Source organism: Ambystoma mexicanum, chromosome 8 (genome assembly GCF_040938575.1).
Source record: "Ambystoma mexicanum isolate Mex_15411 chromosome 8, UKY_AmexF1_1, whole genome shotgun sequence".
Lineage (NCBI taxonomy): Eukaryota > Metazoa > Chordata > Amphibia > Caudata > Ambystomatidae > Ambystoma > Ambystoma mexicanum.
Genome location: NC_090929.1, coordinates 1171869267 through 1171941355, shown reverse-complemented (window position 1 = coordinate 1171941355; position 72089 = coordinate 1171869267).

Here is a 72089-nt window from a genome sequence, read left to right as displayed (position 1 = left end):
CACATGATTGTTGGACGGTCAAGCCGGTATAATGTGTGGATCTGCCCTGAGGTCAGGTTCCAGGGTGAGGCCCTGATGCAGGGTATGGCAGGCTGCCTGCGGGGTCATGCCAGCTGCACATTTGGGTTTGGTATGGGTGCCGGGTTTGCAATCTGCCGCCTGCACCTCCTGCGCCTCCTGCGCCTCCTCCTCCGATGTACTGCTGCCACAATGTGCGCTGCTGCCTGTAGGCTTAATAGCTCCAATGCTGCTACAGCGGCTGGCTGCATGGTTGTTTTTGGAGTTGGCCTGGGTGTGGGTGTGGCCCTTTTGGAGGCTCCCAGTTGTCTGCAGGGTGCAGCTGGTCTCATTTTGTGTACCTGTGGCTTGACTCAGCTCACCTGCCACTGGTTACCGCCATCTCAGCGGTGGCGGTGGTACTGCCACAATGTTCATGGTGTTTCCGCCATTGTTTTGGTGGTGTTTCCATTTCCGTGCTACTCGTAATGCGCACAGTGTTATGTATTGCCGGTAACTGGGGGTGCGTCGGTGTGTCAATGCGCTGTTTCTGCCGACGTAGTTTCCGGGTGCGTTGTCTATGTGGGGGTGGCTCCAAGGTGATGGCATTTCTGGGATCACAGGGCAGAATTCACTAATATGGTAAACGGTGCCGATACAGTTTTACCAGCACCATTAAGTCCAGACCAGCGTACTTGTAATGAGGCCCATTGACTTGTTCGCAACTCTAGAGAACACCCAATACCAGATAACACCTCGAGGCCCTCAATTGATCCAAAGGGAACGGTCTCTGGATAACATGGTCCAGAATATTTGCATAATTTTCCCTCCATCCCCCCACTCCCGATTACCCACAGAATAGTGCACAAGATGCACCAGGAGCAAGTGATGCTTATTCTGGTTGCACCAATGTATGCTCAACAGCCATGGTTCTCACATCTAGTGAGATCTGACCTGCCCCTCCAACATATTGTTGCAGAACTTGGGGAAGACCTAAACTGGTGTGCACCTTACACAAGAAATGGTTACTCTGTTAAAGTTGAACCATTTTGTTTTCTGTCTCTTTCCTTTTATTCCTTGTCTTTCCCATTCTCTCCACCTTTTATTCGTTTGCTCTCTATCTTCTCTTCCTTTCTTTCATTCATTCGCTTTTTTCATCTCTCATTTTCTCATCAGATTTCATGCTGTCTTTCTTTCACTCTTTTTACTTCCCGCTATTTCCTCTCTCCCTTTCTCTTTCTTTCCCTCTAGCACTCTTTCTCTGCTTTTCTCTTGTATTGCATACTATCTTTCCTTCACTTTCTTTTTTACTTCACTCGTTCCCTCTTTCTCTTGCTTTCTCTCTCTTTCTTTCTCTTTCTTTCCCTCTTTCCCTCTAGCTCTTTCTCTCCTTCTCTCTTGCATTGCATACAATCTTTCCTTCACTCTCTTGTTTACTATTTCCCTCTTTCCCTTTCCCTCTAGCACTTGTGATCTCCTTCTCTGTCTTGTATTGCACAGAATTTGCCTTTCTCTTTCTTTTTTACTTCACTCTTTTCCTCTCTCCCTTTCGCTCCCTCTTTCCTTCCCTCTAGCTCTCTTTCTCTCCTTCTCTATCTTGCATTGCTTACTACCTTTCCTTCACTCTTTCTTTTTTTTTACTTCATTCTTTCCCTCTCTCTCTGTTTCTCTTGCTTTCTCTCTTTCCTTCCCTTTCACTTGGAAGCTGGCATGTCCTGAAAAAGCCAATGGGTGAGATGGTGGTTCTCGTAGCAGGTATCCCAAATATCCTTAATCTACGTGTTTCTACATTTACTGTTGTGCTTCCATTTTAGAAAGTTCTCCCTCTATCCATATATCCCAAATCAAGTTGTTTCTACATTTACTGCTGTGCCCCCATTTTAGACATTTCTCCCTCTTTCCAGGTATCCCAAATCAAATTGTTTCTACATTTACAGTTTTGTTTCTACATTTACAGTTGTGCCCCCATTTTAGACATGTCTCCCTCATTCCAGGTATCCCAATTCTAGGTCTTTCTACATTTACTGATGTGCCACCATTTTAGACATGTCTCTATGTATCCAGGTATCCCAAATCTAGGTGTTTCTACATGTACTGTTGTACCCCCATTTTAAACATTTCTCCCTCTGCCCAGGTATCGTAAATCTAGGAGTTTCAGCATTTACTGTTGTGCCGCCATTTCAATCATTTCTCCCTCTATCCAGGTGTCCCAGATCTAGTTATTTTGACATGTACTGATGTGCTCCCAATTGGACATGTCTTTCTCATCCAGGTTTCTCAAACCTAGGTGTTTCTCCATTTAATGTTGTGCCCTCATTTTGTATTTTATCTTAAATCTAGGTGATTCTACCTCCATGGATGCCAGCAGTGTTCGCAGCAGAAAACCATGATAAATATGCCCCCTCACCTCCATATGACTGTACATCCCTCCCTGTTCCTCTGGGCCCCTCTCCCACTGTTCAGACTCAATCTAGGGAAAGCACAACTGTCAACCAGCCAATCGCGTAGGACCTAGGAACCGATATTGAAAATGAACTCTATCCGAGTTTGAGGTATGTATACCTTGCACCACATTCTGTGGACACTGGCCGCAGGCACGGCCACCCATCCAATTACTATTGAATGCAGCTATGGCTATGCAATTATGGTCTAGCAGCTCACATAGCCATCCTCACTGAAACTCCTGATGTACCACAACACCTCTGCCATTAGTATATAGCAACAACCTACCAATACATTTCTGTCTAGCTGGACACACATTGAGAATCCGGGATAAGCACTCTATACTAAACCACCAACAGCCTCTGCCCATGTGCCTGATTTCCGGACTGCTTACTGGAACCCAGCCAACCCACCTAATTCCTAACATGGCTAAATGCAGACACGCATATTAAAAATTAACTCTTATAATCTCCTCACATGGACTTCGGTCCCTGAGGGCGTTCCAACCACAAAGCACATTGAGGCCATAGAATACAATCAATATGATGTTATTAGGGTGGTCACCAGTGGTGTCATCAGTGATGCCATCATGGATGGCATAGATGATGTCATCTTTGATGTCATCATTGTGGTCATGGGATGAACAACAGGGGATGAGTAGTTAAGGTTGCTTTAGCAAAATTTCAGGGGTTTTGTTGCATGAAGTTCTTACCTTAATGTCCCTGCAAATAATGTTTTTCCTTGAATTTCAAAGGTTTTGTTATAATGTATTGCTCACCTTAACATCTATGCAAATAAAGTTTTGTCCTTGAATTTAAGGGGTTTTGTTATTCCATAGATTACATCAATAGCCAGGGCCTTTGGACATGCCCACTGTCCATTTTAAAACACTACCAGACCACTAGCCATGGCCAATCTATATTTTAAAGCACTTACAACCCATTGTTCAAAGACGTTCATCATTCACAAACTCATTTTGACCTGTTTTGTCTGGTATTGTTACATATACAAGATTGCTGGATTTGAGAACTCACAATGTTTTTAGTCAATGTGCAGTGAGATTAAATGATTTGCCATGGATCACACACTTTGGTTGAGCAGCGTGCTGCAAGCCCCTTGTTTTATGTTCGGTCTCTTGGTGACTGTTGTGATACATTGCACAACCCCCAACTAACCAGATTTAAGCAGCACAGAAAAGGAAAAAAATGACCGGCTGCAAGATTCACATATGCCCAGGTACTTTTGCCCCATAGTTAAAATCAAAAGCCGGCACCCATCAATGTACACACAGTAAGTGAACATATATCATAAATTGAAATAAACAAATGTAGTCATTTGACCTTCCCCTTAGAAGAACGTGTGCAAGTCAAAATAGTATTGGACTTAAAAAAAAAAAGTAAAGCACACCAGAAAAATAACTTGAGAGAGGAAATGTTCCAATAAATATGCTGGCAAAGTATAAACAGTGCTCACCTTTTAAACCCAGCAAATAGATGTGAAATATTCCCTGGTAAACAAAATCCCAACACGAAACAAGGGCTTGTGGTCTTGTGGGTAAGCGTCTGCACTGGGGACATGACAACCTGAGTAAAATTCTGGTAGCCAAATACTAGAACATGCTGGCCAATCACCAAAAACCCTAAGGGTTGCATCCGTCCTCTGAAAAAAAGGTACGCTTTTCACCCACCTGTCTCCATTACTTGTTCCAAGAAAAGTAGCCACAAACAGGGAAGAATAACTGCACCAGTGTCCAGGATTACAAACTCTCGCTACATCGTGGGCAAATACTCATGACTTACTTGCCCTGAAATAATTTTCCCTCCTCACCCCCATGTCTGACTTTCAACACTACTCTACTTTATAAAGATAACTTGAAAAGTACACAATCCTTAGCATCATGCAAATATTTACTATGGTAGGCAAAACGTGTAAAATTGTGACATTACTACAAATACCAGAATGCAATTCAGCAAAAGGCAAAACAATGGTCTTTGAATGCAATACTTTCAAGGACTGACAGTAGAACAGTTTTGAAAAAATGATGTGGATGCCATGTGTTTTCTTAGTGTGTTATGAGATATTTAAAATGAAGAAAACACACAGCAAATGGGACTGTAGACTGTCTTCCATCCATGCAGTAACCAGGACTATCCCTACTTAGCTTCAAAGCGCAGAAGGGACCGACACCCTCAGGCCATGTTGCTCTAAGTGGTCTTGTAAATTGGGCACACTTATTAGGCAACTTGGCAGGAGGAGGCTGGCCCTTTCCTAACTTTGAGGCTAAGCAGGGTCTGTCTTAGTTACTAAATGGTTGGGAGACCAGGGTCACCAGTGAGTATTCACTACTGATGTCACTGTAACTGAACAAATATCTATTTTGTTTTATTATGTATAAAAGATGGCAGGCTTTGAGAAATCACACTGTTTTCAGTTAATGTGCTGTTCGATTACATTATTTGCCAAGTATCACATATTTTGGTTAAGCAGCAAACTGCAAGCCTCTTGTTTTATGGTCGGTCTCATGGTGAATGTTGTGATACATTGCACAACCCCAACTAACTGCATTAAAGCAGCATGGAAAAAGGACAAAAATGACATGCTGCTTGAATAAAAGTGAAATGTAAAAATGTAGTTCAATTGACCTTCCCCTAAGAAGAGATTGCACAAAACAAAATAGCATTGGACTTCAAAGTATTAAAGGTGCTCACCTTTTAAACCCAACAATCTGTCGTGAAATGTTCCCTGGAAAACAAAATCCCAACATGAAAAAGTGCTTGTGGTCTTGTGGGTATGCGTCTGCACTGGGAACATGGCAACCTGAGTAAAATCCTGGTAGCCAAATACTTGAGCAAGGATGCCTTTAAAACTAAGAAAACAAATGCCATGTGGCACTGTGGGCTGTCTCCAATCCATACAGTAGCCACGTCCAACCCTACTTAGCTTCAAAGCAAGGAAGGGGTCTTGTAACTTGTTCACATTTATTAGGCAACATGGCTGCAGGGTTCGAGCCACTACTTTGCTTTGAATCTAAGCATGGATGGGAGTCTCAGATGCCATTGCCAGTGATTTTTCACCCCCAGCGTCACTGTAGCTGTAAAAATATATATTTTTTTATTTGTTTAACTTTTATTCGATAGCCGTGGGTACAGAACTACAGATAACTCTGGCTATCTGTAGTCATTTTAAGTATGAACTATAGATAGCCATGGTTGTCCATCGGTCGGCTATCCGTCAGCTTTATAGCCACAAATATGAGAATAAGGGCAAGGAAAAATAGCTTTTCGTAACTCAGGCCCTCACCAAGTGCCCCATCATCTGTGCCAGCTCCCCGCAGCCCCCAGATGGCCTCCTCACACCCCTGCTCTCTCCCTACCCCCAACACACGCTGTTTCTGTGACACAGTTTGGTTTGCGAAGTCGGCTATTCCAGCATAAAGCCAAGGTTACAGAAAAGCATTGTGTTTTATACTCAGTCCCTAGACACCCTCAAACTCCCAAATTTCACTTGGTGACCACTAGCAATCCCCCACATCACCTCTTGACTGACTGTTAGTATTTGCATTTTTTTTTACCTACAAATTGATTTTTTCCTGCCTTCATTTTCTGATAACCTCAGCTATGTCCTCGGCTATCTCTCGCATCACGCAAAAACAAATATGACCACAGTTTATTTTCTAAAAAACCCTGGCTTTGGCAATTTACCTGAAATATCTATTTTGGAGATGGGGGCTCCCTCTTCTCCATCAAATATTTTAAAAACCTATTGCACGGAATAAGGCCAAACTACAAATATGCCTCTTTTAAACACTTTGTGCACAAGTTGTGTGGGATATTTTGACCCACTCAGCTATGCTTACTACATCATGTTTCTGCATTGGGGCAAGAAACAGCACCAAATGGCCGTGCTGACTCTGGTGCGCTCCAAAATCTGTTTTGTAATAACCAGAAAATGGCTGCACTGCCCTACCAAACCCATTTCAGTTGGGGTAAAACAGAGTACTCACTGCAGGAATGTGCCAGTGTGCTCTGCAACATTTTACATGCAACAAAGGAAAGTAGAAGCATTACTTTGCTGTAAACCCCAAATGCCTCTTTAAAATCTCATCTGTTGAACCTTCAAAGAGCTGTTTGGAGCTAAATTCAATTCCTCCTGAACCATTATGATCAAAAAGGCCCTGCGATGCCCAGGGTCATTCTTGAGTCTCAGAGGAACCGGGACTCATTTGAATGACAGCCCCTATCAAAAGTTTCTTTTGAAAAGCAAACCAGGGACTGTGATTTCATTTTCCATGGGAAACACAGCTATTTCTTTGCAACAAGTATCAAGAATCAGCTGTCCAGAGAAAGACTAAACAGATGCATGATACATGTATCCATGCTGCAAACAACTCCAGCACTCAAGGAAAGAAATAGGGCTGTCTAAAGTGTGTATTTGCAGCAGACGAAAACCAAATTTAAAGAAATAAGTTAAATGTGCTTTTGCCTGACTGAAGAGCCAAATTGCCTATTTTTAAAGTCTATTATTGTATTGTGTAAAAGCTTGATTATTTAGAAATGTAAAAGGATGTGCTACTGTTAAAAATACACCTATAAACTGTTTCAATTCTATAGGTTTAAAGTAAAGATTTCAAATGTGAATATCAAAGCTAAAACCCAAGCTGAGTTGGCAAACTGTATAAAAAAAAACCTGGTCTGCAAGTGTCTAGCCCTGAGAAAGGGTGACACCTCAAACTGCTGGCACAAGAAAGGCTAATTCCTATCTTGGAGGCTTTGAATACCCAGGACTCTCACCTTTCAAGTGGGAGGGGCAGGAAACTTCAGTGAAGGGGAGGCCCCTCATTCTGCTTCAAAGGAATTGACATTTGCTTACACTTGGCAAAAAGAAAAAAAAAACTGACAAGTGACATTTGGTGTTTTAAAAGCCTATTTGTAACTGAGATTTAAAGACATTTAACTTTGTCACAAGAATGAGGAAAAATCTGAAAGTTGGTAGTTTCAAATCTAATTTTATGCTATTCATTTGAAGACTTGGTAGGTCTCAGTAAGGCATAATGAACAGACGTTATAAAGAATGACGATTGCGAGGAAAGTATTAACGTTGCATACATAACATTGTGTACACATATCCCACGGATGATTGCACATATATGTACATAGTGGGTACATTTTAGGCCAAATATTTCATGGCTAAAATTGCCAAAACGTAACAGAAAGGCATAACCGGGTCTGGCAGACTTGGGATTTGGATTGTAATCTGACCCACAAAATATGTAACCTGTGTATCTGATTTTCTCCAAGGTTCCAAATGCATAAATATGTATTTGTGGGAAAGTAGATTTTGGAGCTAGGGGACGTCTCTAATAATTGTAAAAATCATCCCATGAACATGACATGTTTTTCTGTCATCTAATCCGCAAAGAGCAAGTTGGAAACTATGCTTGTGCCCAATCCTAGCATTATGGGTGAGAGTAGAAGGCCTGCCCTGCCATATACTTTAGTGATGTCATTGGGCATGATAAATAAGGGAACCTTACACACACAAAGAAAAGACTGATTTCTGACTTCTTCCTGGTTTTCTGCATGGCGTTCTGTTCCTGATTTCTTACAGCTTGTTCCCAATTCCTGATTTCATTGCAAAGCCAATTCCTATGCATTGCTGAACTCTTTTTCAGCTAGCTCAAATTCTAAAAAAATCCCAAAATCCCAAGGGAAGCATCTGATCCAGCTGGTTTGCTACTACTAAATGCATGCCTGCTGCAAACTCGCCATCCAACTGATCTCCCGTCTCCAGTAACCAGAATGGCCAGTCCAGTCCAGTGCCGTCCAGGTGACCAGAACCACCCAGCTGACCCTATCCCGCCAGATGTGCCCTTCTGTCCTTGGTTACACCCGATCCGTGTGATGACCAGAATCCTTGACGGTCCAAAATCCTAAATTAAAGTGGACTGTAAAGTATTAATAGGAAGCATAGGTCAATCATAGCATACCTTGCCTTGCTTTGTTCCATCCCAATCTCTAAACCATCCTATCCTTACCTTAAGAACTTGTAATATTGTCACAACCATTATTGCCACCTTGCCTTTTATTCTTGTGCTAGAGCTAACTTCTTTAAATAATTTTTTCTTGTGAAATCCTAAACTCTTAATCCTCTCTTGGGTAATTGGACTGGGTCCGCCAGGGAGGTGCGCGAAGGTGCGGGGTTGGTTCCGCGAATCAACCCTAGAGTTTACTGTGTTTCAATCTGGTAACCTAGCCTGAATGCCCTAATGTAGAATAAAACTATCCTTGTAAAAATGGATTTCTGTTTTCTTTTTCGCACCTCTCATTCAACATTGCATAACTCATTCACTTTAATAGCTAGAGGCTTCATTGCAACTCTGGATTATACCTAAAACATGTAGCTGCATCCCAACCTAGAAACTGCACTCAAAATCAATATATTTCACCTGTTTTTCTTAAAAACCATTTGGTTAAATGTAGGCAGGAATCCACATTTCTGCAAAGTTTTACACGTGTGATTTCTGCTTTAAATTATTTTCAACCTTCCATTAAGATTCAAAGTGTTTACTTTTGCTCAAACTGTAGCTCATCATTGTTCGTATCTTGTCAATGTTGCTCCCATAGAAATTTGTATTGATTTAAGAACTTTTGCACACATTCATTATTTTACGCAGCCATTTTTGAATGTCATTTTAAAAAACTGAAAGATTTCAAACCCGTCATTCTCTCTTGTTTGGGGAGGGAAGGTTGTATTCAAATTCTGTTTACTGTTCTTTATTCCTGATTACCTGCTGCTTCCTTATATCTGTTTAGAATTGCTTATTGGTGGGTTGAGGAATATTGCAGCGGGAAATCCTAACTTAAGTGCTATCCTTTCAAACAAGCCAAAAGTGTTATTTTCTCTGATGTTTTATATTTTGTGTTGCTAAAGAGTGAATTTAACTGCCGTACATACCTTCTTATCTTTTAGTGTCACCACATTGGTGATTGCTGCTCCCTATTAAAAGTATATGTTTGATTTGAATTTTAAATAAATAAATAAATATTACATTTACCAAACAGCCTGATTCTTGGTTCATTGTGACCTGGGGTATTTTGAGAAGGGGTGTGATATGAGTGGTATAAACATTTCAGCTGTACGCTGCATACTAGGCTGGGACCAGGGTGTATCACCTGATTGAAATACTTAACAGATTTTTCGGACCTGGTCCAAATCCGTCAAGTGGTTTGGGCTGTGCTGTTCAGCAAAAATTGACCTTGTTTGTCCATTGGAAAATGAATGGGAAGTAGGCCGCAACTTTGATTGTTTTGTATTCTTTAAACCTTTTTTATTTTGTAACACATCTTCTGAAACTTTGCAATCAGGAAGGTCTACACATTCTTAATCAACTTCAAAGTTTTAGCCAAATACTTCACACAAATCAAAAGTTATTAACAGTGGAATTGTTTGTGGTTCCTATGGGAGTCTGACTCACTTTAACTATAAGCGCGGTGACCAACACCCTATAATATATATACAGCCCACAGCCCTCATATGTGCATAAACTTTAGTAGGGCTCATAATTGAAGAAATGTCTCAAGCCTTCCAAAGAACAGGCCTAAAAGCATCAGAATTTTTTTGACAGAGCAAAGGTAGCCAGTTATGACAGTGCAAAGGAATCCAGTAGCATGGTCAGCAGCCTTGAGTACTGTGTAACGACATGTAGAGATTGGTTGAGGATATGAGGTGAAGTCATTTCCCAACCAAAAGTACAAGGAATCATGATAGAATCAAATGTTGCCAAGAGAAGTAGGGTCCACAAGGGTGAGGACGTAGAATGCTGCATAGTGATTGGTTGTGATGGAGAAAGTTCAATCCGTTCTCACACATTCATCAAACGAAACATATGACAAATAAAATTCTGCTCATGTCCCCAGAACCTAACCAAAACAAGGTGTAAGGATATATGGCATTGATTCCTGCCATTGATTCCTGCAAATGCAGATGACCGTGTTTTCAATGGAAGCAACAAAATGGGTGTTTTAAAATAGCAATGTTTTAAAAGCAGCTACTACAAAATGTGTGCAGATGACAATGTTTTTAAATGGCAGTGTTTTAAAAGGAGCCCGAACAAAAGGTGTGCAGATGCAGCCAGTAAAATGGGTGCAACACCTTTAGCAAATTAGGGATACAGGCCAGCAGGTTGGTGGGATTGGTCTAAATGCAGAAAAGACATGGGGAATTATATGAAGCAGGCAAAATGACACATTGGATCATTAGGACAGTGGGACAGTGAATTAGGCCTTCCATGACATAACAGAATGCAGAAAAATACAGAGATTCAATGTGCAGGACACATATACAAATTAGGAGCATTTCTATCTGTGAAGAACTGCATTGGGAAAATAACATACATAACAAACTAACTTTCCTATTAACAAAAACCCCAGTAACAAATTAATTATCCTGGTTAACATTACAATGCAGTTCAGTAAACACGGACAGAAATTCTGTCTTAGTATTTCTCCATGGAAGAGAAATGTAAAAAAAAGAAAATAAATAATGAATACCTGTCTTCTTGTGCATTCTGAAATCTCTTTTGTTCACACAGGAAAGAAGTAGATACATGAAGGCTCTTGTGAAGTGATTGGACAGTGGAGTCAGAAGCCTATGAGGTGTCAGGTATGTCAAGAGAAAGGCAGGGCTACTCTTGATTGACAGCGAGATAAAATATAGGGAGTTGAACTGAAAGGCTGGGTCATTCTGTTCCTGCCTGTGCCACTGCTGTGTGCAGGGTTTTGCCTGGACTGGCACTGCTGTCGGCAGAAGGGAGTGCGGAGAGAGGCGACACCCTGCCATTGAAGTTTACCGGGATCCAAAGGCTGATCCCCGGGTAGTGCAGGGGTTGTAATACTCCAGCACAGATAAACCTTAGCAGAAAGAGATTGTCCAGACAAAGCACAAAATCCTCATTAATAATTGTAAGTGAAGTTCAAAATGAGGAGAGCGTGGTCTGAATGAGATTCATTATCAGTCACCACAGGAATTTATTTTTAAAACAGAATGTTCTGTTTTCTTTTTGCATGTGCTAAATGATGGAGGGACAAAGTGCCACGTTAATAAATGTTCTTCTTCTTGTATTGCAATGCCTGTTTTATTTATTTTTTCCTCTCTTAGGAACTGCAGCAGAACTAATGTGGGTACAATTTGGGGAATGTATTATTGTTGATTGGATTATGTTTTTATTGTAAATCACATGGTGCTTAACAGAATTATAAAAAAGTATTTAGACTGGTTTGGTGTAAGGATTTTTAGTTATGACTCCAAAGCTTCATATTTCAACTTGGGAAAGTAATTAGAAGGCACTGTGGCGTTCAATTTACAGTGGTAAAAATAAAATACAGCTGGAGGTAAAATCAGAGAAAAGCGGAAATTTATACAAAGGCAAGCTAGAGAGTTTGGGTGTTGGTATGAATGTGCTCCACTTTGCATGCTAAAGGGGGAGCAGACGCCTCCCAGCGCGTAGGTCTTTGGTGTAGATAAACCATTGACAACATCTATATGTGATAACTGACCTTATTTATGATCTTACTGGGTTCCCTATAATTGTGCTAAGCCTGGGTGGGTGTTTACAGTCAGCCCGCAGTATGTCATATTTATAAAGGTGGAAGGTTTGTCTTATCATAGGGCAGTGTTATAAAAGGTAGGCTCACCACTAAATTACCACCAAAAAGAGGTAATGCCAATTTACCGCCAAAATATTGTGATACTAAAATACTGCCGAGTTAGGTAATAGCCCGAGAGACAAAACCTCTTACAAAGGTCACATCTGTGCTAGGAATCAGACCACAAGCATAGGCAAGCACAAAGCACAGTCATTCACATAGGAGAGACAACATTGTCCCCTGTAAGGAAATGACCGCCCAAGTAGGGAGACATAATACAATGAGAAGCCACATCCCTGCTTAAATAGCACATAGATACACACAGATCCAAAATGATTAAAGTGACACCTTGGATGCCATGTACAGGATATTTATTAAAGCCTGTTAAGCAGTTGTTGAGATAAGTAAGCTGCCACGTTATTTGCTCAAGTAGAAGTAGAACAGACATAGTCAAAACAAGTGTTCAGCCCAACATGACAGGCCTAAGAGTGCAGAGCATGAGGCACGAACAGAAGCCATGAGAAAGGACGAAGCAGAATTACATGTTTCCAATCAGCGGTTGCAATACAGTGCTGCCGGTTGACGCAGCTAGAAGTGGAAGGAATGGTAAGATGGTGCCAGCATTCAATTCCCAAGAGAGCCTAAAATGTACAATTTACAAATGTTGCCATGCTGTCAACACATCACATTGTCATTAGTCAGCAATGATCGAAGTGGCCCACCCCAGGATGGCCACAGGAAAACCACCAATTAAATACCAAAGACTGCAGCGACAAAGCTGTGATCTCTATTATCCAATAGAAGCTCTGGGAAAGTAGACAATGAAGTAAGAAGTCATATTTATGCATATATCGGTAGTACGGTCATGAGAGTTAGGATGAGGGTTAGGATGAGCCATAGGGCTAGGAAGTGTATAAGTTCACATATAGAGTAACTGTAAATGACCAATCAGAAGCTTGGTACTGCCACGTACTTTGAAACATTGTCATATGCCAAAATTCACACTTCACTATAAAACTCTGCCATTTTGCAATGTTCATTTGACAATTTCTAATAAATGACTCCCTGCCGCTGTTGAGTGTAATACATTTGTTTTTCTTGCTCTTGTGCACTTCTATTGACTCATGTGGATTACTTTTTACTGGTGATTTTGTGGGTCTTACCCTACACACCCTCAAAATGTTATGTTTTAGATAAGAGATTTTGGGCTCTTTCAGAAGTTGGGCAGTATCCTGGCAGCAAATCCTCGTGAATACTGCACAGTGCAATTACCATTACCACAGCTTAGCACAGGATCCCAAGTTGCAGTGGCAGTGTAAGTCCTAATTTTTTTAGTCCATTAGAATATATAGGGATTTTTTTCGGTGCAATTACTGCTGCAGTAATTGCACTGTAGTAATTGCACCGAAAATGGGTGGAAAGTCAGTGCATTCACCTCCATCTCAGAGCTCGAGGTGAATCAGCTGAGTTTCCCCCAAACTCAGGATTGGCCAGAGCAGTAATGCAGTGGTAATAGCATTACTGCTCCATTATTACCACACTGCCCAACCCCTGATGAGGCCCTTTGTTTGACTTCCTTCACTATGAAACCCATTTCCATACTTGTGCAAAACATTACAAATGATAGATCATTTATAACCTGTTCCATTGCAACTCTGCAGTCCTTGTTTTATGGAAAGTAGTGGAGTATAACACACAATCAAAGCAATGTATCATCATATTGCCCCATGTCAATCTTGCAACCTAAACATGGAGAACATTATGAAAATGTAACAGGCATAGAAGCAGGGCCAGATAACATGGAACATGTTCAACAACTTCTGTATCTTGCTTACATTTGGACTCAACTACATAGTCATAAATCAACAGGTACTTTCTTTACAACAAACCTAGCCAATGCACAAGACCATCACATAGTTTCATCCCTTAGGATGATTATTACTGCCTTATGCCAGTCTGTAACACCAGCTTCTAAAGGAAAACTCCCCTTGATGGGCTAATAAATCATCACAAAGTACCAGTTATATATTGGATAAAGTACCACATCCTTATGTTATAAGGATATTCCAAGTCAAAGCAGATTTCTGTGACCAAATAGAGCAACAAGTCTCAAGGATGCTTTCCTTTAGAGGTTATGAAACTTGAAGGTGACTTGTATTATAAAAAAATAGTCACAGGCGCCTCTCTGTGAGAACATACACGACTAACTTACCTGTTATTTGGGAACATACCCACTCGAGAGTCCCCAGCAACAATTTAGCTCACTGTACCTTTCCCAGAAGGGAAAAATCAACTTGCATATCAGTCTTTGTCCCACCCATATAGGCAGTGCAGCACCAAAATGCTTTGACAAATCTCTTCTGAACAAGAGTTCCAACAGCAACCCCAGACACGTGTTTCAGCCTTGTTGGCCCTCATCAGTGAGGGGATGCTGTGCCTCTCTGAGCATAGTGAGCAAAGGTTCCACCTCTGGATGACCCTAGGAATCTTATGGTGAATAAACCTAAGTCCCTTAATTAGCCCCTCTTTGAGATTGAACACAGCTAAATTACCTGTTTTTTTGGGAAGGTACCCACTCGAGAGTCCACAGCCACACTTTCGCTCACTGTACCTTTCACAGAGAGGAACTATCCATTTGCATATCAGTCTTTGTCCCACCCACATGGGCAGTTCCAGCACCGAGATTCTATGGCAATTCTCTTTTGAACAAGAGTAGCAACAGCAACCCCAAACACTCCTATTCAGAAAAGCAGCAGCTGGGATGAAAAGATGTGGCAGGACAAGGCCCCGAGGATGCATGACCTCCCCATATTTTTCAGTCAAAGTTTGATAGTAACTGTATTAAATACTTTGATGATGTTTCATTGTAGGCTGATCTTCCCTAATACCATTGTTACATATAGGGGTTTACATTTTTTGATTTTCTATATACTTTGCCAGCCATCAAACGGAGTTACTGAATGATAACACCCAGTTTTAGCCCTGTGTCCCTTTGTGACGACTGAGACAATAAGCCCTTTATTGCAAGAGCTTGGGGCTACATCGAGACTACTGACTGTTAGGACAGTTTTCTGAAGACCAACTAAGGGCTTAGTAAAACCATTCAACTGAGGCACTACAGGATTCCACTCTTAGTATAAGGCTGTACCACCTGAGTATATGGTACCGTAGAGAGAGTGGCCAGGCTAATCTTAGGAGGGAGAGAGGGCTGTAGAATCAGTAAAAGTGAAACTGTAATAGAAATGATCCGAAGAAACACTGAGACACTAGGTATTGTACAAATAAAGGATTTATTTTAAAAACAGGTAGGCCCAGATAAATATAGGGGTAAGTAAGTACTAACACATTATATGAAATCACAGTACAAAAAGACAGCACTATACTTGAAAGTACACAGACCCAATTATAGACCTTATTTGAAGTACCTAACAGTAATTCTAGGGAAGTCAAAACCTTTTTCATACACATTCAGTCTAGGTCAAGCCTATTCTTGGGGAGTAAAAAAACAATGGTTACTTTTTACAATTACATTCAGTAATGGAAGGGCAGTAGACCCTTCAGTTGTATAATGATTCTTAGCAGAAATCACTTAATCAGTCAACTTGGCAATATACATTAGGTGAATAGTGAAACACTTATTCTAGGTGCCGTAAAAACCTATAAATACTTTTGTGATAACACAGTTATACTAGGTGAGTAAAACCTAAAGATGTAATATTCAATTACAGGTGCTTTTGAAATCAGGGAACTCCAGATTGAGGTAAGCAGTAACTCTTGTAACTTATTTTGAATGGCACACAGCTAAGGTAAGTAAAACCCACATACTTTGTTTAACCTCACAATGGAGGGGGAAAGAAAAACCCAATGTTACACTTTACTGAATAGTTATTCTAGGTAGGCAACAGCCTAATGTAGACTGATTCTGGACAGGCTAGCAGCAAGTCAGGGTAAGCAAGACTCAGTTGGGGGACACACATACAATTATCCTCAAGGGACTAATCTGGTGATACCAACACTTTACTTTTGGTAAGAGGCACAACCTAATCACAGGAAACTATAATACCTTCACATCTACTTTCTATTAGACTGGCAAAACAGTTGCTAACGAAGAAAATATGTTAACCATGCTTTTCAGAATAGTGCTTCACACATTTAAGATCAGTAAGAAATTGTGTAACTGTTCACTCTTAGAATTACAGTTACCAACCAACTCTTTACATGTAAGTAACTTTTAAACACTTATTTTCTTTTCTAGGCAGAAGTCCCAATCCCTTCAAAGTGTTTCCCTTAGAGCATGAGTATTCTCAGTGGCAGAAGGGGGAATCACTAGGACTAGTGACCAACAGGCAGTGTCATAATAAGTTCTTTAGTAGCAAAAGCCAGAGTTCCTTAGGAAAACTGGGCAAACAGTTAAGTACTTTACTTTAGAGTTAGAAGAGAGTCCAAGGACTTTGCAGAAGACACACTAGCAGGATTCTAGCAGTGGGACTGGGTGTACTGGACGAGGGACCTACCAATCACAGAAAACACCACATAGCTACACAGAAATCCTAACAGGCTTAAGGTAAGTACATATCCAAACCAACACAGTACCTCAGCATTGAAGAAGATTTTACAGCAAGAGAACTTCAGGGTCTGCAGCCATATACCCGGTCAGTGGATTCCTTGTCGTGGAGACTGAAAACAAGACCTCAGAAGGAACATTGCAGCAGGGATCGATGAAGAAAGCTCTACGAAAGGTTTCCCTCATGACTGAATGCGGTTCTGCGGATTTGGCGCTTTTCAAGGAGCACAGAAGAAGACAGAAAATTGAGGTTTAATTCTTGTCATTACAAAGGTCCAGCACTCTGGTGAGGGGAATTTTAGGATTTGATTCGTGTCTATGGAGATCCACCAGGAAGCCCACAAAGTTTCAGCGAGATTTGGAATTGGGAAGACTGTACACCGCACGATGGCTTGAAGTCTCAGGGTATTGGGGTATTGCAGCAACGCACGGTCACAGCAATGTGTGAGATGGCTCAAAATGCAGGTCCTCTTGAGTCTAGTGGGACTCACCAGGTTCTGGGTTGGGGTCCTCGTTTTTCGAGACCCCAAGGTTTATGGGAAGGAAGGGCTACAGCAGGCTCCGGTTACACAGCAGGCTCTCCGGTCGCTGGAAATCATCTCAACCACTTTTCGTTCATCTTCCTCTTTGGTTTAAGTTCCAGTGGTCGACATATCTTCAGCTTCCAGGTTTGCAGTAGTTATCAGGAACTACAGCACAACCTCTGCGTTCTCTCCCCTTATTTTACAAGAAGGGGTGGTCTGGTTGTCCAATCAGGACAGCCAGCCCCCCCACTGGGATTTGTCCCCATTCAAGCAAGGCGTAAAACAAAGGGCTGGGGAGTTTTGGATTCCTCCCTCACTTTCTGCTCTCACAGACAGACTGGAGCCTGGGCGTGGAGTCCAGGGGACTCTTGTCGAAGATACAAATTATACAAAGGAATTTCCAGCCCTAGATGTCAGGGAAAGGAAGAGGAAATGACAAGAAACTAAAACAGTGACCAAAGAAGTCTGGGGACCATTTTAGCAAAGATGGCTCAATGCCATTTTGAATAAGATGGTTCCTGCGGTTAGCGTTACCGGAGCTGCGAACATCCACGGTAAATGCAAACCATGGTAGTTCATAATGAAACACTGCCACCAGCCATTGAAGGTAAGCTTGTCACTGTAACATAATTGTTACAGTCTTAATATGAAAGGGATACAGTGTATCTCCCCAACACTCCACATAAGGTGGGGTGTGCTGGTTTCACAAAATAAAATGTAAAAGGGATCCAAAGATCCTTTCTACCCTTGGGAACTGAAGTTCACTCAAGGTTAGCACAAGAAAGCTTTAAGGGGAGCCCTTAGGGCAACCCAGCAAGAACAGGCACTTATTGCCAATAAGTTGTTAAATATGATAACTTTAAAAAGACACTCAGGAGAGTCTTAAAATGACACCCATAAAAGGAGTTAAAGGTTATGTGAGTGTGGAAAAAGGTTACCACTCACTGAGGTATTAATGAAAAATATCCCACTAATAAAGCAAAATGTTCTGGGGTGAACCAGGAAAGGAAGATGTTACTAGTTCTGTGCAAATCTCACCTAACACTAACTTCAATCCCTAGTAATTCGAAAATATTCCAGAATGTATCTACACACCAATCATGTACAACACACAAGATATATGAAGGGGGTTTCTGGCCACTCACTCTATCCTTTTGTTAGGTCCTATATGCAAGTTAAAACTTATCTTAATTTAGAAACACTATATTAGAGTTTGAGGGATACTGTATGACCACATGGCAGAACCATTAGGTAATTGTTTATTATGACTAATTGATTGGTTTGCTGAAGTATGTGGGCGCTTTATTCTGACCATAGACATTGACCATCTGACAAATAAGATTAAAATGATATCATAATTTGAGTCAATGTCATATTTTTATGCTTTAAATCTCCTTATTAAAAAGGATTAATAAAGGGATCTGTGTAGCCCAGTTGACCGATTCATTCATTTTTTCAAAACCTGTGCAAAACCATCCTGTGTTTACTTTCCTGGCGCTTATGGCCCTAGTATTATGTATATCGTCCTTACCTATCTTAGCTTTATTAATATCATCAAAACACTTTTCCATTATCTGGCTTACTGTGTAGGGACTGGGCACATCGGCTGCAATATGGTCTCTAATTTCCACTGTAATTGCCAACTTTATAATGCTTGTCACATAGGACGGTCATTCTCTCCTTGGAGATTGTCCTTCTACTCTGTATGAGATGTGTATGGGATGTATAAAGCAAAAGCCTGGCTAAGAGGCAATGGGGGCCGTATAAAGGGGATATACAGAGAGGATTGCAAGTAAGAGTACGATTAAGGATTGGCTGGCTATGAGAGCCACAATGTGATATTTAGTCGTTTCCCCCATATTACTTTCTTTTCTCAGCAGAATTTTAAATTCTACATAATCCTCCAAATTCTAAATATGTCCTCCAAAGTATAATAAATGATAAACTCATAATGTTTGAATCAAAATATGACAGTGCAGGGATGTGTCCTGTCAATCTGACATTACATTGTGTCATATCTTGCAGTGACATGAAATGCATTAGTCGATTTCCTCTTTCAACAGTGGATAACACAATGTTGTTTTAGCGATCTAGTGAGTCATGCCGGTCACCGTAGACATGTCTGGCTCTACCAACGGTGTTTTAACTTTGGGTCATTCTGCATTCTTTCTAAAATGGAGTTTGCTATGATTATATTAATGCAGTCTCATTTTGAGTTGATGTACACATGTGAAACGATGAGGCATTCCACATGTGCACTTACATCCCAATAGCAGAATAAAGTGCATCTCTTTTAAGGAAACAGCAATTTTAGGTTCACATCACATACATTTTTAGTAATATTCCTAAACTCCCATGTCCTTGGACTTATTCTAGAAATCTTTAGCGCATGCCCTTTCTCTGCCCATGTTTTCATAGGGAAAAATCAAAATGCCTGAATAGTAAAATCGGTTTTTATGCTATTTATTGAGTGTGGACCTAGAATCGAGAAGCAACAGAGTGCTTTACAGAGGTATACAAAAATACAGAGAGCTTTACAGAGGTGTACAACAGTACGGATGTTTAACAGAGTACTTTTGAGAGGTAACAACAGAACAGATATACAACACTGGTAGGATACAGAGGGGGACAGAGGAGGGGTACAGCTGTACAGGGTGGTGGGGAGGAGGGGGTGGATGGCGTCTAGCTCGTCAGGTGGTGCAGGGGCCAATATGATGCCCTAGCTGCTGAGGAGGAGAGACTCCTTGAAGAGGTGGGCCCTGAGTGTTTTTCTGAATTGTAGGAGCATGAGGGAAAGTCTGATGCTGACATGGAGGAGGTTCCATAGTCTTGGGGGGTAGGCAGATAAGGCTTGTTTTGTTGTCCTTTCTATTTTGCAGTGGTGGATTGCAAGTCTGCAGGTGTCCTGGCTTCTGGTGGTGCATTGTCCTCTGGAGATGCTGAGTTTCTCTGCGAGTTAGCTGAGTGCCTTGAGGGCGACTGCCTTATAGATGATGCAGCAAGTCTTGAAATTGATTCTTGCGTGCAGTGGGAGCCAGTGAAGGTCGAAGAGGGCCGGGGAGATGTGGTCGTATCTGTGTAGACCCTTGATAAGGCCTGTGGCCATGTGTAGGACACTTTTCAGGGACACAAGAGAGGATGACGGGAGGCCTTTGTGAGGGCATTGCCGCAATCCAACTGGGATGAGACAGGTACTTGAACAGTGGATGTAAAGCTTTCAGGAGGCAGGAAGGGCTTGAATTTCAGCAGGAGGGAGAGCTGCAGTCATGCTGCCTGAGTTTTCTTATCTATGTGTTCCTTGAAGGAGAGGTGTTTGTCGATGTGGAACCCAAGGGACTTGGCGCAGGAGGTGAGCTCAGCTGTGAAGCCCTCATGGTTCATGGTTGATAGCCAGGTCTATATGTCTGGGTGTTCAGTGTTTTTGGTGAGTAGTAGGATTTTGGTCTTGGAGGGGTTGAGCTTCAAGTATGCACTGGATATCCAAGACCGGATCAGTGAAAATCAGGCTTTGAGCCTGTGGATGTCCTTGATGGAGTCGATCTTGAGGTATAGCTGTGTGTCATCAGTGTATTGGTGGATGTGGATGTTGTGTGTGGCTAAGAGGGCTCCCAGTGGCTCCATGTATAGATTGAAGATCACTGGGGAGAGGCTGGAACCCTGTGGCACTCCAAAGTGACAGGTAGCATTGGCAATCTAGAGGAGTCCATCTGAACAAAATGCTGGTGGTTGGCGCGCTAGGACATGAACCAGTGTACTACAAAGTTGCTGATCACCATGCGCTGATGTAGGGTGTCTGTTCGAAATTGGTGGTCTACTGTTGAGAGGTCGAGTAGAACCAATAGGCAGTGGTGGCCATTGTCAAGGATGTAGAGGGCGCTGTTGACTACCTGTATAGTTGCCAACTCAATGCTGCATATGCGCCTGAACCTGGAATGGTAGGTTTGGAGGAGATTGTTGGTGTTAATATGTTGCTGCAGTTATGAGGCTACCGCTTTGTCAATGTTCTTACCTATGGGTGAACCGGCGATAGTTACCTAGGTTATGAAGACACCCAGTGGGTTTCTTTAGTAGAGTGAGGATTTGGCATGTCTTTAAGGTTCATTGGAAGGTGGCTTGAGCTACGGAGCTGTTGATGATCTCCAGGTAGGGAAGGAGAGTCTCTGCAGTGATTGTCTTGAGGATGGATGCTGAGATGATGTCGTTTGTATACAATATGGCTTTGAGGGTGGCCAGGGTTTCTATCAGGTCCTCTGTATAGAGTGTCTTGAACGTTGTCCAGGGTGTGGAGATTTTGCGATGAGGGATGTGAGATGAGTCTGTGGATGCAGAGCTGGTGTCTATGTGCTGGCAAATCTTACTGATTTTGTATTTATTAAGAAGGTGTTGATGGCAGTGGATGTTTCACTGGAGTATGGTATGGCAGAGTTGGGTAGTGGGTTGATTCAGTGCTTGAACACTTTACAAGGGCCCCTTCCCTTCAATCTATGTATTACATTTTTTTTGCTATCCCTGCAATATTTCAAGTCAGAATTATTTCCATCCTCTGTGATGAAGTGCCCTGCCTAACTCAGAAACCTTTAGTAGGGTGGCTAAAGGGGTCTGTGCATCACCAATCCAGTGAATGATGGGTCCAGGGAAGGTGTACAGGGTTTTGTCTCATCACACCCTCCTATCCCCTTTTACTTTGCCATAGTTAATTCATGGACAACTCAGACAACCCTCTGGACACGGCCCCTTTTGTGGATAAAATCTTAGAAGACAAAAAGATGAAATGCAAAGAACTTCCCCATGTTGAAGAGCCTGAAGCTTCCAATAGCCACACCCCAAAACCAGTTAAAAAAATACTTTAATTCGGCCTCAATTTAGTAAACAAGATACATTTAAAACACACTGTTAATATTGCTTAAGCACCTGATGCTTTCCTAAAGACATAAATACCTGCACAGGAAAAATGTTACTATCCCATTGAATGCTGATAACCCCTCAAAAAACGAGTAGGACAAAGTTACAATTTCTATGCAGGAATTTATTTTTCACTGGATGTGAGTGAGTCTATACTTTTTGTGCATTGGCCTCTGACATTATTTTCACTTGTGAGTGGAATAAATGTACAATTTCAAGACACATATGCCAGAGTTGGTCTCACAGGCAACCAATACCATTCCCACACCAATTCCAGGACACTGGGAAATCCCTGCACAAAGAACCAGGATGGAGTGATCAGAGCTATTAAAGCTCATTGGCACAGGCTGGGAGCACAAGTGTTTGACGGTGTTGTGACCAGAGTTTGGAGAGAGTTGGCAAATTTTGGGGAAGGATGGTGATCATCAGAAGGAGTAGATCAGGGAGAGACAATAGAAGGAGGCTAATGCATATCTGAAGGAGGTGTTAGACAATGCTGAGGAGAAAGGCAGAGAGCATCAGATGGAAGAGGAAGGCGATCAGGAGAGAAAGGTTTGAGGTGGCACATATGGCCCAAGGGAGAGAGTAGGGTAAATACCCAAATATGAAGGGGCTGTATCCGCAGTTAGAAAAGGAACAGACATGTCGCAGGCTATTGAGAGGTGACAAGGTGAGAAAGAAAATAAGATATATGTGTTAGAGGAGAGAGTTCGGCAAAAACATGATGAAACTGCAAAGTCTCTCTTTCTAAAGTAACACCTGGGCCTGTCTGAGAAGTTTCTACTCCACCAATCAATAGCTTGCAGGAGAAACCTAGAGACAGCTACATGTTTCATAGGTGCAAGCTAGAGTGGAGCAGAATAAGGGTATTGGAAAGCATTAAGTCTGATCAATGTGAAGAGAAGACAGGCAGAGAAAATACTGATGCCCAATCAACTTAAAGGACAGATGAGTAGTGTTAGAAATAAACTGACTGAATTCTAGCACACCAGTTTGAGTGGTGGCCATGTTAGTAAACCTCTACTCAGAGGTTTGTGTGGGAAGAAAAAACATTTTGTAAGCCACTCTTATGTTGTGTTCCTTTGTGCTGCCCACTTGGCTATATCTTACACCCAATTGTCCTTCCTAATGCCCTTTAATATGTTGAAGAGTCTGACCTGACATAATTCTGTGCACCTCATTCTTTCCTGAAGTTAGTACTAACATGCATTTCATTCACAGCCTGACCAGCAAGTGATTTCTTCCATATTGGCGTAATCTTTACAGCAAAGAGAAAACATTGAACCTTGTGGCATATGGCCCGCCTTCACAGTTATGCTATATCCATCTACATTCCCATTTTGCAGAGTCTCGCAACTGACTCCACTCTTTACAGTTACTGTATTCGTGGAACACTAGAGGTTATTCACATTTGTTTGAGGAGAGGGGTAACTTCAGTATCTTCCACTGTGGTTGGACAGATACCAACAATCCCCGTTTCGGATGGCCCAGAGACCCTTAGTGGCTACCTGATGTACAGTATTTCTATCATCCAGTTGTATCTCAGAGCTCAACCATTCTTCTTGGAGTGCTACGATTTGGAATATTGACAAATATGTAAACTGATTTTAGTTTTTGTATGATTATATGTAATTGTTGTATGTTTCATGTGTTATACAAAGCCTTTTGGCTAGATGTATATCTAATAAATGAATAAATATCTAGGGATGCCGTATGTGAAAGTCAAGAATGCTCCAATGCACAGATAATCCATGCATTGATGCATTGTGCAGGTGGTAATCCTCAAATGAGACATGGATGAGCACCTCAATTCCCGGCTTTGGTTACATGTTCTGTTCCGTGCAGGATGCATGGATGTAAACCCAGATACAAGCTGCTCCACAATATGTGCAGTGTACACACATTTGTATTGTTATCAGTTCCCTGTTACTCAACTCACCTGGGCTCCTTGAGTTTGTCAAAATAGAAATCGTTTGATAGTATGTGGTTGCCATGACAATTACGGTGTAAATGTGACTGTTAGTTGTCTGCATCCCCACAGATCCAGGATGTGTTCTCTTTGGATTTCATCTCTTCTTTTCCTGACCCAAACACGATTGCTTTGCTAAAGGCAGTGTGCCCTTCCTTGCTGCCATGTGGGTGTCTTTTTCTGCAATGTTCCTGAAGTGGGAGAATGGAACAACAGGCTCCCGCCAATCCCCTCTCGCGCTTGGCCTAGAGGATCACGGCCTCGGCACCCGCCACGAGATGAGTTTGCCCATCTACCAGACGACCAAATACCTTGGTACAGGAACCTACGGATGTGCCCACCTACCTGCCCTACCTGCCCAGCAGCTCGCCCTACCCAGGCCGACACCTGCGACATGGATCAACTCGATTAAACCAACACATCGTTAGAGATGCCATGACAACCTAGCCAACGGTCACACCTGTACGACCATGCACACTGGACACTCCTACACCAACCTACACGAAGAATATACTCAGCGCTATGACGTAGGTGACGAACACATCCACGGACGTGCATCTTTATTATTTTTCACATAGGCTTTTAAGATGCAGAAACGCAAGACGCACGATGAACTTATCTGAATGGCTTGCTTACGCTTCACATAAACCCTATAACCTAAAGCGCCTGTGCACTCAACGGCTCCATCTATGCACCTGATTCAAGTAGGCCGCAAGCAAGAGCTTCCATGAAACATTAAATGAGTCCGGATTGCTGACCCTGCAGAATGAGCTCGGCGAAAAGCAGACAGCCAAGCCACAATGTTGCAATCTCGCACGCCGCACACCAACGTCAAGGTCGCACCTGCAAATTAAACAAGGCACACGGTGGGAAAAACAATATTAATTGTCCAGAATTCGGCCTCAAACACGGTGCCGCCTCACGTGACCAAGCCAAACCTGAAAGGATGCCAAGGCTAGAAGAACGGAGGCGCCTGGATCCCTCGTTACAAGACACAGGCAGATACAAATAAAAGACTCAATGGACATCTGCGACAGTGGGAGTGGTCGGCCTTCCAGCATATGAATAAATCCTCGCATTGTCTGCACGTACCCATAGTGAAACATTGTTGCAAATGACAGGTACACCGCGAGCTGGGAACGGCGATGGTCCCAGGCTGGGAGGCTTGCGAGCGCACCAATCAGAACATCGGGCTCTTATCACTGACGCCATTAACATTGACCAATCCTCAGGGGTCTTCATGTAACAATTCTCATGTATCTAATTGCAGGGACAACCCAGGTATACCACCTGACTGACCCTCAGCCACTAATACCTTTCTCTATATGTATGCTATACTAACCCTACCACTCAAGTAACCAATCCAGAGTGGAGATAGGTTTTTTGCTAACTTTTCGAGGTGACGCAAGTAGCGCGTCATACCAAGGTAAAAAGGGCCTGCGAGCCCCACGATTGTGTGTGTGTCAGGACGGACGCGTACGATCCTTGACCCATCCCTGCCGTTTGTATAATAAACAGCAGAACCACCTTGCTTCTTGTGTGTGCCTCATACTCATTTTTGTGATACGCGGGAGGAGTTGGGGCCTCCCTGCCCGGAGGTCCGCGGACGGCCCAGCCGACCCCGGCAGAATTTCCCCCCGACAAGTTGGAGGCACTGCTGAGATCTGTTTAAGGTCTGCTTTTATTTTATTTTTCCGAGTGCTCCCGCTGCGAGGAGACCCGGCGGCGCGGCCCCCTCTGCCGCTGCCCCCTTCTGAGTACTACAGGACCATTGCGGAACTGCGAGAAGACCGGACAGCGCAATCCGGATATTGGCCTTCGGGAGCCGGTTGAGTATCCCGTGCGCGGTTGGCGAGTGTCCAGACGTGGTCCAGACGAGGGGAGGTGGCGAGCCGCTTGGAGGGGTGCACGCAGTCGAGCGGCCCCGCATCAAGAGAACTTGGTGAGTATGCCACACCCAACAAGCAATGTGAAATTGTGAGGGAGGGGGGAGGAATTAAAAAAGGGAGGTGTTGCACAGGTGCGTGGCAAAGGTTTGACAATTTAGTGTTGGCTATGAAATGAATGGTAGCCGAACGAGTGCGAGAGCAGTCGGCTACGCTACGCGAAAGAGGGGGGGGCGGAGCACGAAAACATCACGTGCGGCCGCTCGTAGACACTGATTGGCCTAGGTCGCGACTACGTGTACGGGTGTGTGTGTGCGGTTTCCTACGATTTGGTGATTATTGATCAATGAGTAGATGAGGATCCCTATCGATCGAGCAAGAAACTCGATAGGTAGATGACGTTTCCCTGTAGGCGGTAGCTAGTTGGTTGCCCAATACGGAAGATAATTGGCTGGTTAAGCCCTCCTGTCGAGGGGCGTATCACACGCGAGGCGACGCAGCGTGCGCAGTCCGATTATATATTGTTGATTACCTTGTTCCAGGCGTGACAGGAAGACAGCTGTGGGGCTAACGGGGGTAGAGCGCAAGTGTATTAAGAACTTACTAGTAGTTTGAAGAGATCGGTGACGTCACCAGTAGGGCTTTCATAGGATATCCCGAGCACAAGGCATCTCTCTTTCGGAGGGTGGTGGGGAAGAGAGTTGTGGTAAGGGAGTGGAAACGGAGATAAACGGTAACGAGTTGATCGCGGAAAAGGCGAAACGGGGGACGTGGCTGCGCACGGAGAACGCCGGCCACGGCAAGTATAGAAGAGGGAGGAGGAGCAAATGAAAATAGGACGACTGTATAAGAACGTCACAAGGGGTACGCAGCCGTAGGGGGCTACGTGCGCCTCGGCCGCAGGGGGCCGTAAGGGTGTTCTGTAAGGGAAGACAAGACAGAAAAGAATATACAAATGTAAATACTATATTTTAATAATTTTCCTTAGCGGACTATCGCAAGTCCCCAAACTCATGGGGCCAGGTAAAGGTAAAAGGTTGTGTATTGTAGGTGTTAGTAAAATAACAGCTACCAAACAGGGGAAGGATAGCAAGTGGAGCGCTGCTATGTCACACGGAGCAGGATCGGGAGGGTGGGGGAACACCCTCACTACCCCACTATAGCACATATGCAAAACACTGTCACCCCATCGGGAGAAATTGATCAAGTATAGCATTGAATGGACACAGGGGACGGACAACAAAATGACAACACCATGGCCGCCTAATGGTAGCTTCGATTCATATACCCAACATTCACTATTAAACCATCTGCATAATACATACAAGGGGAAGAAATTGACAAACCATGTGAAGGTGTTTAACTTATGGCGGATGTTCCAGGGGTCCCGACCAGGACCAAATGGAATGTTCACTGTGGGGGAAACACCGGAAGAAAAAGAGATTAAGGAGGAAGGAGAGAATGGGGAGAAGGAGAGTGAAGGCCCAAAGAACACGGGGAACGGACAAGAGGGAGGAGAAAAGAATAACAACCCAAAAGAAAATGAACTAAAAAAGGAACAGAGCGACGATATAACCCTAGCAAAGGTAGTGAAAACAGAGGGAGGGGGGTTGTACCCTTTAAGAGAACTAGGAGAAATAGGAAGAGAACAACTGAGGGCGGCAGAGGGGTACTCGAACCAGACATACAGCCCGCCACCATATGCAGTGACAGGTGTCCACAAGGGACGGGAGCGGACTAGTACGACAGGATCAGCCTATAGGAAGATGCCAGAGGAGGAGGGGAGGACTAGAGAAGAGCAAACTGAGGAAATAGGACATGACGAGTGGGTAGCTGCACAGATACTATTAAAATTACGAGGTACATTAACAGGAGAAGAGAGGGAGGTAGTGAGGAAGATGGACGAGGATAATACTAGGGAGAGTGAAATAAGGGGAGAAGAGCTGATAAGACAAAAGGAAGAGATTTTGGAGGAACGGCTAGCAGAGCTAAGGGACGAGCAGAATGAAATAATAAAACAGCTCGAGAGGGAGGAAAGAGAGAGAGCAAGGGAAAGGAAAGAAGGTAGGAACGAGTTGGAAAAAATAAGGGAACGACATGAGGAGCAAAGGAGAGAAGCCGAAAGGGTAAAAGCAGCAGCAGAAAGGGTATCAAGAGCAGTACTACGAGAGAGGAAAAAGGAAGAAGAAGAGAAAGAAAAAGAAATGGCAATGTGGAATAAGAGATTACTATCAGAAACGACCAGGAAATACGAAGAAGGGAGGGTGATAGAGAGTATATTAGAACGGGAGAGGGTGAGACGGGAAAGGAAGGAAGAGGATGAAAGGGTATTGGGAAAGATGAGTAGTGAAGTAATGGAGGAATTAAAAAGGAAAAGGGAGGAAATTGGTAGAGAGATGGAGGAGAGAAATGAAGGGGAAAGAGAAGATAGGAGAGGGGAGATTGAAGAAAGGAGGTATGTATATAGAGATACAGAAGTAGCCACAACATCAGCACAAAGGGGAGCGGGTGGTAAAGGAGAAAGGGGAGACAGGGACCTAATAGACTTAAAAACAGTAACGATCAAGGGGAGAAAGACAGAGTGGGGGCAGCCACATACAGATGACTTTTGTAGTGAGGAAGAAGAAGGAATGGAGAAGGAAGGAAGAAATAGTGACAGGGAAAGCCTAGATAAACTATACACCACTCGGACCAATACAGACTCACCATGGATATGTATGAGAAAGGATGAACTGGAGAAAAGTGAGGAGGAAGAGCGAGGAATAGCGAAAAGACAGATACATGAAGCCACACCCTCACCATCCTACCCTACATGGTCAACCACCTCACGCTCACTATGTACAACCAAACTCGCGCCCTTCACAAACGAAATGACACCTTATGTAGGTAGGCTTAGAGACCTCCCTAGACGTAGGCAGGAAGGACGAATACACATGCCCACATTAAATACAGGAAATGATGAAAGAAGGGGAAAAGATGGAGAAGAAAGAGTTACGAGCAGGGGAACTACGGACGACATTGACGATGTAAGAGAGACGGAAAAAGAGGAGGGGTGTGGGGATTCAATTTTATGGAGCCCAAGGGATATAACGAGACACAACTTAATGCCACTTCTGGAGAAGGGAGGGGTCAGACCACAATACGTCCCCTGGAAGCATGTAGACAAATAAAATATAAAATGCAGGCTCCCATCATTAAGTGGAGGTGCAGGTAAATGGATCTATGAAATGGAAAAACACACCGCAGGACAGAAACTGGCAGTGGGGGATGTAAAGGGCCTTCTAATATCCATATTAGGGGATGCAGTGGATGACATTTGGAAAAGAGCGGGATTCACTGGGGTAACAATAACCAACACATCACACGATGGGGCACCATTCGCAAACTGCAGACATGCATTATGGCAGGCACTAAGGGTACAGTACCCAGACATATCAGACATAGGAGCAATTACCTCACGCAAGATGCGTGAGAACGAAGATCCTGTTGATTATATCCAGGAAATTCAAGAGAAGTGGCGCATGGAAACTAGAGAACAATGGGACAAAACACCAGCAATATTCTATCATATACTGGTACAAGGGCTCCCAGAAGGAGTTCAGAAACAACTGAAGAAAGTGGTGGGAATGGAAGCAAAAGCATGGCCAGAAATACAACTGACAATAGTACATCATTGTAGGACATGGCAAGGTAAAATGAAACAAAAGGAAGAGGACAGGAAAACGGAAGAGGCTAAACTTGTACAGAAAAAACTTACTAAATACACAATGGAAGGGGCACTAATAACTACACCTGCAGCAATGACCCAAAGCCCCACACAAGTAGTGGCTGCACAAGACCCCTCCCAAATACAACCCTCCCAGACAATAGCACAACAGATGCCGCCACTCCAACCATACACGACCAACTTGGGAGGAGGATACTCAATGCCAGGAGCTGGGTATTATAATTACAACAGGGGAAGAGGAGGAATAATGAGAGGGAGAGGATACGGATATAACACACAACAACAGGTGGGAGGACTTAGAAATTCCTACCCCACCGGTCAACCAGTATACCAGGACAACACAGGTAGCTTTCCATGGCAGAGTAGGGAACCACCAGTATGTTGGATTTGTGGATTAGTAGGGCACATGTCACGCACGTGTAGAGTAAGACCAGGAACACCATCATGGAGCGAGCAGGGACAACTATGGCCCACACAGGAACAGCAGGGGATACAGCAACAGCAGACGTTGCAACAGGGAAATGACCAGCAACAACTAGTAACACAACAACAGCCACAGGCATTCTCACTGCCACAACAACAGGTAGCGACAATACAACAACCCCAAGCACAACAAACACAACTGGGTAGGGTGACAGTACTAGGACACAACCCTTACACAGGAAACGGTCAATCGTTGTACCCTCAATAGGACAGCCCACAGACGGCCTTGGTGTGTCCCATCCTGTCAGTAACCCCTAATAGTGCGGAGGAACCACACATAGAGGTAACGATAGGTGACAAAAAATTATCATTCCTTGTTGATACCGGGGCGACCCGGTCTTGCATAAGGGAAGGTACGTTTAAGATGTCAGGCGAAGCCATGAACACCCAAGGATTCTCTGGGGCTAGGGGGTTGGTTCCCTTTACTGATAACGTTCCCTTATCAATAGGGGATTACGACATGTCAGTCCCACTTTTATATTCTAGGGCCTCACCAGTAAATATACTGGGGGGAGACATCATGAACAGGTTGAATATGACGATCTCCTTTACGGAAAACGGCATAATTTGCTCTACTCCAGGGATCAACATGCTCACAGCACGACAAATCATGCAAGCATACTGCGGACAGACAGCGATTAGGGCTGAGTCAGTTGATGGTGAACTATTCCAGTACGGGACAGACATGGCATTTGCCTGGATGCCAGGGATAGAAGGAAAGATCTGGAGGAGGCCAGCAGCCTATTTGTTCAGACCAGAAACACCAGCCAATGAACCAGAAGGAAAGGTGATTTCAGTGGACATGGAGAGCATTATAGCAACAGCTGATTACATTGCAGTGCATGCCCAAGACAGCGAAGGAAGAGCATGGAGAGCAGTAATAGCATTAGCAGAGGGATGTAGACTCACCCAGGTGCCAGACGAGGAGCTCTTCTCAGAAGAAAAGGAGGAAGGTGAAATGGTGTTTATGATGAGTGTGGAGATATGGCTAAGAGTGGCGTATAAACAAGTGGCACAAAAAATTGCAATGGCACTTGAGGCACCCGCATCCACCCCAGTTCCCTTCTTTGAGGAGGATATGGCAAAGGTACCCACATCACTATGGACTACTAGCCCCTATGACGTGGGGTGTATAAAAAGTATAGGGGGTGTAAGGATAAAATTGAAAAAAGGTGCAATACTCCCCAGAGTAAAACAGTACCCACTATCAAAAGAGGCAGATGAGGGCATATATGAAACCATAACGGCCCTCATAAATAATGGCATACTGGTCCCATCAGAATCACCATGTAACACAGCTGTATACCCAGTGCGCAAGGCTAAAGGGGGGTCTTGGCGCTTCATACAGGACCTCAGGCCCTTGAACAACATAGTGGAAGCAGAGTACCCCATAGCAGCAAACCCGGCCACAATATTGTGTGGCATTCCAGCAGAGGCATCACGATTTACAGTGATCGACCTTAAGAATGCTTTTTTCTCAATACCATTGCACCCAGACTCACAAGATTTGACAAGCTTCACGTACAGAAACACAAAGTGGAAACACACTAGACTGCCACAAGGATACTGCGAGTCACCCTAAATATTCAACAGAGTAATACAGATGGATTTGGGTAACATTGAAGTAGAAAGCACAGTGTTGCAGTATGTAGACGACAAAATAATTTGCAGCACAAACGAAAAAAGATGCAGAGAGGACTCATTAAAGATGCTGACAATATTGGCTGAAAAAGGTTACAAGGTAGACATGGAAAAGTTACAGTACTGTCAGGAACAGGTACTTTACATTGGTCAGCTCATATCCCAACATGGAAGAAAGATTGCACCATAAAGAGCACAGGCCATTTCAAAAACGCCATTGCCACAAACAGTGAGGGAACTGCAGCAGTTCCTAGGTCTGTGCAACTACTGTAGAGCATGGGTATTTGATTACAGCTCATACATAGGACCCCTGCTTGAGGGGTTAAAAGAAGCTAACAAAGGGGAGAAACAGTTGGGGTGGACAATGGAAATGAAAGAGGCTTTTGATGAACTGAAAGATGCGATATCAACTGCTCCAGTACTGGCCACCCCAGATTATGAGCGACAATTTTTCATATTTTCACATTGCGACTCAGCTGTAATGAAAGCAGTGTTGGCTCAAAAAACAAGCATGGGCTACAAACCAGTAGCGTTTTACAGTGGCCACTTAGATCCTGTAATGTTGGGTCATTTCCCTTGCGAACAAGGTCTCGCCGCAGCTGCTTTTGCGGTAGAAAAAGCGTCAGCAATCACCATGGGGTGCCCAACCACACTATTTGTGGAACATGCACTATTTGCAATATTGAATACACCCAAGTCCACCCTAACCACGCAGAGGGCATCAGGTTATGTGATCATCTTATCTAGAGCTGAACTATCAATTGTTAGATGTAGCAAGGTCAACCCTGCAAGGTTTTTAGCAGAAGTAATTGAGGAAGGAGATTATGCACACGATTGTACGCAAACCACTGAAATGTACTCATGTGCTAGAAAAGTTGAAGAAAACGCACTAGAGGGAGGTGAGCTCCTGTTCATTGATGGGTCATCAACAATTGACCAAAAAGATGGGATAAGGAGGACTGGGGCAGCGGTGGTGAAAATGATGGAGGTACCGGTGTGTGTGGCAATGAAATGTGTGCAATTACCACAGCATTACTCTGCTCAAGCGGCAGAACTAATTGCTCTGATCTTGGCGTTGAAGGAAAGCTTTAATAAACGAGTGACCATATATTCTGACAGCGCATATGTTACGTCCACTCAGGGCTGTCAAAATGGAGAAGAAGAGGGTTTAGAAGAGCTGACGGCACTCCAGTGCAACATGCTCTTTTATTGGCTGAACTAATTGAAGTAATAAACAACCTCCAGGAATTAGCCTTGGTCAAATGTACCGCACACACCAATGGAGAAGATCATGTCTCAAGAGGGAATGCAGCGGCAGACGCACATGCGAAGTATGCTGCATACTTTGGTGATATATGGAACCCCCCAGAGTCAGACAGAGGGAGAGGGAGGGGAATGGCTAAGGAGATGTTGATAAGAGAAGGGTACACCCATCTACCAGCCACACAGATAATGGAGCTACAAGCGGCTGCACCAATGGCAGAAAAAGAAATATGGGTAAAAAGAGGATGCACAATGTCACCAACTGACGCACTATGGCGCCAGGGTAACACTGGAAAAATTGTAATACCACTGGCACTATTGAATACCGCCCTGAGCCAACTACACCACCCAGCCCATACAGGCAAGGAAGTAATTGCAGCACGAATTAGGGAAGACTGGTTTTGCCCCGAGTTAAATTCTCATGTGTCAAATTTTATAAGTAACTGTCTCACATGTCAACAGTTTACGGCCGGTCACACTCTGAAGGTGATAAAACGTACTATACCCCGGCCAGAGGGACCCTTCCGACATCTCCATATTGACTATGTTGATATGATCAACATATGTCAAGGAAACAGGTATATGATTGTAGTAGTATGCCCATTCTCGAGGTGGATTGAAGCAGGGCCATGTTCACACCCAGATGCATTCAGAGCAGCTAAATTCCTAGTGAGGGAGGTCTTCCCCAGGTGGGGGGTGTGCGAGGTACTGCGGTCAGATAATGGCCCGCATTTCTCAAACGAAATGTTCCAGCACATCACGTCCTTATTGAGCATCAAGCATACATTTGCATGTGCATACCACCCACAGGCCAACGGTAAATGCGAACGCCTGAATGGCCTACTAAAAGAGGCAATTGCAAAAATACAGCAAACAACAAAAAAGAGTTGGTTGTATTGCCCTCCGTTAGCCCTATTTGAGCTAAGAAATAGACCGGGTTCCGACCACCACCTCACCCCGCACAAGGTGGTTACCGGACGCCAAATGCGCCTTCCTCTGACACCAACATCATTCATGGACCACGATAGTACTGCCACTGTTTTTGGTGATGAAATGTACCAATATGTGTCTTCTTTGATTACTAGTGTAGTGTTTGTGTCTCAACAGCTCGAGCGCACACGGGGCGGGTCTAACAGTGATCAACAAGAAGACGCGGATAAAGAATTGGAAAAGGAAAGACTGTGCAAAATTGCTAAAGGTGACCACGTGCTACTCCGCAATTTCAACAGGAAGTGGAACAGCCCACGCTTCACTGGCCCCCATCTGGTAGAGGAGATATCAACGAGAGCAGTAAAGCTACAGGACAAACGTGCCTGGAATCACCTACATGACGTAAAGATCTACAAACTCCAGACCCGCCCCAGCGCCACCGACAGGGCCACTGAAGGAACAACAACATTATCACCAACGGAGGGAGAGACTTCTACTACAGCTAACGGCCTAAGTGTTTCGATACCCTGTCACCCCCCAGATTTCCCAGAGACAAGTAGTGAAAAGGAAAGGGGCGATACCCTTCCCGCCCACCCCATGGTCACACGATCAAAGAGTAAAGAGACTTCCGCCAGTTGAGCCCCAAAACCCTCTGCCCGTCGACCCCTTACCCCCTGCAGTAATAACTGAACTGAAGGACATTGTCGTGCACATATACACATGTAAACACTTGAATGTTCTCTTTTTCTTTTCTCTCGCACATGCAGGTACTGCGTATTATTGTACTGTTAAGAAAGTAGTTAACTAAAAAATTCACTGCCTAGGAGTAGATGGTACCCTCAGATGATAACTACCCAGAAGAATTGTCACACCAATTTGTATATGAAGTAAAAAGGCCAACGTACCTGAACAAAAGGAGGGTACGTGTCTACTACACAGCATTCCTCTTGGCCATAGAATATTCAATGCCCCACCTCCACCCATACTTGCCTGCCCTAAGAGATAGATCACTTAGAGTGGCGTGGGAACAGCTTTTCGCCTGGGCACTGAATGACTATTTGATAGGGAGGGCTTAAAAAACAACAACTAACCTTAATAACAAGCATATTGAGAATTTTCAGGCGGGCAACTTTAACGTCGCAAGAATAAGCTGCCGGACTGCAGCAAGGTAAGAGCAAAATGCCGGTGAAATTAGCCTCTGTAATAAAATTGATAGGGATTTTGATGATCACCGGGTTCTTGGCTGCCTCTGTATGGCAGTACAGCTATGCTATGAATATTGTTGCTGTACCCAAACCTAATATACCCCCACCCCCAGCTGCAACAGGTGTTACGTCAGGTGGTATTAGTATAATCCCACACAAAGAAAACAGAGTTAAACGCAGCACATACTCAGATAATAAAGGTATTGACAACTACATACAAGATTCAGCACACATCTCAAACAACATGTGGTATCAACACATGACCCACATAGGTAAGCAGACAACAGAAGACAGCTGCTACGTTTGCTCATTAATTCCATATGCCATGAGCGCTTCTCGAACATTCGTTTCCACAGAAATAGATGATAAAACAGCACGATGCATAATATACCTGGCACTGTTCCAAACGAAAGGAAGATTTCAAGGGACAGTTGTGCAACTGGTGTGGAAAACACGAGACACATATCCATATGAAAACAACTTCCTCAAGACTTATTTAAGTTACCACAAGAAAAGTTTACATACTGAAGCCTTCAGATACATGACAAGTGGTCCTGAAAAAGGAGAAACAAAGAAGGTAACACTACAGTACCTACCATGTGATTGGTATGCCACTGAAGTTCCTGGTAAAACAGGATGTTGGTAGAGGCCACTGGTGACGATAACAGGGAAGGTGTACTTGGACAACAAATGGGAGATAGGAGTGGTTGGCAGCAACATGATAACAAAAGAAACTATTTCAACTATCGATGGACACAACCACAGATGTTGGACGACTTGGATCAAGTACGTACCCATGCTCACGTGTATAGAGAAGGATGAAGACCCAATAATAATACTGCCGCTAACTGCGCCTAAGGTATGCTACCAACATAAAGGAGAGGTGGACGTAGGATACAACCCCAACTGTGCAAGCGTGATGGAGTTACCTGAGGGGGAGCAGGAACAGCAGTGATAATGGACCACTACTGGGCATGCGGAGAAAAGGCATACCACACACTGCCCCCTCTGTGGAATGGTATATGCACAATAGTGCACGTTTATGTACCATCACTAGTGGTACCCCAGAAACACGTGAATATGGCCAACTTCCCCAAAATGGATGAAGGGAACGAGAGGAAGAAGAGATCTGTACAACCTCAGAAGGGGCCAGAGAACAAAACCAACAGCAATAATACTGTCCTGAATAGAAAGAAAAGACAAGGAGAACCTCTGACAGGAAATTACCTATGGGGTAGATCAGAAACAGCACTCACCTCAATTCCGCCAGAACACAGACTGTTTAGCAGAGCAGCAATGTTCTTCTCCTCAATAATACATCCGGGATTACAGGCTTACGCAAATGCAAAATGGCTCCAGATAACTAGATGGGAACTAATGATGACCATCAATTCTACAGTGAATGGATTTAACGCCATAAAAGAGGAACTGCGCGCAGTGAGGATGGTGGCACTTCAGAACAGATATGTACTGGACCTCCTCACAGCAATGGAAGGAGGGGTTTGCGCAAAGATAGGACAATCATGCTGTACATTCCACCCTGCCAATGATGCTGACAATGGTACACTGACAGAAGCAGTTTCACAATTGGCCCAGATGCACTCTAAAATGATGGATGAAAGTAAAGGTGTAACAAAGGATGGAAGCTGGTTTTCAATATTTTGGTCATGGATGCCATCGTGGCTGTCAGATGGACTGAAGATTATAGTTGGATGTACTATTTTGGCTGGAGCTACACTGATCATAATAAGATTTTGGAAAGCCCGGAAGGCACGCACCACAGACGAAATGATTGAAATGGCCGGTATGCACCCCTTGATGCCAGCAGATGACGGCCAACACACAGGAATAATAATACAAGAGAGAGAGAAGTTGCGCAATCAGATCACCACCAACCACCTGGACCCACCATCTGTGAAGCTCGAAAACCCAAGAAACCCAAGGAGCTACATAGGGAAATGGGTATACTGCACTCCTGGAGGAACCTGTGAATACATGTATTGGTCATTTGAGGACCATGTTAACCACTATGGACATTTGGGAGAAATAACTAAAATATGGAGAGTGAGAGGAGATAAAGAAAAGGATATGTTTGTGGTCGACAAGTCGACCAGAGGGGGGACTGAAGTGGGAGAATGGAACAACAGTCTCCCGCCAATCCCCTCTAGCGCTTGGCCTAGAGGATCACGGCCTAGGCACCCGCCACGAGATGAGTTTGCCCATCTACCAGACGACCAAATACCTTGGTACAGGAACCTACGGATGTGCCCACCTACCTGCCCTACCTGCCCAGCAGCTCGCCCTACCCAGGCCGACACCTGTGACATGGATCAACTCGATTAAACCAACACATCGTTAGAGATGCCATGACGACCTAGCCAACGGTCACACCTGTACGACCATGCACACTGGACACTCCTACACCAACCTACACGAAGAATATACTCAGCGCTATGACGTAGGTGACGAACACATCCACGGACGTGCATCTTTATTATTTTTCACATAGGCTTTTAAGATGCAGAAACACAAGACGCACGATGAACTTATCTGAATGGCTTGCTTACGCTTCACATAAACCATATAACCTAAAGCGCCTGTGCACTCAACGGCTCCATCTATGCACCTGATTCAAGTAGGCCGCAAGCAAGAGCTTCCATGAAACATTAAAATGAACAAGAGTCCGGATTGCTGACCCTGCAGAATGAGCTCGGCGAAAAGCAGACAGCCAAGCCACAATGTTGCAATCTTGCACGCCGCACACCAATGTCAAGGTCGCACCTGCAAATTAAACAAGGCACACGGTGGGAAAAACAATATTAATTGTGCAGAATTCGGCCTCAAACACGGTCCCGCCTCACGTGACCAAGCCAAACCTGAAAGGATGCCAAGGCTAGAAGAACGGAGGTGCTTGGATCCCTCGTTACAAGACATAAGCAGATACAAATAAAAGACTAAATGGACATCTGCGACAGTGGGAGTAGTCGGCCTTCCAGCATATGAATAAATCCTCGCATTGTCTGCACGTACCCATAGTGAAACATTGTTGCAAATGACAGGTACACCGCGAGCTGGGAACGGCGATGGTCCCAGGCTGGGAGGCTCGCGAGCGCACCAATCAGAACATCGGGCTCTTATCACTGACGCCATTAACATTGACCAATCCTCAGGGGTCTTCATGTAACAATTCTCATGTATCTAATTGCGGGGACAACCCAGGTATACCACCTGACTGACCCTCAGCCACTAATACCTTTCTCTATATGTATGCTATACTAACCCTACCACTCAAGTAACCAATCCAGAGTGGAGATAGGTTTTTTGCTAACTTTTCGAGGTGACGCAAGTAGCGCGTCATACCAAGGCAAAAACGGCCTGCGAGCCCCACGATTGTGTGTGTGTCAGGACGGACGCGTACGATCCTTGACCCATCCCTGCTGTTTGTATAATAAACAGCAGAACCACCTTGCTTCTTGTGTGTGCCTCATACTCATTTTTGTGATACGCGGGAGGAGTTGGGGCCTCCCTGCCCGGAGGTCCGCGGACGGCCCAGCCGACCCCGGCAGAATTTCCCCCCGACATTCCCCTTTAACTCTCAAAGGAGTAGGCATGTTGTGTTACTACAATACTTTAGGGATGCCCCTGGTTAGCAGATTGAGAGACCTGTTCTCCAATGGTACTCTCATGCATTTCAATGTATACCAATTGTATAGTGTTTTGAATCTGTTGCATCTATAGTGGCAGTTTCTTGTTACAATTTGATATTGAAGTCAGCCAGATAGCATTACTACATTTATTCAGATGACCTTTTAAATCACAGTTGCATGAGGCATATTTAGACATAAGTTCAGTTTTGTGGCACCTTTGAAAAATAATTGTCTCGATGATGAGAGTTTTGCAATTGAATAATTGGTCAAATATCTAGAGATATCAGAGGTCCCTTCAGATTATGCTTTCATGCCCAGCCCTATATTTTGCCATGGTATGTGAAGCTATGTAATGTCATGATACTCGCAATAACAATCAATGCACATTGTATTGAACATGTAAAAGATTTTGGAATTGTGGTTGAAAAGTAATTAATCGATTGAAACAGAATAAAAGTCAGTCTTTAAACACAACATGGTTATTCAAATACAAGATAATGCAATAATAAAAGGGTCAGATTCTAGTAAAAAAAAAATATCCAATGATGTTTATATTATTGCACAAACGGCCTACACCAGTTTCACTCAGTGGTTAGCTTTGTGAGGGTCTCAATGTGTCATTATGAATTTCAATATTGATTAGGTCACTTAGTTCAAGCACATGGCTTATCAACAATATGTGTTACACCTGGCTTAGTCTTCAGTTAGTATAAACAACAACTATGTCTGATAGTATAAAGGAGTAACACATTAATTGAAACATGATTATAAAATAGTTGTACACAATCTGATGTGATTAAAATTGATGGAAGTGAGCGATACTGAATAGGTGTATGTTAACAAAGTCTGGACAATATATTTTACAAAAGATAAAGTTAAATAATGATGCAAAAAGGCAAAAAATAAAAATGTAAATAAGTAGAAAGAACACAATGGATAACATATAGTAGTACAAAATAGAAACATGCCAACAGAGGTAACAGAGGTATTTCTTTTAAAAAAGAAAATCCTTGAATCAGTCCAACTAAACTGTCTATTTATAATACAAAATAAAACTGGTGAATCCTTAACCAGTATTGTACGTTTTGACCGTATCTAAACGATCACATGTACAAAAAGGTCTAGAAATGCTACCACCAAAGGTTCGAACACCAAAAGATTGAACCTTTGGTGGTAGCACTGCAGGTACCTGCGGAGGGCAGCGGGGGTGTCCCACGCAACACCCTGCTCACTATACTGTGAGGTATATTTCACAGTATAGTGAGCGGGGGTTGTGGGAGAAACCCCTCCACCCCCGTAAAAGAAAAAGAAATAAAAAAGAAAAGGACCCTGCAGCGCCAGTTCCCGATCACAGAAGTGAAAGGGAACTGGCGGTGCAGGGACTAAGAGTGAAGAAAAAGGTAAGTGGGGTTTGTTTATGTTGGCGGTGTGGGTGGGGGTGTGTTGAGGGTGTGGGCGGGGGTGTGTCTTGGGTGTGTTGTGGGTGTGGGTGGGGGTGTGGTTCTATACGTGTGTTCGCATGAGAAAGGTGCAAACTTTTGGTGGTTCGCACCTTTCTCATGCGAACTTTCCAGCCACGGGCAAAACAGCCGCGGTCGGATCACGTAGATCCTCCTTACCTGCATCCAATCTCCCATTCCTCACCCTGCTGTATTTAAACTTAGCAGTCTTGCCATGGTTTAATGACTGTATTGCTGGCATACAGTATGAGGCTTATTTTAAGCAAGCCAATGCTTGACCATGTCCACTCTAGCTAATGCCACTCTTAAATCTATAAGAACTATGTAGAGAAACATATTGTATGTATGGCATACTTCTGGACAAAAGCACAAACAAGGAAAGCTTATTCAATTATGCCACTCTTTTCCTGAAACCACACTGTAAATCATAAAAAACTATTTGTAACTTCTACCCATGTTTCAAGACATGCTATGTATCAGGGAAACTGCCCTATAATTCCCAGGCTGTGATCAACAACTCCTACTCTTTTTAAATGATATATTCATCTTCTTTTTGAACTTCTTGACAGCATCGGCGTGAGTTACACTAACTACACTGATGATACTCAGGTGGTGATCAAACTGACTGGCAATTATGAGCTTGACCTAAAAAAATCACCTCTATGTATGCTGCCATTGAATATTGGATGATTTAGAACTCACTTGCTCTCAATGGCAATACAAAAGAGATTATGCTTGTTGGTTCTCCCTAACGTCTTGCCAAGCTGGAACCTAGATATTCTGCCATCAATGTCTCTGGAGCTACTATGAAGACCAGTCCCTGGGTCAAGACTCTTGGCATATATCTTGATGCTAATCTAAATATGAATAAACTTGTCAAACAGCTGAAGGCCTTGTGTGCCTATACGACACGCCTTATCAGACTGATTAAACCTTTCCTATCCACTTTTAATACTGCGGCCCTTGCTGTTGCTCTGGTCAACTCCAAACTTGACTATGGCAATAGCCTACTGACTGGTACTTCTCGGTCTAACCTGGCCTCCTGGCATGTTATCCAAAACAATGCTGTCCAAGCTGTATATGGTATCTAGAGAAGGAACCACATTACTGAAGCCCGTAACTCCTTATATTGGCTTCCTGTCAAGCACCACATCAAGTATAAGTGCCTTACTGATAATATGCCGTCCTACTTGAAAGCTAGTATTAAGAATTTTCATTCGTATCACTCTCTACGGTCCAGTAATTCTAACAACCTTGAACAGCCACGATACAAGCTTACTCTATTTGGAGGCCCAAATTTTGAGTCTGTTGCTCAATGTTTCTGGAATTCCCTCCCTGTCTCTCGGCGCATCTGCTCTGAATTTTCTTCTTTAAAGAAATCTAGTACAGCGCTCGCTATGACATCCGCGTAGAGCCTGCTGATGCAGGTTCGAATCCCCGCAGGGCCAAACTCAGCATTTCATCCTTCCGAGGTCGATAAATGAGCACCACACACGGTGGGTAATAATAAGCAGCGCTCAGATACCTGAGGGTCCGTAGCGCTATATAAATGCAAAATTATTATTATTATTATCATTATTATTATTATTATTATTATTATTATTATTATTATTATTATTATTAGAGCTTTATAGTTTCAGGCGTCGTCCTTCGTATTTCTCCATGGTTCTTACTGTTTGACTTATCTATTACTTGCTGCACACTGAGGCCTATGGGCGAGTTGCCCCATATAAGAGTTAATTATCATAAACATTAACATTAACATTAATCACCCTTTTTGAATATTTTAGCAATTTCAGTTCTTCAGCCACTTCTTAGGATAATCTCAATATAATTTTATTTAAAAGAGAGGTCAGAAAAGTAATCCAGATCTGTGGTTCATTAAGGAAAAGACAACTGTATCCTATCATTACTGGTGCTTTCCTTGACTTTTGCAACCTCAAAGCAATGACCCCCTCTGCTTCTATGAAGTTATTTCTACCCTTGGTGTAATACAATCTTTGCAATAAACATACAGGCCTTGGGTTGGGAAGACGGGCAAATTGTCCAGGGAGAGGATACAAATCCCTATGGATGAGGGAAAATATAAAAAGGAGCAGGAATCAGAAAGTGTAGGTTATTTGGGTGAGCTCACCTGAATAACCCACACTTTACCACACTGGATAGTAGAGAAGACGAGGTATTGACTGGAGAATGGAAGTGGTACTGAAGTATGAGCATGCTTGTGTGACTGGTGTGTAGAAAGGCTAGTGTAAAGAGTGGTTGTGAACCAAATGTTACACAGTAAATTTAGAGTGTTCGAATAGTTTGTTGGGTGCGCAATAGTTTGGAGGGCAAAGTAGAGTATTAAACGGAGGAGAACAGGTTTGGATGGCAGAATAGTGGTGTGATGTGTCACATAGTGTTTTGAAGGGTGGAATGGTGGTTTGGAAAGAAGAGTAGTGATTTGGAGGAAGGTTCAGTGGTTTGGATGGATGAGTAGTGATTCTGAAGGAGGAGGAGTAGTGTGGAAGGGGGAGTAGTTGTTATTACAACATATCCAGTTATCATTTCCCACCCCATCTGAAACAATGGGCATGTGTATACTCAGTTTGTGTCCATTTTCCATTTGCATTCTCTGACGAGTGGTCACGTGTTGTTCTCCTATAAAACCAATCGATTCCACCGGGTAACTTCCAGACTCCACCTTCTCTTAAAGAAGGAGCATTGGTCCACCATCCTGTGACGCATTTCAGCTGGAGATCCCTATTGTCATAACTGGCATAAACAGGGCAAATCCAAAAATGACGGGTTGCTGGTCCTCAACATTGCCCCAGAGAGTCTCTCAAAGCACTGATATTAGCATTCCATACTGTGCATAAACACATTAAGACTTGCCTGCAGTCAATGGATGGGGAATACCCTGACAAATGTCTGATGCGATGTAAAGAAAAATAAACCCTCTTGGTCTGTAGGGTATTTTGTTGAGATTTGGGGCCTGACGGTATTTTATTACCGCCGAAAAATAACTTAGCAATAATTACTCCTTGTATTCAGATTTGGCCATGTGCAACAATAATACAGTGGACATGCATTATTTCAGCACCTAGACATGCATATTTGGTATACGTGGTTGGTATGCGTGGTTGGTGGTATTTTGGTGAGCATAATTCCCTTGTTTTATTTGTGGCCCCAATGTCCAGAATCCCTTATCTTTGCTTAGATTTTTCATGTAATCACTAGAGAGACCTCAGACCTACATTTTAGGAATACCACATTTTCAGTGTTAGTGTTAGTGTGCCACCATGGGCGATCTCACTGACTTATTTACGACAGAGAGCTATATGTGGTAATTTTCTGGTAATTTCCACTACCTTATATACGGTAGGGAACTATGTTCAGAGAGTCTCTCTTCCCATTGGCTCATGTACCTCCAACGAGCTATGCTACAAACAATCACTCTCAACTCTCCATACTGAATATGTCATGCACACATCTGTCTTAAAATGACAATTGCATTGTTTAAAAATCTCCCCTCATCAGCACTGTATTGGTAAATAGAAGACACACCACCCGTCTGCTTTCAAATATTTTTCTGTATTATAAAAGTTGCATTTAAACACGATTTCATTCTTTACAGAAATAAATACAATAGCACAGTAACAGCTTTGTCTATGACACACTGCAAAGAGAGTGGCGGAGAACAGAACTCAAATCGCAACATTAGCATTTGATTAAGGCACGCACAGGAGTCTCCTTCCCTACACTGACTGCATATTTTCATACACACTCAGCTCCCACACTTCTGTAATTACCTTATCTCTTTAGTTGTTCTCTTTCTGAATGTGGCTCCCTTGAAGATTAACCCCAGTAAAAGGAACGCCTGCCTTCTCAAACCGGGGTCATTGCCTGGAATTCTCAGCTTTTGCAGATAGGATTGCTCCAACCAGGAAAAGGTCTTCCTCCCAGCTCTGCCAAATCTTGACTGACTTTCTCCTCCCTCAAACTTCCCCCAGCCAAAGCCTGATCACTCCCTCTAGCATGATACTTGCTATGACGCTGCTCCAATCAGAATTAATCACGCCATCTCCTCCTTCTCTACACAATGGCTCATTTTTATAGTAATACTTTGTAACCAACTGATTTCCTGTTCTTTCGAGCCCATTTGCTTCCTGTAGTTATGTGGACAGGGCAGCAGAGAGAACAGTAAAAAAAAATTGATGTGCGTTTAAAAGTTCACTTTCAGAATAGGCCTAATTCTGCAGTGGAGACACATTTTTATTAGTGGATTATGTTTCATTAGTCAGGTTAGTTATAAGTTATGTTAGTTGTTATTTTCAAATGTGTCTCTCGCACCATAGGCATTTCAGGTGAAAAATAGTGTGCATTTTTAAATGAGCACGTGTGCTTTTAACTGTAAAAATAGATTTGCATCTTATATGTTAAAATCGTTTTTGACTGAATAGCCTGTCTTTTCTTGTTAATCTGGTAACACATATAGCAATGCACTGCACCCTTGTGGTGGTGCTGCAAAAAAAAATTGCTACCTGTGCAGTAGTGCTGTACTCTGTGCTGTTTGCTACCTGTGTAGTGTGCACGTCTGTGCTGTTTGCTACCTGTGTAGTAGTGCTGTACTCTGTGCTGTAACACGCCAAATATCCTTACATACCCTCCTTTTGTTTTTAGAACTTGGCTATAATCCAAGCCAATACCTAAAAACAATGTGTTCTCTCTTTTTTTCTTTTACAATATAGCAATCCAACAACCTGAATATTCATGTGCATCAATGAAAAATTTGCAATCAACACAGTATTCATCTGAGTTCATTAGTTTACAAAATGTTCTACATTTGCCTTCTCAGTTGAAGTGGCATTACTTTAAGTTTAGATTTTCCAAGTCAATTAAAAACAAAGAAATAAAACAACTAACTAAAACAAATAATTAATATAACAAATTAAAATAAATAATTAAAATAATAAATACGTGGAACTCCATATGTCAGGACTCTTGTCCGCTTCTGATATGTCCCGACCAGCGATGTTATTCGGTTCATTCGAGTACACTTCCATCTTGGCAATCTTAGATCCATAGGAGTCATCCTTTTTAGCATTCTGGTTATCTTGTCTTCACCTCCACCTGGAGGCAGGCATCTTTTGGTCTTCATCCAGGGGACTCCAGGACTCCATCGTCTCTCCCGTGGGCTCTGATCCCGGAACCTCCGACCAAATAATGTTAATTGTCTAAATCAAAATAGAAAATAAACAAATTAAGTACATAGCATAATACTAACTTCATCCTTTTGCCAAAAATAAAACATGCTTGGTAAAAATATTTCTTTTTTTTTTTTTTTTTCCTGAAATTAAACACAAGTTAAAAGAAAACAAGCAGATATTCAATATTTAACACACTTTCTCTCTGCACACCAACCATGAGCTTCTATTATATGTGCATTTATTTATTTATTTATTTACTTATATTATATATTTTTACATATATTACAGTGTTTATGTACCATCATAACAATCAACTTTTTTAACTTCTTTGTCACTGCCTCCTGATTACACCCATTTATTTTCTCTTTTTGTGTTCAAGGGACTTTATCTGTTTCTACATGCTCAAGCTGCCTAATCTCATGTCTGGGATGGCATGGTTTGATTTGATTTACATGGACAAACTGCTCTATTGCTGTTTCACCTTCATTTTTCAAAATTTTATAAACCACAGGAGAGACCTTATCTATAATTCGAAATGGCCCCTGCCAGGCTGCTAGAAATTTAGAATTTTTCTGTTTACTTTTTCCAAAATGAAACTTGTACACCTGATCCCCTACACTGTATTCCTTTACTGATGTCTTTTTGTCATAATAAGACTTTTCACTGTCAGCGGCTCTTTCCAGATTTCTCTGCACAAAAGCAAATGCATGTTGCAAATGCCTCCTCAGTTCATCAATATATTCATGAACTGTGGATGCACTCACAAGGGTTTGCTCATGTGTTCTGTATAGTAGGTGTTGTGGTAACACCATTTTCCTACCTGTTAAGACCTCATGGGGGCTAACACCTGTTGCTTTGGCAGGAGTCGACCTGATTGCCATCAAAACCAATGGTAAACGTAAATCCCAGCTCGAACCTGCTTCTGCCACAAATTTCTTTAAAATATCCACAACAAACCTATTGCTTCTTTCAACTGTACCTGAAGACGCCGCCCGATATGCGATATGTAGTTTCCTTTTCACACCTAGTATTTGCCATACCTTACTCATTAGAGTACTCGTGAAATGACTTCCTCTGTCTGACTCAATTCTTTGTGGCAACCCAAACCTTGAGAACACATGGTTCACCAGCAATGTGGCTGCTGTTTGCGCACTACAATCTGGTGCAGGAATGCACTCAATCCACTTCGACATCAAACATACCACACTCAAAATATAACGGTGTCCCCTGCTCGACCTTTTTAAAGGACCTACATAGTCTATTTGCAAATCTGACCATGGGAGAGTTAGGCCTCTTTTCATCAATGGTGCTCTATGCATTGGTGAAGCAGGTTTAAATTGGGCGCATACTAGACATCCTCTAGTATATAATTCCACATCTTGGGACATATGTGGCCAGTAAGCATAATCTTTTAGTATTTCTAATGTTTTTTGTGAACCTCTATGGCCTGCAGTTATGGCATCATGTGCATGGTGTAGCATTAGTCCTCTGAATGAAAGGGGTACTACCCACTGTATTTGCCCTGTTATGGACTCTCTAATCATGAGTCCATCCTGTAATCTAATTCGTGTTTTGTTCTTTAATAACACCCTCAACTCTTCTTTTCCCATACAATCATTTTCTGTTAAAGGATTTTGTTCAGGATCTATCAAATGATTATAATAGATTCCCAAAATTTGATCATTCTTTTGTGCCTCAATCAAATCTTGGTCTGGCGTGTCATGACTCCACTGCACCACCGGTTGATCTACCTCCTTTGGTGCTTTAGAACGTGTGACTGCATCAATTTGTATTTCACCCATTAAATAATCAATAGGTAGCAATTCTCCCATCACAGCCCCAATCTTAGCCAGGTGGTCTGCCTTATCATTTCCCTCCTTATCCTCTCCTGGTGTTTTTAAATGCCCACGAATTTTTCTCCAGTATATTGTTAAATTATTTTCTGACACCAATTTGTCTATAGCTTGTATCATTTTTCCATGTTTAAGTGGCTTTTTGTTGTATGTAACCATGCCTCTTGCTTTCCAACCAGGCAAATACTCCACAAAGCTATTCCGTGCATAGTCAGAATCAGGCACCAGGACAATTTCACTGAACTTTTTATCAACTGCAGTAGCAATTGCTTTATAAATGGCTGCCAATTCCGCCACCTGACTGATCCTATCTCCAATCCTCATCCCTATACTGGGAACGCCTTCACATTTCAACCAGACATTTCCTATTCCTGCCACTAACTGTTTATTACTGTCATTTTCAATGTGAAAAGCACAACCATCCACATATACAGTTGGCAAATCCTTGCATGTTTTTTCATCAAAAGCTTTGTGTGGTGCTTGTTCAAATTCCTGTAAACTAGTTTCCAATTCCATTTCATTTGTTATTTGTTCAGCTGCACAGTCATGTAAGTCAGCTAACCCTTGAGCAATTGGGCTCTTTTTATTTTGTCCATATCTCACTTCTACGGGAAAACCTTGTAATGCCAGCGTCCATGAAGTGATTCTGGATTGTGCTAGATTGCCTGATCTAATTCTTTTACTCTCTAAAAATTGCAAAAGTTGATGATTTGTTTCAATAATCACCTTTTCTCCCTGAACAATGGGGCGGAAATGTTGTAGCGCCCACACAGTGGTTAATAGGGCCTTTTCACATTCATTAAATTTCATTTCAACTTGGGAAAATGCCTTACTTGCATATGCAATGGTTTTGTGATTCAAATCGTGTTTTTGTGATAACACTGCTGACATACAATGTTCAGAAAAACCTATTTCTATAAAGAAATCCCTGTCCTTTATGGGGTATGCTAAACATGGTGCCTTTACAAGACATTCCTTTAATTTAGCCACTGCATCAGACTGCCCTCTTTCCCATTTCCAGGGAGTATTCAGTTTAAGCAGTTTAGTCAATGGTTGAGTGATTTATGCATAATTTTCAATGAACTTTCTGTTATAGCCTGTCATCCCTAATAAACTTTTTACTCCTTTCACATTTTTAGGATCTTTTAATCTTTGTATGGCCTCTATTTTCTTCTTTTGTGGATTTAGCCCATGTTCAGTCACTTCATGCCCTAGAAAGTTCACTTTTTTCTTGCACCATTGTGCTTTTTGCAAAGATACTTTGGCGCCTGCTTTCTGTAATTGGCCAAGTACATGTCTTATTTCATCAAAATGGCTTTTCAGGCTTTCATTTTTTATCAGGACATCATCCACATAAACTATTGTTCCTCTTTCCGCTGCATCCGGCATGGCCTTTCTCAAAAATATGCCAAATTCACTCCCACTATTGATGTACCCGAACGGAGCTCTAAGCCAGGCATATTGAGTCCTGTCGAATGTAAAGGAAAATAAATGTTGTATCTCTTCTGTCAATGGCACGCACCAATATCCAGAGGTGAGATCTAATGTGGTAAATACATTTGAACCATGTACCTGAGCTAGGCCCTGATCAATGAATGGCAGTGGCCATCTAGATATTGGTACTCTTTTATTCAACTCTCTCAAGTCTGCACACAGCCGCCATTGACCATTTGGCTTTAACACACCTAAAATAGGCGTATTGGATGTGCTATGAATGGGCCTGATTATTCCCCGTGATTCCAAATTTTTAATAATCTCAGCCAATGATTCTAAACACCACCAGGGGTAGTCTATACTGGCGTACAAACACTGGATTTCTGCTACAACCTTCTGGTAGTGTGGCCACATGTAAATCAGTTAAACCACAGTCATAAGCATCTTTTGCAAATACATCCTTAAACTCCATAAATATTTCCCTCAGGTTGTCCCTATCCTTATCGCTTTCACATGCATCCGCTAAGGAGACCTGCTCTTCTACCATTTTGGAAAATTCTGGAAAATCTTCTGGTGAGGGAATCTCGGCGCTTTCCTCTAACTGTGTGGCTGTGTCTTTTTGTAAAGCTGTCACTTTTAAATATTTTGGCATATCAGCTTCCACTTCAATGGACTGATTTCCTGTTTCATTTTCATTTAAATTAAATATTATGCAATCCTCTTGATGGCGGCACACTGTCTCATTTGAATCATAAGGATACACAGAATGAATTTTAAATATTCCTTTGGGCTGAGAGTCCAGGTGTTCTGGCAACATCGCCCTTGGCATCTACATATTTTTCAGGAATATTCCCAATCACCATGTTATTTAAATCTGCCGTATAATGTGATTTTTGTATGGCCATTCCTAATGGGGAGTTTTCCTCTAAATGAATATCCTGACAACCTTTATTATTTACCATGATTTTTACAGATCCCTCACCAATGTCTACCAATGGAATGTATTCATAATACAGGCCTTGCTGTTTTATGGACTCATTCAGGCATACAAATGCATCAGAGCCTTTCATCTTCTGCCCATTTTTGCATTTCAGTGTTATTGCAAACTGTTTTGTAAATGCAGGAATAATAGTATCTTTCCTCATTTGTAATTCGATTGCATAAGGAACCAGTTGTGCACAATGATAAGCCCTTCTTTTGTCTTCAAATTCAGGTGCCGGACCACCTAGGCGTGACCATATTTTTTGATTAAGGAAATCTAACACCATACACATTCTGTGCATGATGTCATTGCCCATGTAAAATTCATTTTGTGCTCCACTCACTATCCATACATTATGGTAAATTGTTTTCTGCCCAATGCTAATTTTAAGCATGCATCTGTCTGCAATTCGGTTTTCAAGGTCTGGACTGTCCCACCCAGAAACATATTGGTTTTTAATCCTAAATTTCGGGATTTCTTCCCTCTCCATAATTTTTTGCAACAATTTCTCATTAATGAAGCTCCTTTCATGTTCAAGCGCTAAAGTGGCTTTTATTGTTTTAAAATAATCATTTATACCAACATGAACCCATGGTTGCTCATCTTCCATGTGTATTTCTGCCAGAGTGGTAATGTGTTTTTCTGAATCTGTTTTAGTAGCAATATTCTGTTTGCACGTTTTCTCTTTTAGATAAAAACATAGTGTGTGCTCATCTATGGCAGTCTGCCAATCTTTCCTTGGGTCCAAGTATATTTGTACAGGTAGTTTTTTATTGTCGCTCTGGATTTTGTCTTGACACATTAATATGACAGTGACACTAGGTATGCAGCTATTCTGGAGATATACCTCCACAGCATCATTTGTTTTGGCAACGGTGTGACATTCATTTATATTGCTGTTTTGTGATTTTAGTTTCTTAGGCCTCAATGGTTTTTTGGTTAAGGACCTCAGCACTCCATTCACCCCATCTATGAGAGGAGACAATCTTTTCAGGCAATCTGTCCCCATCAGAAATGGAATTTCACAAATAGATGTGATCAATACCTCTTGTTTCATTCTGTGCTTTCCTATTTTTATGTCAACCTCAGTTACACCTATGATGGGCACCTCCTACCCATTAAAGTTATGCACTGGGCCTTGATTTTCCTTCACTGTGATCTGACTCTGTGGAGGCCTCCCTTCATTGATACTCTTTACCAGCTCCTTGGACATAATTGTGGCCTGTGCGCCAGTGTCAATCATAGCAAAAGTGTGGCATTTTTCTTCTACAGTGATGGGTGCATAATATCTGTCCTCAACTTCCTCCAATACACATAAGAAATGTGAATTCTTACTGATTTCAGGGCTCACCTTTCTCAGGTCTTTTTCACTTTTGGCTAAGCACATTGGTAAATGAAAAGACATTTTTCCCTCCTTTTTACCCATTTCTGTGCGAGAGATTTTATTTATTTCTCCATGTTCAGAGGTTTTTTGGAGTGTGGCCACTGTTCGCCCATCCATCTGGGTAACATCAGAGACCACATTACAATCCTCCAACTGAACATGTGTAACAACATCATTCAGCAATTTGTCATTTTTTAATTCTGTGCATTTGTGATCATTTAGTGTAATACCAGCCCTTTCAGCCTCTTCAAAAATATGTGGCTCAAAGAATTCTTCAGGTGATTGACCTGTACCCTCCTTGTGAGTATTTCCTTTTTCTGTCTGTGTTTGGTCATTGTTTTGCTTGCCCAGGGAAGGAGCTATGGCATCCCCACTTACTCCCTGTTCACTGGTATTCCCCATGCATGAGTCATTTTTCTTAAGTCTGTCCCTTTGTTCTTTTGGAATTCCTAATGTTTCTTTTTCATTTGTGCAAATCTTTACTGTTTTATTTAGCTCTAAGTTAAACCGTACCTCTTTTTTAGAAGTATTTGCACTTTCTGTCACAATTTCATTTACTGGTACTTTCATTTTTAATCCATTAGGCATCTCAGAGTCGTTATGCAAAATTATATTAGAGCAATCTGTCATTTTGGTACTGCAGTTATCATGAATACTTAGTCACTTTTCGGAAGCCCCCCAGTCATTGCTATGGCCATCAGCCCCCTCTTTGGAAGGTTGTTTTTGCGCTGTATAGAGCTTTCCTATTTGCTCAGCTAACATTTTCACTTGGGCCTCAAGGCACTGGAACCTTTCCATCTCTCTAGGATCCTCTTTCTGTGGCCTAGGTCGATATTGGTTGTTTTCCCCCTGATTGGATCTATTCTGATACCTCTCAGGTGATTGATGTCGGTTGGGATGGTTTCTGAACTCTTGATTCATTTGTGGAGGGGAGCGGGTTGCACCCATCCATTGATTATAGTCCCCTGGTGGGGAATCATTGTACTGGCGTGGACTGTAGTTCACGTTTTGCCTCATGTCCTGTCTCTCAGATTGTGGATACTGGCCCCTATGTTGATTTCCATTATCAGTAAATCGATCCACATATCGGGGCCTATCCTGATTACCATATATCATGGTGTTGGGATCTAACCTACTACTGGTAGGGACCATCATTTCTTTGATCTTGATTTTGTCTCTGGTTATTGTTCATACCTGCCATATCAGGCCGGTATCCTACCCGGGGTCTGTCCCCTAAATACCTAGGGCTGATGTAGCTCTCTCTATTAGTAGGATCATGTGATTGGAACATTGGTACAGGAAATGGCGATCTTTGTTGATTACCCCTTGGTTCAGGTGTCACATTATTTTTACCTTGGCTTTGAGCAGACTCAAGGGACATTTTGGCTGACCTGATTTCCATTACTGTGGCTGAGGGTTCTTTAGATTTAGGTCTAGTATCTTTCATTTTATCACTTTCTCTGCCCTGACAATAGAGTACCTCATATAGTTTTGTGCTTTGCTGTACAATCCATTCAAGGGACTTGTCACGGTCAAATTCACGGACCAATTGGGATATGATGTCTTTCTGTAGCCCATAGAAGTATGCAGTTTTAAACTCATTGGAATTTAAGTCAAAAGATACATCAAAGCGAGAAAATGCTCTTTTTAAGTCTTGTAAAAATTGGCGAGGGGATATATTAGGTCCAGCAGTAATTGTGTACGCGACTTTCTTTGCCTCCTGCAATGACTGAAAAGGAGAAAAATGACGCCTAATTTCTTTTTCAAACTCCAGCCATGTCATATTCTGCTGTTCATTTAATCCCCTTATGATGCTGGCCGTCGGGGCATCTAAAGTTAAATGAAAATATTGTCTGTACTGTTCCTTAGGTATCTGGAGTGCTTTAAAAATGTCATGCACCGCTTCTAAGTGATCCTCAATGCAGCATTCACCTCCCTTTTTAAATGGTTTGATCAGGGCTTTAATGGATTTCATTATTTTTATGGGGCTACTTGTTGCAATGCATGGAATTGCACTATTTTGTGATTCAATCCTGTTTTCAGGTGTATGAGATTGGTGGCTGCCCCCAATGGGAGTATCAAATCCCCCAAGGGCGCTGCAACCAAGTTCAGTCACCGGCCCAGTCACTGGAGCACTAGCTCTTTGGGCAGAGCTAGAATTCACCTCCACTCCATTGAATGTGGTACCCTGCCGCCTCTCCTGGGACCTGGGAATGCACATTTGCTGTTCTAAGTCCTTACACTTTTTAAGGAGTCTGGTTGCTTCATTTTGCAAATAATTATTTTCATCACTCATTTTATTAATCACCTCCTGCATTTCGCACATTTGCATTTGGCATTCATTGAACTCTTTATTTCTCTTGTCTCTTTCTTGGATCATTTTAATCATTTCTTGTTCTGCACTCTGGAGATCACCTGCTTTTTCACAATGTTCTTTTTGTAAAATCTGCATTTCTGAAACAACCTCATCTTTATCCTGCCTAATGTGATCCACTAAGGCTTTTAAGTGTGCCAATTCTTGCTCACTATCTTCAAATTGTTTCTTGCTTTTGGATAACTGAGTATCAAAGTCTCTGCATTTTAATTGCATGTCTTTTTGGCATACATCCAATTCTGCTCTCAACATTTCCTGATTTTTACTTGCCCCCTCTAATTCAGTCTTTAACCTGTTAATTAGCTGAGTATCATTCTCTTGCATTCGCAGGGACTTGTTTAAAATAAACCATATTTTGCCGCATAGCCTTATTAAACAGTCTTTCTCTGCACTTTTATCGGCTGCATTCAATAATCTTGTAAGGCAGACCTGAATTATGCTGCCTTCTGCAAAAATATTGTCTAGTTTTTCTTTCTGCACCTCACCCTGAATGCGGTTACTCCATTCTAACGTGCTATTCGAAGACCAATTCCCATGTGCAAATAACTTTGCCTCTAAATATTGCACTAGATCTGAGAATGTGGTTTCCCTTTGTGACATTCTGAAATTCGTTTTTAGTGGCACACTGCTATTATAAAATGGGTTCCCTTTAATGTGCAAATGGGAGTGTGAGACACGCTTGCCACGCCCAGTAGGTACTCTATGATCACTTTCCCGGCCTGCAACGCACCATAAATATGTAGGGTATTTTGTGGAGATTTGGGGCCTGACGGTATTTTATTACCGCCGAAAAATAACTTAGCAATAATTACTCCTTGTATTCAGATTTGGCCATGTGCAACAATAATACAGTGGACATGCATTATTTCAGCACCTAGACATGCATATTTGGTATACGTGGTTGGTATGTGTGGTTGGTGGTATTTTGGTGAGCATAATTCCCTTGTTTTATTTGTGGCCCCAATGTCCAGAATCCCTTATCTTTGCTTAGATTTTTCGTGTAATCACTAGAGAGACCTCAGACCTACATTTTAGGAATACCACATTTTCAGTGTTAGTGTTAGTGTGCCACCATGGGCGATCTCACTGACTTATTTACGACAGAGAGCTATATGTGGTAATTTTGTGGTAATTTCCACTACCTTATATACGGTAGGGAACTATGTTCAGAGAGTCTCTCTTCCCATTGGCTCATGTACCTCCAACGAGCTATGCTACAAACAATCACTCTCAACTCTCCATACTGAATATGTCATGCACACATCTGTCTTAAAATGACAATTGCATTGTTTAAAAATCTCCCCTCATCAGCACTGTATTGGTAAATAGAAGACACACCACCCGTCTGCTTTCAAATATTTTTCTGTATTATAAAAGTTGCATTTAAACACGATCTCATTCTTTACAGAAATAAATACAATAGCACAGTAACAGCTTTGTCTATGACACACTGCAAAGAGAGTGGCGGAGAACAGAACTCAAATTGCAACATTAGCATTTGATTAAGGCACGCACAGGAGTCTCCTTCCCTACACTGACTGCATATTTTCATACACACTCAGCTCCCACACTTCTGTAATTACCTTATCTCTTTAGTTGTTCTCTTTCTGAATGTGGCTCCCTTGAAGATTAACCCCAGTAAAAGGAACGCCTGCCTTCTCAAACCGGGGTCATTGCCTGGAATTCTCAGCTTTTGCAGATAGGAATGCTCCAACCAGGAAAAGGTCTTCCTCCCAGCTCTGCCAAATCTTGACTGACTTTCTCCTCCCTCAAACTTCCCCCAGCCAAAGCCTGATCACTCCCTCTAGCATGATACTTGCTATGACGCTGCTCCAATCAGAATTAATCACGCCATCTCCTCCTTCTCTACACAATGGCTCATTTTTATAGTAATACTTTGTAACCAACTGATTTCCTGTTCTTTCGAGCCCATTTGCTTCCTGTAGTTATGTGGACAGGGCAGCAGAGAGAACAGTAAAAAAAAATTGATGTGCGTTTAAAAGTTCACTTTCAGAATAGGCCTAATTCTGCAGTGGAGACACATTTTTATTAGTGGATTATGTTTCATTAGTCAGGTTAGTTATAAGTTATGTTAGTTGTTATTTTCAAATGTGTCTCTCGCACCATAGGCATTTCAGGTGAAAAATAGTGTGCATTTTTAAATGAGCACGTGTGCTTTTAACTGTAAAAATAGATTTGCATCTTATATGTTAAAATCGTTTTTGACTGAATAGCCTGTCTTTTCTTGTTAATCTGGTAACACATATAGCAATGCACCGCACCCTTGTGGTGGTGCTGCAAAAAAAAATTGCTACCTGTGCAGTAGTGCTGTACTCTGTGCTGTTTGCTACCTGTGTAGTGTGCACGTCTGTGCTGTTTGCTACCTGTGTAGTAGTGCTGTACTCTGTGCTGTAACACGCCAAATATCCTTACAGGTCATATGACGTTGAGTGAAATGCATGCATCCAATACCTTGGTAATCAATCTAAATTAGATATCATTCCTCATTCCATCATCTTCATTTACCCACACTCCCACATGGTTTAATCCATTTGATGTAATTGACATTCAAACACATCATTGTCTGTCGCCCCGGGGCTGCCACCGCTGACAGACCCCTTTTTACACTTACTGTGCAACTCAACTAACCGTTTCCTTTACTAACCTTCTAATCTCATACCCAATTCTACCTACCATCATTTATCTTTGGTTTCGCCAGCTTTTCCTTTCTGCCAGTTAACCAACAATGAGCTACATCAGTTAATGATGGTTAGTGTGATTTTGAATACAATATGATGAAACTTTGGTTGCATATTTCTCATGCTGCAATAGTTGTCCTAATTCTTGTTGCCAGATTTGTGTCTCCTGCTGAATCTCTAACAAAGCAAATGAAGCACATGTTTATTTTTGTATGTATTCATTTATTCATAGAGTGCTTAGACTCGTGGGCATCAAGGCATTTTAACATATAAAACAAGGGACAATTTTGGGATCAAGGTGCAAGTACTGTGGTGGCATGTACCACCAAACTGGGGGTGAAGTTTGAAAGGATCTGCCACCAGTGTGGCTGCGCTTGAAGCATTTCTTTTTTAAATGTTGTTATGTGCTTAAGTGGTTTATAGGATCAGAGTCAAGACTTAAGGTTAGAAGGGTCATCCCCATACACACATTTATGTATGATAGACATGGTTTTGAACTGCTTTATTCTCGGAGCAACTGCCAGCCAGTGTAGACTTTTCATGGGGGTGATATGAAATCTTCTAGGAATGTTGCAACCTACTAAGATGATGCTCCAGATGATTTCCATAATCAAGCATACTCCCAATTATAGCCACGGCTATAGTGGCTACATTGGAATCAGAGATACATGGCCTAATCTGACAAAGCAAACAGATATATGTAGTGACCAGTACTTACAGTGGCTGAAACCTGTGCACCCATATTTATCCCAGTATTGACATAGATGCCCGAGGATTTACTTTTTCTCAATATAGAGATGGTGTGAGTATTTATAGACATTAAGTCATAAGAATTGCCGAACATATTGATGGTGTTAGGGGCCACCTTCAGAAGTAATTCTGTCTTTTGATCATTGACAAATATCCAATTGCCCCTCATCCATAGACTGATGACATTAAACATGTTGTTTATTTGATTCGTATCTCTAGCAATATCGGCAGATAGCATAAACAACAGTGGCATAATTTTAAAACTGGACCTTAATGTGATGCAGTAGCTCATGGAGGGGTTGTATGGATAGATTAAAAAAGAAGCAGAGACATACATGATCCCTGAGGGACTCTCTGCGTAATCGGGTGAGACTCAGATGAATACTCACACAGCAGCACTGAGGCAGACCTTCCTCGTAAAAAAAAATATTAATCCAACTGATGGCAAGATGATCAGGATTGAGGTACTGTGTAATTTGACAGTAGGGTATCGTGATCAAGCACATCAGACGCTGAAGAAAGGTCCAAAAACATCAGCATGCAAGAGTTACCATCATCCAAGATATCGAATATGCCAGACTGGATGTCCAACAGGAAGGTCTCTGTGCTACGTGCTGGTCAAAAACTCAACTGGTGAGGACCCAGTGGGTTATGAGTGGTGACAAAATGCTGTAACTGTAAATAAGTCATTTTGTCCAAGATTTTAAGATGGAAGCTGATGATGGTGATAGGCAGATCAGACGGCTCCAAAGAAGCCTTTTTTTAAGATGGGGGTAACACATGTCTCTTTCAGAGAATAAGGTATGAAGCCAGTAGGGACAGTGTCAGGGACTATAGCAGTAATGTCTTGTAGCAAATGTAGAGAACTTTCCTTTATAATGTTACCCTGACAAACATCATTTGCACACTTAGTGGCTTTAATCAATCAAAGTTTATTCAGATAAAATCCATAAACCAATACATAACACAAATAAAATGCAAATGAACAATTATACAACATAACATTAAATATTAATTGATAAAACTAAATAAATACAATCAATATAATAATTACCAACATCTACATCAAGATGGAGCATGACATAAAACCTAATAGCAATTTGTTTAAAAGCTTAGATAATAAAAGGGCTGAAAAACCATATATGTAGCAATAGTTTGCTTGCGTACGCTGATGATCTTCTTTTAATGGATCATACCCCCAAAGGGTTTCAATGTCTGATTACAGCTCTGGGGGAGTTTGCAGATCTAGATGCCCTTTCGGGTAGCATCTAAAAAACAAAGATTATGATATTCTCAGGTAAACACCCCCTGTGCAAGAGTATCCCCTGTAAGCTAAATGGTTCTCCTCTCGAGTGTGTAACATCATTTATATATTTAGAACTCCATGTCAAAAATACCCTCAAATGGTCTATGCACTGGTCGGCAACTAAAGCTAAATGTAGGAAGTCTGTTAGCGCCATTAGCTCTTTTATAGGGCGACAGGGAGGCTACTCTATCTTGACAATTCTACTACTGTACACTGTTGCCTATCCTCTACTACGGTATCGAGGTTTGGGGCCACCATTGTCTAGCAGTTCTAATAGGTTTTAAGGCAAACTTGCTTCGAAAATAGTTTTGAATGCCTCAAGCAATATCTGTTGAGTATTTGTATTTAGAATTTGAGCTTAATGGTATAGCTCATGAATTTATACTGAAGGTTGTTATGTGCTATGTACACGTTTGTGTCCTTCATAATGATACAGATATGGTCAAGTTCCTGCATGCATTGTTGGGGTTCCAGAATTGTAACTCCATGGGTGCAATCCTAGCATTATACATTAAGTGGCAGGTTGGTTGCCTGAATCTCTCTACGATGGGAGAGATTTACTTAGTTAAAAACTGCCTGAAAAAAGGACTGACAATGTTCAGTTATGAACAAAATCTAATGAACCTTTACATAAAAATCAATAGTGGCCTCTACTGTGAGTACAGAACTGCTTCTCTGTCTAAGCAATCTATATTGTTGCCTATTCCAACACATGTAATAATCAGACAGTACCTGTTACTTAAGTTTAATATTAGCAATGCACTTGTTACTAGAGGTGCATTGTATGGCATAGACTGCTCTGAAAGACAATGGGCCTCATTAAGACTATGGCGGCCACGGTATGAACGGTGCCAGTAAGGGACCGGCACCATTCATACCGGGACGCCACATTCCGAGTTCTGCAGCGGCTCCCGATCTGAATGCCTGGCCAGACCAGAAGTGCAGAGCGGCACCCGCTAGCAGAACAGGATGCTAACAACGGACCGTCATTAACGAGTCTGTTGTTAGCATCCTCCTCATTTCCATTGAGCCGGACGTACCGGTCTGGGTCCCAAAAAATGGGATTTACTGGGCACGCAAATGTCAGAACGGACCAGTAAATCCCATTTTTCGGGACCCGGACCCGAGTTTGGGGGTAGCCATGCCACTAAAAACGGCATGGCTACCTCCAAACTCGTAATGAGGCCCAATGTCGCTTATGCAGCACATCTGCTATTGAAAATCTGGTCCACGTTATGACTGGATGTGAGAGCTTACAGCGAATCAGGTAATGCTATATATTAAACCTATAATAGCACTTACCATTGCTCTGACATGTTTCTATTCTGGTCTACTTTTTTAGAGGGAAACAATCATATTTAAGTGTTTTATATTGTGAAATGGTATTGGAAATCTGCTGACATTTTGAAACTTTTATCTAATTGATTTTAGTTCTAAATATTATTCATGTTTTCTCACATGATTATTATGTTTTACTTGATCATATGATGCTTCTGTTTATATGGCCCATTGGTGTTATGCTGTTTCATGTTTGCAGAGCTTGTTTTTGCGTTTTGTCTACTTCATACTTTGTCCTGTGTTGGATATACTATGCCATTTTGGCTATGAGTAAATAAATAAATAAATAAATAAATAAATAAATAAATAGATAGATAAATATGTACGAATACTACACTAAAGCATCCAGGGTGCGCTTTCTCAGATTCCAAGCTCTCCTCAAATACACAAGGAAGCACCAAGCAACAAAACATGGTTGAACCTGTAATAAAAATGTAAGGGCTGGCCAACATTGAGTACATTTTGCTTATTTCAGCAATGACGTAATTGTCTGCTTTCGAAGTTCATTATAGCATGAGAAGAATAATACACAATGCAATAGATCCTCAACTGCATCACCACAGCACGGACAAATTGAGTTCTTCACGTGACCCTGCTTAGTCATGGTATTTGCTCGCAGCATCAGAACATTGAAGAGTGCTCTGGTCAAGACCCACCAATATATCAGTATATCTGATTATTACTGTATATCAGATAAGACTGGATTACATCTGTCCTCGTTATGATTACATGCTTCCTGTTTGACTCAAGCGCAAGTCCTATTGACTCGGGTTTGACATTTGTTATATAACAGAAACCCATTTGATAGGTTTTGCACCCTTCCGAAGTTATCGAGTTCACAGGACACCTGTTTTGTACACTCACCAATGTACTTCAACTATGGTATCCTACTCCAGGCAACATCGAGCATCCGCACTCTGATAATGTCCTGAGTTACTAAGCTCTAGGGTTTGACCATAGACCAAGCCAATGCGTAAATGTGGTTTGCACCGAGATCTGCATGCACTGGAAAGTTCACAGCCGAGCATGGAAGACCCAATCATTTCTTGAGAGATGTTGCCTCAATTACAGCTACATTTTCAAATCCCCACAGGGAAGCCCGGTAGTTTACTACTGCCTTTGTCTGCACACGGTGTACCGCCATGATCATTCTCAATGGTTGCCCATTACACATTTTCATAAAACATGATACGCCCAGTGCCTGACTTATTTTAATACTTTACGTATGTGTGCCAGTCCCCTCCAATTTTCAGAAAAACACCCAAGTAGTCAAATTCTGTTACTAGGGGAATTAATGAGCCATTGCTAAACATACTGCTCATTTTCATTTTTTTCTCTCTCCCCAAAAAACATGCCATGACAGCTGATTTACTTGTGTTTATATTTAAATCTAAGTTAGTCATACATTCCGTGTAAACATTAATGAGTTTTTGGAGGGCATTCAGAGTTAGAGCTATAATAAATGCATCATCGGCATGTGCTAAAAGTGGAAATGCTTTCTTGCCGATCCTAGGAGAGTCTGCATCCCGGTCCACAAGGGCTTTGTACAGACTGCTAATCTACAGCGTGAATATGACTGGGGCCAGTACACAGCCCCGGGCTAACTCCTGTCACAGCATCAAAGTAGCTAGTGCACTGTTCCCTGCTCACCAAAGCATACACATGCCTTGGTTCCCTGGTGGATCATTTTCAGAATTTTGAATAACTCAGTTGGACAACCCATGGACCCAAGCACCCGCCATAGTTTAGCTCTATTAAGCTTATCAAAGGCTGTGCTTAGGTCCATGAAAGTCAAATAAATTGGCTCACCCTTAATAAAGACTGATTGAGCCCCCACCGAATACACGTTCAGTGCCTTATTACGAGTTTCCAAGTCAGGCCTAAAGCTGTATTGAACATCTGAAAGAACTAACTGGGTGTAGATCCATTCCTCAACATGCTTTAATATTTTAAGTCCAAAATGTTAAAAGAGGTATACAGGGTGAAAATGGTCTGTAAGCAGAAGGGTTCCCGCGTGCTGCTTTTTTAAAAAAATGGGTAAATAATGATGTTTGCCCAAGATTGCAGGTATAGCCCTGTATCAGGAAATGAGTTAACACAAATTGTCAGGAAGGGTGTCCACAAACTCACCTTCCCCTTATACAAGTCGGTCAGGACCACATCTAGTCCAGGTGCACGGTTGTGTGCCTGTTGGTTAATGGCAACATCTATCTCTTGCACTATCAACCATAGTACAGAGCCCCAGTCTCCACCCATGCACTCTGTTGTAGGACCCTCATACAGAGCCGAAAGATTGTCAACCCATGATTTTGCACCAACATGGTTTTCCCTATATGTCTTTTCACTTCTCTAAGGGGGTCCTTGCGCAACCAATTCCCAAATTCAGTACCTTGAAGAAACAGCTGCTAGAAGATTATCCCATGCTTGATCCTCCAGGAGCTCTTTTTGCAACCTCAGAGCCAGTTTGCACTCAGCTCTTGCTTTAATAACTCCCCCCTGGAACTATCCGGCTCTTTCAGGACCCTTAATACATTATTTGTTGTACTCGTGCAAGCCTCATGGAACCAATGTGTCACACCCATTTTGCCTCCATTTAAAGTCCTGTTGAAATGAATCAGTAAAGGACCCTATCTTACCCTTGCACTGGCCACCAGTTTTTCACACTTGTATTTATTGTTTTTATTTATTTTTACTGTTATCCTATATACTGCAATTCCCCCACCCCTTCCCCCTGCACTTGCGTGATCTCAATGTCTCCTAGTAGGATCGTTGTCTGTCTTCCCTCTATTTTCCCTCCCTTGCCTCGTCGTGCCTTGAAACACTTGTGAATAGGTGCGTTATAGATGCCATATCATATCATATGAAATTCTGGTACCCTGTTATAACCTGACTTGGGTGTGCATCACAATGAAGAAATACAAAAATCAATTCTAGGTTGGTTGCCACAATTTCATGTTGGGAAAGTTCAGAGTCATGTTTAGCCGATTTCAGTCTACGTCTGTAGCGTGGGTTTACCTCACACAAGTCCAGTTGGGGTAAAAAGGTATGGGCTACTGAAAATGTTCCCATTTAAGAGTCAGCCTCAAAGGAAAATGGTCACTACATATTTTGTGTACCACTTTCAAATCTTGTATCAAATTCCAATGTTGGACATGCATAAAAGAATAATCAGATTTTTTTGCAGAACTCTAACAGTTTTTGGCTGAAGTGAAGAAACAGCATCCAGATCTGACTTTAGTACAGCGTGGTGAAGATCAACCTTTTGTTCCAGAGATTTCCCACAGAATGAGTCCTGTAACAGTGGGTTGAGCATTGGAGCCATGGCTTGAGTAGTAATGTTACTAAAATTACAATATAGAATTTTGGACATGTTGGTAGAAGTTGTATTGGTTTTCCTAGGCAGTAGTAAATCAAAAAATAATGTGAAGTGGTAAGAGCATGGACAGGTAATGTGACTGATTTTTGAGATTATTATTATTATTATTATTAGGTACAGCTTATTACAAACTTTTACTGCAAATAAAGAAGCCATTTAACACTTTCACAGTCAAGTAGGGGGGATTGCACAATAATAAGCTTAACAGTACATATGTAATACACATTAATGCAATATTGTAAAGTCCTGCACATAAGTTCATCATACAATTAGTCAGAGCAAAAATCTATCCCAAATCGTTTCCTTCACATAGGTGTGCCCACAAATTGTCGGCATTGAGGTGTGGTTTTTGTGGAGATTGTAGTACCCAAATAAGTTGTTCTCATCAATCTCAGGCTTGGGCAAAGAAGAGCTAAATGTTGTACTGACTCTGTATAATCATTACAAAATCTGCACAAAGCGTTATTAACACCATCTTGATGTCTATTAAAGAACACCTGTCTTGTATGCAAAATATTTAGCATAAGTCTTAGAAAAATATCTCTGTGTCTTGAGTTTGGAAAACGTGTCAGATAATTTAGCACCACATTTAAAAAGCATGAGCAACCTTTTGTTAAGGCAGGCAACTTATACTTTCGCTTCTTGCATTCAGTCATTCAGTATTTCCAAATATGTTATTGACTCTACAACCTTGGCCACTTCATCACCCAGTTTCCAACCAAAAAGCCCCCTTTTTCCCTTTTCCCTCCAACTTTCTCAAAACCGTATTTTAAGATTTTCATATGTTGATTTTCAAACCATTCTGCTCAATGTACCCCCCTGGCTGTGCTGAAGGCCTATTGGAGTCTGGTCTATTGTTACTAGGTCGTCGGCGTAGACCATCCACGCCACTGGGGTACCATGGATCCTTGGCGGGAAGGTAGATGATACATTTAAGACATTCCTAAGATCTCTGAGAAATAAGCTGAAAAGGGTTGGAGCCAAGGGACATCTCCATTTTAAGCCTCTAGATGACACAATTACCCTAGATAGTAGCCTGTGATTGTTTGTCACAACCCTTACCCCAGACCCCCACTGGCAAGTCCCAAGTAGGATCAGAGCTTGGGGCTCCATCAAGGCCTTGAAGGCCTGGCATATACTCCCAAGACTCTCTTGGGGCCAGTCCTGGCGCCTATTGCGCCAGCCTCTTACACTTTGAAGAACATGTGTAAGGGGGACTAAGCTATGCGGTATAGTGTTTTGGGTGTGGTGGCCTAGGGACTACTTTACCTGGACTACTTTGTTGAGGCTATTTAAACCATGCCCGAACAAGAAAGCATGCTTCACGTTACTTTGCAGACTGCAACGTGACGCTCACCGTGTCCTGTGATACCCACGAGCCTCGGAGAAGAAAAACCTGCAGAGGAGACAAAAGGGAAATCGTTCGTAGCATCTTACCTGCAATCTCCATCCTGTTATCCACTCTCAGGTCCAGTGAACAGCTTCTTCTGGACTCTGCATACCTTCCGGACCGAAAGACCTGAAAGAGGGAAGGAGAGGACAATGTTAGAGAAGGCATATTCTGACGGTGCTAAACCCCAAACAGCACAAGAAGCTTACTTGGCTGGTCGCCTCCCCGCCGGCACCGCTCTGGAGTTCCGCACATGCTGGAGAAGAACCGCGACCTGTAAGGAAGGAAGACAACATGTTAGCAAAGGCAAGACAAGGCAGAGCTGTGCATAGCGCTTACTTACCGCATTGTAGAGCACATCACACACCATTATTTACCGGTGAGGCCCAACTCAACCAGTTCGCCACGCTGAAGCTCCGCACACCTAGGGGAGAAAAGGACATTATTTAACAAGAAAGGCATGCACGAATAACAACGCTATAGAGAACTTCTGCAATAAGACCTACCTGAGAGACATTGAAACGGGCACGTGCCAGTGAAGTAACTTGGCCGCACACGCCCACAGAATACAATGCTCCCCTGCCAAGAAGGCAGGATGGAGAGCACGCTTAATCCCACAACAAGGTGAGGAGAGGGCCTAGAGGGGCTGAAGTCACACGGGGGTGGGAGGATATTTACCTCAGTTGGCCAGTCTTGAACCCAACCCTTCTGTATTTTCAGGCTGAACATTCTCCATAGACAACACCTGAGAAAACTGGGGAGCGTAACATTGTTTAGGCAAATTTGCATTCTGTGGTGTTAGTCTTATTTAGGAGTTCCCAGAAATACTGCCTGTAGCATTACTTCACCATCCTTCTGCAACATGATACTTTTATGCAATGCCACCCAATTTCAATATCTTTGTTTTTCTGCTTTCACCGTTACTCTTTTCTTATCACTATCAGCAGATCTTGCATATTTTTCACATCTGATCACATCATTTTCTTTTGTTCAGCTAGATCTTTATCAAATCTATGTGCTCAACAATAGAGGGGTTCCCCTCCCCATTCTTTTTTCCACAAAGTCAAGTAGGAGAGGCCTATAGTCTATCTCCCCAGCATAATCAGTAATGCTCTTCGGCAGATGTCCTGTGAGGGAAGGTACCTCAATTGGGGAGATCCTTAGTCTATTTCTCTCTGGATTAACATTCACATTTCTATACCACCCTTCATACTTATTCCTCAGAGGAAAGGACCAGACTAGTTTCACCTTATAATGGTTGCTACATTGATATTTTATTTCTATCGCGCTCGTACACAAGTGTTTCAGAGCACTACAAGGCAAGGGTGGAACAAGGGAGAAAAAAAAACATCGATCTTACTAGGCCCAGTGACATTGATAATGTGTAAGTGAAAGGGAGAGGGAAAAGGGGAAAGTGCATGGAAGGGGGGAGAAGTGGAAAATGCGGAGCAAAGGACAACAGATAAATATTAAAATAAATAAATAATGAAAGGCAACAAACAGTGGTAGTGCAGCCAGCAAGTGGCAAGTGCTGTTTTTAAGGCAGCAGACAGGGTATGTATGATAAGTGCAGGAATAAAAGGGGGGGGGGGTTGTATGGTTACAGTGCAGGGGATTGCCCAGATGCAGTGCGGGTGGGTGGCAGGGTGAGCAGGTACCTGGGCCCGGAAGACAGATGGTAGGCCAGGTGCACGGTGCCGAGAGAGAGAAGATCAGCCGGTGAGAGGAGCGGCAAAGGCAGAAGCAAAGAGGAAGGTCTTGAGGTGCTTGAGGATGGTTCTCCTCAAGTTCCGAGTCCCAGGGAGGCGGTTCCAGAGGAAGGCCCCAGCCAAAGACAGCAATCTGCCCCCAGATTGTTTAATTGAATAACGACTGACCCTGAGGGAGTTAGAGGTAGAGGAGCGAAGAGCTCGAGAAGGGAGGTATTTACGGAGGGATAGCTGAAGGTATTTTATAGTTTGTTTTCACTACTTCCACAGTAGTTTTTTCATGCAAGATATTGGCTGATACACATATATAATCAAGAGTTGCTCTCTGGGAACCATAATACCAAGTTGGGACACCTGGTATATCCCCTGTAGTGTTAACATTTATCATGTGAATCTGTCTCTCCCCTATAGTTTGCAACCATACAAAGGCCCTGCTTTCTTTCCCATTTGTGAGAGATTGCAATCTAGTGAGATCTCTACCTCTAAATTTTAAACAGTCTATATTCAGGTGCACACATACAATAATGTTTAGATTGGCATAGCTATCACTCCAGTTACCAGCTATTCTGGTCACTTGATCAGCAAACTTGATAGTTTCTCTTGCAACAGCGTTCCAGTACAGATCTATGTGTTCACTACGACCACACACAATTGCGATGGCTGAAAATGCAGACTTTTTAAACATTTTTATTTAATTAAACCCCCTTTAAACCACATAGATATGCGGGGGAGACCCCCAGTACCCTCCCATATTACTATAATATCCCATACCCCCCCACATATCTATGTGGTGCAAAGGGGGTGTTTAAAAAATAAAAGTCAGGCATTTCGCCCATCGCAATTGTGAGAGTGACATTTTGGGCCATTACCTTCCAGTGCAGGTATAGCAAGCACAACTAGTCACACTTCTCATAACCATATTTTATCATCTCAACCAACAGCGCCTGAATGTATGGATTAATGTCAATATTTGCTTTTGCTCTTAACCCTGTGCCATTCCTTACCATAACTAGTAAGACGGACAAGGGCCGCCCCCTCCTCCTCTTTTTTGCCACATTCAAGTATAGAGAGTAGCCATCAACCAAAGGCTTTTCCCTCAGCCACATCTCCTGCAACAAAAGATATCAGATGGAATTATTTGACATTAATCAATGTTAAATAAGTGAGCATAGCCCCTGGTATTTTAGAACTTAATAATGAATCCTTCATGAGGGCTTTTAGCTGAACGTTCATTTTATCACAAGTCACCAGGGCTCGTGATAACCAATCCCAGGATTCAGCCTGATCATCTTTGTCTTCTAGGTTCTGTACTTCACAGAGGGTCTGTCCCACACCATTTCTTGTTTTAATTGTCACTTTTATTGAGTTATATTTTGTACAGAGATTCGGCACATCTATTTGTGATATTCCTGCTATACTTCCTACATATTGAGAGGCCCCGCTAAAAGAGGTTTTTGGGGGCCCAGATGGAAATATCTCTTGAGGGGCTACACCTGGAGGAAGATACTGTTTTTTGGAGTGGAGTTTCCATCTTTAGTCTCCGTAATCTCAAAACCCAAGGCTCTTAAGGCAGATGCCTCCTCCATTAATTGATTATGCACCAGAGTTGATGGAATATGTAGACACACTAAGAGAAGCTTATATTCATCACAAAACTTTACCGCTGTTATATCAGAAGAGTCTATATCGGCTAGTTTTGAGAAATGATGGAATAAGCACAGAATATCATTTCGATTTTTAACTAATCCATCCTCTATACTATGGATACGTTCCAGTATCGATGATTTTGCTGAGGTTGAGCGAAGGGACACTTTTTTTTCTCTCCCGGGCTGGGTGGTGTTCAAAGCACTGATTTACTTCTCTCAATTCTCTGCCAAAACGAGATTTTGCTGGATTGATAACACAATGATGTTTAATGAGTTCCCTCCACTCATATTTACCTGCCATAGTTTTTAACTCTGTTTTTTTTATTTTTAGCATCTTAAAGCATCTTTTCAGATAAATCACTTTTTTTCAGCTAAGGTCTTTAATGGCTGCTATGAGGAACAATTGGTCCCTGTAGTGGTTGCCATATGGTTACAGATGACTACCGGTCTGTCCCTTGAGCTGGTCAAGTGGCACAGCGAGTAGAGCGCTCGCTTTGATATCTGTGCAGAGCCTGCTAACGCAGGTTCGAATCGGGCAGGGCCAAACTCAGCCTTTCATCCTTCCGAGGTCGATAAATGAGCACCACACACCGTGGGTAATAATAAGCAGCGCTCAGATACCCGAGGGTTCGTCGCGCTATATAAATGTCAAATTGTTATTATTATTCCCTTAGGTATCGCTGAGGAGGACGAATCCTCATCGATCCTTGATCTCTTTTTTCAATCTTGCCTAACTCTTCATCGTCATAGACAGAGAGATCCAGAAGAGTTTGTTCAATACTGTTCAATTGTGAATTGTCGAATTCTTCTTCTTCATGTGTATTGCCTGTTGTTACATTTTCTTCATTTGTTTTTGGTTTTGATTTTTTTGATCTGTTTCAAAGCTGGCTTCAGAAGGTCAGATCTTAAATTCTGAAAAAAAAAATCTTGACTCATTTGATTTGACTTTCTTGGTTAATTTCATTTTTTTAAAAAAATCTATTTTGTTTTACCTTTTTGAGGTTTTTTGGAGTTGAATATTATGTAACTTTGTTCCTGGTTGGAAGACCCTCTAGAGCAAGAACCCTGAGTCACGCTCTGAGTAGCTTTCTCCACAGGAGGGTCACAAATGGGACCCTCTGCCAATGGATCAAGTTGAGACCCCCAACATCCACACCGATCAAACTGCCATCATCCACTGCATCTTGACAGTTGGCATAAGCAGTACTCTCTGATGCAAAGCTTTTGGGAGCAGAACGACCTTGTGGAATGCTTTTGGTTGGTGGCTCCTAACTCTTGATCTGATCCACCTCCACAACGGGGATCGCTCCCCACAGGTGTTTTTAAGGAGTTGTTAATAATTATTTCAGAGTTTGACTTTGGCAAATCAGCCATATACACATCATCATCTTTCTTCTGTTAGGAGTGGTGGCTGCATTGAAATCAGGTTTTGGCATCCCATCTTCATCTTGCATCTGCCACTTAGGGATTGTTTTACTAAATCCATCAGGGCCTTTTTTTCCTCTCTTACCTCTTTAAGAAGACCTGAAAGATCATTTCTAAACTGTATTTCTGCATCTCACGCTCACTCCCATCTGCCCTTAACATTATCGATGAAGGCTTCAATATATATTTATTTCAAATGCATCAGAACTGTTAGGGTTGATTGGTCCTTAAAGATGTCATTGATGTTTTCATACAATTACAAAAATGGAGCCAAAGAGATGATAAGTGCAGACATAAGTATAGCTTCAGTGTTCACTGAAACGGTTGACTTCGGAGTGGTAGACATGGCCACTCTTAGTGAGTGCAGGGACCTTACATCAGTGGACCACTTATTAGATGTTCACTTATTTTGTCCCTTCCACAGGTTTCATCAATACCATCCCCAGAGTCCATTTGGGTCAGGGCAGTGTCATTCAACCATCTTCTTTTTGCTGTATTTATCCAGGGTTTCTGTAGTCTCTTCCCTCAGGTTTGCAGTATTCAGCAGATCATTCGTTTTCCATCCATTTAGTTGTAGAGATGCATCCGCAATATCCTGTGATAGCCGGGCAGCCACTCTTGAACAGAGGTTTTGTTCTTCCCCTAATGTCTCTAAAACTGTATATGGAAACACTGGTGCAGTATGAATCATAACAGATTCCACTCTCTAAGAATCTTCCACCTTAGGGACAGAGGCCATCAAGTTTGTACAAGGCCACTTTTCCATATCGTCAGGGCCCCTTATGCTCTGTGAGATGGGGTTCACTCCCTGACATGGTATCTGGTGTGTCCTCTCAGGTAGGTCCAAACAAGTCCCATGTGGTGGTCCCATGCAATTCTCAGGTTGTGTTATGTTTCAGGCCAAACACACTTCATGTCGCTGATCCCAAACATCTGCATCAGTGCTGTTTCTCACCCCGGACAAACAAACCACCATATCGGCGTCCAAGACCTCCAAACCATTCCTGCAATTCGCCCTCCTACTTTCCGGTGGAATCAAATCTTCCTTCTCAGGATTAGAGTTCATATGCAGAGAGGGGGATCTAATGGCAAATAATCATCTTCCCTCCATAGCAGATGAGGGAGATGATTACTTTCTACTAGTAGTCAAAAATATCTGGGCAATAGGTCTAACCACCAACTTCGAGTCCATAGAAGTACAGAGTCCTGTGGGGGTTTGAGTGGGTTAACTCCTCTCCATATCTTTAATTTGACCTGTGGAGCCAGTGGCATCTGCCCCATTGAAATTAAAATGTACCTGCACCTCTATCAACGGCATACCCACTTCCAATTTCGGCGTGAAGGTACAATGACTGGAACTCAAATTATCACATGTACCTTGGTACTCTTGGTTCCTTTGTTGCATCGGGTACTCGGTCTGAGATAGAAGTTGCCGTTCCGTTAGTCTTCTCGCCCTTAGAGGGTGTATTGTATTAGGTCCATTATCCGGCTCCTGCTACATGCCGCTGAGCTGGGAACACAGAAAATCTAGCAAACACTGGTAACACTTTCTGCAACTCTACGCTACCCTCCGCGTTTTGTAAGTTACTTTTGCAGATGCTCCTCCTTCGCTAGTAGAAACAGGAGACAAACTGCAGCGCTCCCCACTGGTAACACTCTCTGCAACTATCCAACATTATTGTTGGCAATTATCCAGTTGATAGTGCAACCATTTGCATGCATAGGACCTCTGACTAATTGGGACGATTTAAACTTGGCTGGAGTGATTAAACAGAACAGTGCTTCCTAAATTATGAGGGGAGTGTCCGAGATTAAGATACCCCAGGATAATGTTAGATTACGTTTTGGTCAGAAAAGGCTCAATTGCTTCAATCAGTAGATTTTCAGTAGATTTTTGAACTCAGGCGGGACGATATATGCATGCAAAAATATATGTCTCATTGGGTACACCAAGAATTTAATATGCAAGATTTCACACCGTGGTATAGGGTGGATGTCTAGTGAGTGAATCTTAAGATCTTTAAATAAGATAACAGCCACTCCGCCTCCAATCCTATCTAGTCGATCTTTGTGCATAATGAGGTGGGAGTCCAGTACGGCTAGAGACAAGGAGGATGCAGCCATGTCTCTGTCAAGAACATGCTGTAAATTCCATAATCACGTACAAGATACGCAACTTCAGTGGAGTGTTTCACAAAGGATAATTTATTTAAAAGTGCACATTTTTAAATGGGAGAATTAAGCATTTTTTTATCAGAAATAGGAATGTTTGAAAGACAGGGCTTAACAATGTTACACGTAGGAACCTCCAGAATTGCAGGTGATATGAACTGAATGGTATCAACTAAAGAGGTGAAGATTAGAAGGTCAGATTTGGAAGGAAGGATAGGAGTGCCAAGCTTAACAATGTCACCTGTAGGAGCCTCCAGAACTGCAGGCATTATGGCTCAATGGTATCAACTATAGAGGTGGTGATTGGATGGACAGATATGAAGTGAGCATTTGGAGTGCAAAGCTCAACAATATCACCTGTAAAAGCCTCTAAGTTTGTGGAGAGGATGGGATCGCTGTAAAGATGAGCGTATTAGAGTGCATGGTAGTGACTGTGTCCGATTGTTGTAGTAATTCATTATCAAGCGGGACAACAGGGTCAGTGCCACTAATGCCCCTGGGGCCACAGAGCACCTAATAGTGCAGTCAAAAATAGGTGAGACAAAATCATATATGGTCTTTAAAAGGCAAGCTGTGTAATACACTAAATATGGTGATTTGTCAGTCAAGGTGTCAATCAAGGGTGACATAGTAGTAAAGGGGTGCATGGACTTTGGCATCACAACAGGATGCAGGGTGCCATCAAGGGCTGGACCCAGTTACATGGCATTACAAGGAGAGGAATCAGGAGTAGGATTTAGGTGCAGCTCAACATACCGGGAGATGATAGGCTCAC